The sequence below is a fragment of the Podarcis tiliguerta genome (genome assembly GCF_965153285.1).
Source record: "Podarcis tiliguerta genome assembly, chromosome: 5".
NCBI lineage: Eukaryota > Metazoa > Chordata > Lepidosauria > Squamata > Lacertidae > Podarcis > Podarcis tiliguerta.
In genome coordinates this window covers 73,528,121-73,600,209 of record NC_139538.1, presented here as the reverse complement: position 1 = coordinate 73,600,209, position 72,089 = coordinate 73,528,121, and the positions used below count along the sequence as shown (strand labels likewise).

At 41.8% G+C, this 72,089-nt stretch overlaps 1 protein-coding gene and 1 long non-coding RNA gene across 4 annotated transcripts; one reads left to right on the top strand and one right to left on the bottom strand.

Moving 5' to 3' along the window:
- The first annotated feature begins 11,844 nt into the window (after positions 1–11,844).
- LOC310677368 lies at positions 11,845–16,058 on the top strand. The gene is made up of 4 exons (XR_014511133.1): positions 11,845–11,895; positions 12,322–12,433; positions 13,086–13,192; positions 15,955–16,058. It is a non-coding gene; the product is annotated as an uncharacterized lncRNA (long non-coding RNA).
- Positions 16,059–35,102: 19,044 nt separating this feature from the next.
- On the bottom strand, positions 35,103–70,393 carry LOC310677317 (uncharacterized protein). 3 transcript variants are annotated; one of them, XM_083440149.1, is made up of 4 exons: positions 69,736–70,304; positions 68,805–68,859; positions 36,626–36,704; positions 35,103–35,722 (listed from the first exon to the last, which is right to left on the bottom strand). In XM_083440149.1, the coding sequence occupies exons 1-4, from the start codon at positions 69,861–69,863 to the stop codon at positions 35,655–35,657; spliced, it is 330 nt and encodes a 109-aa protein (XP_083296275.1). In that variant the 5' UTR covers positions 69,864–70,304; the 3' UTR covers positions 35,103–35,654. The 3 variants fall into 3 exon arrangements, 1 of the variants encoding a protein (XP_083296275.1); XR_014511059.1 differs by lacking the exon at positions 35,103–35,722 and having other exon boundaries at positions 36,340–36,704; positions 68,805–68,890; positions 69,643–70,393; XR_014511060.1 differs by lacking the exons at positions 35,103–35,722; positions 36,626–36,704 and adding an exon at positions 65,443–66,153 and having other exon boundaries at positions 68,805–68,890; positions 69,643–70,393.
- Positions 70,394–72,089: the final 1,696 nt, after the last annotated feature.

Genomic DNA, 72,089 nt, shown 5'->3' with positions numbered 1-72,089 from the left:
TTCCAACAGCGGTCTCTCCTAGCCAGTGTGCTTTTCTGCAGAGTTTCCCGTCTCTGAAACATTTTGCACTGCTGGTTTTTCTATTACTGATAGTTGGGCATGACAGAAAGCTCAGGGAAGTGCACTCAGAAGAAAAACTGTGGGATCTAGCAGTGAATTACTAGCTGCAGATACAGCACCCATCATACAGCCAGGTTTAAGCAGCGACAGGGTGGAATGTTTCAATTTCTTGCAGCTTGTAACAAAAAAGAAGAAGAGAGAAACCAGTAGTAAAACTTCAGTCCTTAGTACTGAACATAGCTTGAGAAAATGCAGTCTGGTATTACCCTGTTAATAAGCATTAGTTCTTAGCCCATGGACTTTAATAAGCATTACTTGTTAGCCCGTGGACTTCACTGTCAAAGGAATACTGAGCATGCTCACCCATTGGCTTCTGACTCAGGCAACAAGTCTCATGGACACCTTGCCTCTGTTAGTGGAATACAGAGTCTACCATGTGTCCTAAACCTTAGGACCTACAGGATCATACAATTAACCTTCAGATGTTCAAAGTGCACATGTATGATTGAAGTGTGAAGGAGGTGCACCCACCAGTCCTGCTCCCAGAATTCCTGTTGGCCCTGCCCTGGCCTTTGGCATACCCTCCAACATTTCTCCGATGAAAATAGGGACTTCCTATTCCATGATGATGAAGATGATGATGATTATACTCTGGACAGCTTCCAACACATATCAAAGCACAATAAAACTATATAGGGCTGCCTTCAGATGTCTTCTACAGGTTGTATAATTACTTATCTCCTTGGCTCTGGGGTCTCCAACATTTCTCTGATGAAAATAGGGACATCCAAAAGAAAAGTGGGACCTTCTGGGATCAAATAAAAAACTGGGATGGTTTCTGTAAATTTGGGCTTTGGCTGATGAGAGTTGGAGTTCAATCACATTCTGAGAACCACAGGTTCCCCAACCCTACCATAAGTAGATAGCATCTTTCTGTGAGGACTGTGTGGACACTTCCCCTCTTAGCTATGTTTTTTAAGAAAGTCTGAGGGATTCTTATATCAAGGCCTGTATGTGGGTCATAGCTCAGAGGTACAGTAGATGTAGAAGATTGCAGAATTCCTAACATCTTCGAGTAGGATTGGGAATATCCTGTGTCTGAAACCCTAAAGAGCCACTTCCAGTCAGAGTAGACCATACTGTCCTAGAGGGATCAATGGTCTGAAGGTATAAGACAGCTTCCTATGTTCCCAAGTGCATACCTGCCAACATTTCTCCAATGAAAATAGGGACTTCCCATTCCATAATGATAATTTTACGATTTATACCCCACACATCTAGCAACACACTACTAAAGATGGGGTAGCAAGATCTAAAACGCAGACTGGACCCTAGGTAGACTTGACACACACACAAAGTTTAGGTATTTTGCTTAACCCTTTTCTTCTAAGCACACTGGCATCCTAGTGGCAGGCTAGTCAGGAAGTGAACACAGAAGTATGGAGCGTATAGGAACGTATAGAAAAGAAAACTACTATTACTTCTTAAATTACCATTGCAATTTTAAAAAAATCCTGTGCCACAGAAAGGAAAGAACAATTACAGCTACAGATTTTAGTCCTGCATTGATCACAAGAATGCAAAATGAGGCAAAGCCATATTTGCATCTGACTCGGGCAAAATTCTTTTCCATTCCTACCCATAACACGTACCCAGTGTAGCTGATATTCCAATATACCCAATGTATTTAATAACTGCACTGAATATTAACAAATCCAGATATTTTCCTTTTGGGAATAAAAACCTCTGCTTTCCATCTGCAAAACAGAATGAAACATATAATGGGATACTATTTTTTCTGTATTAGATGGACCTTTGAAATGGTCTTCCCACACAGAAATAGATTCAGTCACTGCTGGACATGTTCAAATACCATCAAAAATAGAGTGGAATCCTATAGTGTGGGGAAGTAAAGAACTGAGTGGGTTGATGCTGCATAAATGGGGTTATAGATGGAAAAAAGCATGACATCTGAACAGTGACTCCATTCAGAGTTGGAGAGTTTGGGATGGACAAACAGGCACTGGCTGTGGCTGTCAAGGTAATTTTACTGGTCCACTTTTCCACCTACCAACTTTTAACCAAGGCTTGAATTTTTAAAATGTTGCATTTCACTTGCAAGGAAAAGAAGCAGTGTGTGTGTCTTCTAAATTTCGTGGCTCTGCCATCTCATACACTTCCTAGATTACAAAAAAAACCTAGCTCAGGCATAGGCATTCCCATCATCCCTAGCTAACAGGACCAGTGGTCAGGGAAGATGGGAATTGTAGTCCCAAACATCTGGAGGGCCGGAGTTTGCCCTTGCCTGGCCTAGCTATTAATCTGCCTTCCAAGGGGCACATTAGCTTCCCCATTTCTCTTCAGATCAGTGGCATTATAACATCCAAGTAGCCTTACTGCAAGGCCAATATTATTGTATCACATGCCCCGCCCCCCAACTTTCTGCTGAAAAAAATCGGGACATGGACTTACACCTCCTTCCCAAAGCCTGATAAGCACTTGTTTGGCTTTGGGAAGGAGGCAGGAGGGCTCCAAAATCCTGTCAGAGCTTTGTTTTCCCCAAGCTCAGTAAGCACATACATGATGTAAGAGAGAAAAGTTACCAGAGACGTCAACAAACTCAAATCCAGCTTGATTTCAGATTAAACCTCTGAAGCACCATTTTGCAGTCAATGCACAAGCCCCCCTGTGTGTTATGAAGCTATTATTGTCACTCAAAAGAAAGTGGACCATTACGGGTGGGGTGTGCCTGCTTGCCTGTGTGTGTAGAAAGGTTTGAGACAGAAATCTCTTGGATGTCTATATAAGGGCAGGCTAACATGTCTTCCAACTGCGTTTGTCCACAAATACAAAGAGTATGGGACCTTGTACTGACCATCCAAGACTCCTGTGGGCATCACTTGGAAACACAGATCAATAAAGGCATTTCTTGAGGAAATTGGTGAGCGTTTGGTCAGACAATTAGCTCTAAAATCCCTTTTCTCAAGAGTGGATACCAAGGGGGGAATTTTGTGTTTCTAATTAGTTGTAGGTCCCTTCTGGTTTCTATCCAGGAGTACCAATTCCTTAGCTGCCACTTATTCAAGGTCAAAGCAGAGCTCTGTTCTGGAATAGTCTAAAACACATTGCCAAGTTGCTTTCCAGAATTGGCTATCACCCAATTTCATATACGGGCAAACACTTAATAGGCATCATGGCATTTTTTTAAAAGTCCGCTCTGGCCTTAATTGTTGTCTGCCCAGGTTGCGAATGAAGAAGAGCTGTTGATATTTCTGTTGGTAGACTCAGGAGGAGTAGAAAGACACCCCACAATCACCACAATTGGTGTTATTTTCCAGCCCCTACACTGAGCTGAAGCACATCCCTAGTACAGCAATCTATCTCTACCCACCCCCAACATACTTCTGGAAAACCAGCTCAAGGAATAATACCACTGAATTAATCCATCTTGCCTTACACTGAATCAGGGAGAAGGCTCTCTCAGCAAGAGCCCATGTCCTGATAATAAACCTACCAGGGCGGCAAGCTTTCCACGCTACTGTCTTTGCTTTAATTTTCTGCTTATCGTGCAGGAAATCTGAGTGTCTTGAAGCCAGCTGAACTCTCTGCAGCACCCTTATTTTTATCGCCAGCACTAAAACCATTTTCATATGCAATAAAATCAGTGGCAAGTGACCTGAGCGAAGGCAATGCTGTATTCCTAGCAGTTGGCTCCTTCATTTCCATGTGCTCTCTCTAACAAGGTCTTTAGTAGAAAAACACTGAAGCGTTCTCCGATGCTGCTTGCTTCCTCAGCGCTCACCGTGATAATGTGTGATTTTCACGTTCCTTAAAGTGCTGTTATTGACACAGACTGAACTGTTGTTTTCCTGCTGACTGATTTATATGTTGGTGGTGATATGAGCCTTATTGCTTGTCGGTTCTTTCTTACGTTTCTTTGATCCATGACTCATGAGCAACTTCGCTGAGGTGTGGAAGAGGCTCTAGGGAGGAACATTTTGCAATCAATAACATATCAGAGGCACATGCATGAATAAACCAACTAACAAATGTGTTTCCCTAGCTTGGACTTCATTATTGTCTTGTTTTGAATTTCCACGGTGGCTTTTGTGGCGTTGTCATGGTTGTTTATAAATCACTAGGTTTGCAGCCACAAGTCCTGAATCAGAAGGTCAAAATCCCTCTTGTTTTAGTGCTTTTAAAGACTGTGCTTTTAAAAATATGAATGATAAGTATAGACCAATTTTGGATTTGCAGGCATGTACTGTTAATTCCATTTATGACAGGGATAGGAATGGGGACAAGATCTGATTAAGTTTGCATATGAAACTACCCATTCTTCACTTTCTGAAACAGTGCATGAACCAAACCCAGCAATCTTTTGAAATTCGCATTTCTCCAAATGTTGCAGTGCAGCTTCCGAGCCAAGTAATATGTACAGTAAAATTAGCAAAGATCTACCACACAAATGACAATTTATGTTGGAAATGCAAAGAAAAAGAAGGTACCTTTTATCATATGTGGTGGACGTGTCCCAAGGTGAAAGACTTCTGGGAAAAGATTTATAATGAGTTGAAAAAAATGTTGAAAAATACATTTATTAAGAAACCAGAAGCCTTTCTACTTGGAATAATAGGAATGGAATTGCCCCAAAAAGATGTTAGGTTGTTTTTGTGTGCAACTACAGCGGCTGGAGAGCCAGTGTGGTGTAGAAGAAGAAGAGGAAGAGTTTGGATTTGATATCCCGCCTTTCACTCCCTTTAAGGAGCCTCAAAGCGGCTAACATTCTCCTTTCCCTTCCTCCCCCACAACAAACACTCTGTGAGGTGAGTGGGGCTGAGAGACTTCAGAGAAGTGTGACTAGCCCAAGGTCACCCAGTAGCTGCATGTGGAGGAGTGGAGACGCGAACCCGGTTCCCCAGATTACGAGACTACCGCTCTTAACCACTACACCACACTGTTAAGAGCGGTAGTCTTGTAATCTGGGGAACCGGGTTCGCGTCTCCGCTCCTCCACATGCAGCTGCTGGGTGACCTTGGGCCAATCACACTTCTTTGAAGTCTCTCAGCCCCACTCACCTCACAGAGTGTTTGTTGTGGAGGAGGAAGGGTAAGGAGAATGTTAGCAGCTTTGAGACTCCTTAAAGGGAGTGAAAGGTGGGATATCAAATCCAAACTCTTCTTACTAGCCAAAAATTGGAAAATGCAAGAAATACCAACAATAGAAGAATGGCAAATGAAGATGTTGGACTTTTTGGAGATGGCCGACCTGACTGGAAGAATCTGCGACCCAAAAGAAGAGGAGACACAAGAGGATTGGAAGAATTTTAAAGAATATTAAGCTAAATATTGTGATATAAGTTAATTAGAAAATTCTTGGAAGTAACAAATAGGCTTAGGGGTAGAATAAGAATATGTGTAATAATTGCTAAGGATCAGAATATTAAGAAAAGAGATGATGTTAGTAAATGAAAGGAGTTAATAGCTTTAGAAATATGAATTTGGAGAACTGTTAGACAAGTGAGATAATGAAATTCAGTTGGAGGGGACTCAACGAAGTCAGTCACCAATGTAATGAAAATTAGGTATTTAAAGTAATATTTTTGTGTTTGTTGTGTGTATTGTCATACTGTTTTTGTGATAAATGTGGAAAATTAATAAAAAAATTGGGGGAAAATATATAATCCTGTTCAGAGTGGACCCATTGAAGTTACTATACACTAGTAACTGAGGTTCATTAATTTCAATGGGTCTGCTTTGAGTAAAAGTTAGTTGAACACCACCCAGTGATTTGGCAACTGCATAGGTGCCTTAATTTCTTGTTGAAATTCAAGCTGCTTGCTGGAGAGTAACACAACCTGGGTCCTTAGGAATGGGCTAGCGTGAACCCACCAAACCTAGGGTGCATCATGTTGTCAATATCTTCATTGTGGAACATAATGCCTGTGGAAAAATGCACAGTGAAGCATTCTCAGGGGCTGCCCTAAAGTTGTGGCATTCACTGCCAACTTTTCCTTCCTGTAAATTACACTGGATCTTTTAAAAATGAACAGGAAATAAATGGCAGCTTCCATTGTGTGCTGGTGAGCATCACCACCAGGAGCTGATGGTATGTATGAGATAAGTTAATGGCTGCGAGTTCTGTAAGAGGTTGGCGTTTGCTTGCTTGTTTGTTTGCTTGACAATCTAATTGAGAAACCTGGACTTTTATTCTGGCATCATGTGCTGGCTCTTTAAATGACAGCATTTCAGCTATTAGCAGTCATCAATAGCAGAAAATAGATGTTCACAGGTTTCCTACGGACCCACCACGGAGACTTTGATTTTAGGCATCTGCCTCCCAACCAAGTTGTAGAACATGTAATATTCAAAACAGGGCCCTTGAGGTCAGTTGCTGGAGACTGGCAGACAGGAGGTGTTGCTTTACTGAACAAGCAAGGGAGAAAGGCCAATCTCTTTTTACTTTACTTGGCCAATCCAGAGGCTGCCTGCCAATAGCAGAGGATGATATTTGCTTCAGTGTCCAAAGAGGGCTCTGAGCCCTGGACCTACAGTCCTAGACTGCTCATTGGCAGAATCCTAAACACATGTCACCATCGCAGAGCACCCCCCTGAATATGCATATGTTCAAGGAACAGCTTCAGCAGTAAGACTGTGGGAAGAAGATAAACTATTAGTTATGCTGATGTTCAGTTTTTTAAAGTAATAAAAAGTATCCTTAACTTGGGGCATGATTGAGAATCCGGAACACTCACCCAGAGCAACACCTACATTCTAATATTTCGTGCTGACTACGGCCCTTTACCTTTTTTTTATGTACACCTGTAAAGGTTAATATCATTCATGGTTGTAGTAATTATGATTTCTTCCTTTCTAAGGGAAGGCATGGGGTGGGTGGGTGGGGAATCCACTGTGTCAGATTCATTCAGGGAAAGTAACTTAAAATAAACGGCTGAAGCACCCTTACATCCACAAAAAATATTTCAAATGCATAATTTCAGACCGCTGCCAGAAAGTGACAAGTGTCTGTTTTCATTGAAATCTTCAAGAACACTCATCTAATTGACAAGCTTTGCAGGATCCAGTGAAACTATACACAATTTTGTGTTTGTCACCATGACAACTGAGCCCCCAGCTGCTTCAGTAATGATGTGCTCAAATTACTTATATCCAAGTGAAATGACTCAACACACACTCAAATGTACCATGGTTCTCAGGCCTTTAAGTGTTCACAGTTTAAGGACAGCGCTCTCTTTTAAACCCTTTATATTTAAAACATTTTTTGGATTATTTGCATCCTTTGTCATTTTTAATCATAAATAAATCCTGTGATCCAGAATGGGATCCCAGACACCTCCAGGGAGGGCTGGGAAGAGCCGCTGCCAGCCAGTGTGGACGATAATGATAATAATGATAATAATGATAATAATGATGATGATGATAATAATAATAATAATAATAATAATAATAATAATAATAATAATAATTTATACCCCACACAGAACATTAAAAACATGATAAAACATCAAACATTTAAAAACTTCCTGAAACAGGGCTGCCTTCAGATGTCTTCTAAAAGTCAGATAGTTGTTTATTTCCTTGACATCTGATGGGAGGGCGTTCCACAGAGCGGGTGCCACTTTTGTTAGAAGACATCTGAAGGCAGCCCTGTTTAGGGAAGCTTTTAATGTTTGATGTATCACAGTATTTTAATATTCTTTTGGAAGCCGCCCAGAGTGGCTGGGGAAACCCAGCCAGATGGGCGGGGTATAAATAATAAATTATTATTATTATTATTATAAGGCAGCTTCTGATGTCCTTGTGACAGGAGAAATTAAACCAGGCCTGCCCAGCTTGAAACCTACCATCAAAAATAGTTGATGAACCCATGTATGGCAGCCCATTGGGGGTTGCCATTGGTGCATAGCTCTCCAACTTTATCTTCTGGAATGCTCATTCTCCATTTTGTCAGTTGCAGTCTGTCAGTAAAAAGCAGAAGTATAAGTGTTTTCTGTGTAGAGCCCAGTCTTCATTTTCTTGCCCCCACCCTTGAAGCTTTGTATATGTCACCACCTTATCTTTCTTATATTTGTGTTCTTCCCAGAGCCCTTCAACTCGACGATTTACTCAGCATTTCACCAATACTTCAAGTCATTCAAATTTTCATTCAAAACTTCATACTTGAAATGTGAAATTTTTGCATCAAATTTTATGTACCTTAGTCTGTCAGTCTACATCTCCTGCATTAAAAGTAAGCCCCACTGAACAAAGAAGGACTTACTTCTGAGTAGGCAGGTGTGGGATTAAGCTGAAAGACTTAGAACAGGCATAGGCAAACTCCACCTTCCAACTCCCATCATCCCTAGCTAACAGGACCAGTGGTCAGGGAAGATGGGAGTTGTAGTCTCAAAACATCTGGAAGGCTGAGTTTGTCTATGCCTGACCTAGAGCAAAGAAGAAGACATGAAGGCTCTTAACTGTCATAAGAACAGAAGAAAAGTCTTCTGGATAACTATCCACAATTACCAACTACTAAATGCTTGTATATATCTTCTATCAGATATCAATAATATTACATGCCAACTTCCAAATACTGTCAGTTATCTAATACTAGAAACAAATAGAGATCAGATATAGTAATATAGTAAAATTTCGGTGAATATTTCACAAATATTTGCATCAAGCTTGTTTGTTTCTACAGGGAAAAATATTTAAGGACACTTTTGGGATCAAAATTGATTTCACATACAGTGGTACCTCTGGTTACGTACTTAATTCATTCCGGAGGTCCGTTCTTAACCTGAAACTGTTCTTAACCTGAGACACCACTTTAGCTAATGGGGCCTCCCACTGCTGCCGCACCACCACCATATGATTTCTGTTCTCATCCTGAAGCAAAGTTCTTAACCCGAGGTACTATTTCTGGGTTAGCAGAGTCTTTAACTTGAAGCGTATGTAACCTGAAGCGTATGTAACCCAAGGTACCACTGTACACTTGCACTAAGGCTGCAATCCTACATACCAGGGGGAGAGGAACCTCTGACCCCATACTCTCTTCTGAGGAAACACCCCTCGTTAGTCTGCTCTGCACATTCCTCAAGTGCTTTTGACTAGATGGAATGTATCCTCGAACTGCTCACCTGGATGGAGAGCCATGTATACAAAAGGGAGGCCTCTGATTTTTATATTTCTGGAATATAGCCTGTTGTACAAAGATCAAAGTCACATACATTTGTTAAGTATAATTGTTTAATTGCACAGTGAAACACAGAATGCCTGTACGTATGTTGCTAAAAGTTTATCACTAGAAAATTCCATTGGAGTATACTCAGCTAGAAAGAACTCTAAGCTTCTAGCTGAGTTGATAATTAACTGTTCTCTGCTAGTTTTCACCTGAGTGTTTAACCTTAGATCATGTGATTAAGGTATTCAATTGCAACTTTGCCATTTTGAAGGGAGTTGCCCTTTTTCTTTTATCCCCAAGTACAGCGAGAGAAGGATGGATAAGATTCTTCTCCAGGAACTGCATAAACTTAGGCTGGATGCAAGCTATGGGTGAGACAGAGCTTTGATTTTTACTCTAATGGTAATTATGCCATATATAGTTAAGAAGAACCTATGCATGGATAAACATATGTTTTATGCAATTATCTGGATGTATCATTGAGTGTTTTGTATGTTTTTTGGAGAAGTTCTGGTTAGTAAAGTTTTGAATAATATTTACGGGTCTGGGCAAGTTTTATTGCAAAAGGGGTCAACTTTTATGCATCCAGTTGCTTCATGCTGCACAATATTAATATCTGCATAACATTGCTCCACATACTTTATGCCTCTGGCTCCATACCATAGCTGTCAACTTTTCCCTTTTATTGCGAGGAATCCTATTTGGAATAAGGTGATTTCCCTTAAAAAGGGGGAAACGTTGACAGCTATGCTCCATACACCTCTGGTATGTGGCTCCTGGAAGGTTGCCTACAAAGCAATTCAGTACTGAGGCTGAAAGGGTTTCCCTACTCTTGCTATACAACACTTACCTAGGAGTAAAGCTCACTGAACTCAATGGGATTACTTCTAAGTAGACATGTACATGATTGTGGTTCAAGAGGTTTAAGAATAAAATATCTAAAAAGCATTCCCAAAATCTGTCCAGAAAGAGAAGGTGAGGACAGTGATTTAGCAGGAACAAGTTCCAGAAAAACAGCAACTGTCCCGAGTAAAGAGGTAATTTGAGTGTATGTTGCAACTATGCATTGGTTGCAGTACAAACTGATATTCAGGAAAGGTTTCTAGTAAGAGCAGTATGAAAGTCCAGATGGCTGACTCCAATTAATCATTCAGTCTTTAATATGCAATCTATCAACTAATCGTTTAATCACACCAATTAATTGAATAACACTTTGATCCCTAAAACTTAATTGAATAACATTTCAATCCCTTCAGACTCCTAAATACTTAGCTTTAAATGCTGGAAATAAAATGCATTAAAGATAAACTGGCACGATACCAAACTTCGTTTCTCAAAGTGTGTGTGTTTACTGGGAATTAATACAAGCCTGAATTATCAGTGCTGCTTTGCGGTACCTGCTTGCCTACAGTGAATTGGGACATTTACCCAGAGTGCCTGACCCTGTGAATGGTTTCAGACTGTTAGTTCTCAGAACACTTAACTTGGCCCTTAACCAATCCCCTGTGCCAAGCCACTTCCTTCGGAGCTGAAATTACAGTTGCTGCAAAAATCATACCTAAAGTGAAAGTTTGGCTGCGGTCTAAAAGTTTCTGCTAAGGCAAAACATCTGTAAGATTTAAAGAGAAGCAAACAAGGTTTTAGTGCACATGCATGGCATGACACATTCCTGAACACTAAGGTAAATTAAAAAGATGTCTGAAAACGTGTGTCATGCAATCTAGGATATAATTACTATTGCACAAGCAACAATTCAAAAATGCTCATGTTTATTAAGTAGCAATTGTGGAGTAATTATGTACTTTACGGAATATCTTTAACCAAAACCCAACAAAACCTCCAAACCATCTCTTTATTTTTAAACCACATTACCAAAACCCAGGCTGTGGCTAAGAGATCATATCTTGGTTGTTCAGAAGCAAAAAAAAAGCTACAGTATTGCTGTTGTTTGATCACAACCCACAACCTCATAAGTAGATGGTAATTATTGCTGAATGTGCTTGAGCTGCAGCTGCTCTGTCATAAATACAAGGCCCATAGTGAGGTGAAACATCATATTCAAGAACTATTATGGTCATTTTGCTAACATAGCTGCAGCAGAAGCTAAAGGAGGTATCCTAACCCCCAATCCACAACTGCTGGGTGGGTGTGTTTAGGATGCAATGGAGGTGTTCCTGTAATGGGCCCAGCCAGCTGGGGGATGGCGATGGCTTCATCACCATGGATAGTCCCATTGAACCTGCTGAAGTTGTCACTCTGCTTCTGTCTAAAAATTAGGAGCAGAACAGGGCCAGCCATGGTTCTGCTGCACCCTAAGCCAGCCAATTTGTTGGAGAAGATCTCAATTTGGCCCTTCTGTTGCAGCAACCTGAAACTGGCACTGCAAAATATGTGTGAGAGACAGACAGAGAGAGAGAGTAACAGAGAAAGAGACTGGTAGGAGGTTGTAAGGCTTTTGATGCTACTATGCCAACCCGAAGAACCCAAGAGGCTGATCTACACTCACGGTTTATAACATTAAGGAAGGGTTAAGGATGGGTTTTCATAATGTAGATGGACACATTATGTTCTGCTTTTAACATCCATTATTAAAATGTGACAGGCACTGCAGAGCAACCAGAACCGGCAGCAGGGAAACAGAAAGAAACCAAGGTAAAAAACCCCCAACAATTTAATTCACAAGTATGCCCTGTGAGGTTTTAAAATGATACAGCTAATATCATTCTAATAACGTTAAACAGGTCAGTGTAGACCCAGCTCAGGACAGAGTTAGGACCACTCTGTACTTCAAGATGGTCACTTGTCGAGTAAATGCAGACAGCATACAGCCTGATCCACTGTGTGATGTGTGCTCACAAAGTAATCCTAGGTATAAGAATAGGTTTTCCCCTTGAGGCATGCTTCTTATGCTTCAGTTGCTGCATATTCCAAGTGCTTAAGCTACAATATTTATTGCTATGAAAATGGTTTAACTTCACAAGCACACTGTTGCTATTGTGTTAAATGATATGTGCATGGGCACAGGCGTCTTTATACTATTGCCTTAATCATGTTGAATTGTTTTTTTCCTCTTACCAGGAAGCCCTAACAACTGTAGTTTCGGAGTGGAGATCTTTTGAGCCCAAGAGATGCTTGCAGCTGTTGGAGGAGAGCACATGATTTCTCGGCCCTTTGCATCCAAACCTTGCAGGTTTCGTCCATTTCTTTTGTGCAGGGGTTGTTGGTTGCGAAGCTTACAATTAGGACTGAGATGAGGGCAGGGATTGATGGGATGGCTAGGCTGATGCCACCAAGTTACTAATGGCTCTTTAAAGCAGGAGAAAACCATTAGACACATATAGTTCATAGGGAAAGATATATTTGTGGGACTCTCTATACATCTTGATAAATGCAGTAAATTATTCCAGAGCATCCTAGTGTCATAAAAAGAAGAAAATGACATTTTTATGTAAGGTGTTGTTGTTGTTTTTGTGTTGTTGTTTTTAAACCCACCCTCCTTATGCCACTACCTATAAGTATTCACCTTGGACTGATACATAAATCAAGGAGGAAAATTCCAAGAAGTAATTACATACGTATATCTCTCTGTTTACTTGTCTTGCTACTTACCCCAAGTAGATTGTTTGGCAAGTTGGTAAGAGATGCTATCGGTTAATTGAATCAGTCACTGTCCATTTACCTTTGCATTCTTGATAGGATCAGCAAATACCTCAAGAGATTCAGACTGGTTTCAAAAATAAGACGAAACACTAAAATGTAATGTTTGCTCCCTGGTGGGCATATTCCAAAGGGAAGGCAAGGAAAGAATTTGTAGTTCTGATGCGCAGCTTAAACTCTTTCAGAAATCCGTCATGCTTGGGAAGCGAAGCGAAGATTTATATTTCAGCATCATCAGTTGAACGGCTCCCCACCCTGCCCCAGGCCTCGCTGATATACTGCTATCCCACAGGTAGGGTTGGGGAAGAAATTCGGCTCAATTTGAATTTGAATGAGAATCTGTCTGATTTGCACTTAGAAACTGAAACACTGCTTTGACATTTGCACTTCTCCAAATATTATGATGCAGTTCATCAACCAAATAATGTGTACAAAAATATGTGTATGATGAGCAAAGTGTGCATAAAAAGCATATATTAGTGAAAACAACATAAAATGCATTATATGAGGGGGAAACTGCTTGGGAAAATGTGTGTATTGGGGGAAATAACTAAAATGCAGATGAATTTTCACGAGGACAAAAAAAAAATGCCAACTGATGCAGAAATGAAGTGAAGGCTGCAGAAATGAACTCAAAAATAAGAAACTGAGAAAAAGCATATTTGACAAATTGCACTCAGGACAATCGGTTATTTTCTGCTCTTGCAGCACTGAATGTTATTTAAGCCCCGTATCTTAATAGCTGTGTATTATTATTATAGTGATTTTTTTTTTTACATTTTCTTTAAAATAATAATAACTATATATTGCCTGTCTTTCATTATGGAACCCAGAGTGCCAACAATGGGACAACCAGGCAATCACCCACCGAGGCGCTGACCAGACGTCAACCAACGACAGTGCCTTCCCATGTGGTTGGAGTACACCCTGAGTTTAACTAGAGAACAGGAGATGGCAGGAAGTTGTCAACTTCTTGCATTGAATTGCACCCTTTCCTATTGGGGCTGCCTTGTACTGCTGTCCTTGCTCTAGTGACCTCCTCACAGGCATACCATTGTAATGTACAATGTATCAGTGTTGCCATGAAGGTGGTCCAGTAGCTGATGCTCAATTGCTTATTTTTGACTAGGCCTATGAACTTTGAATTTAAAAATGTTAGTGCCTGGGTGGCGGCAGATGGCTGAGCTTAGGACAGCTCAAGAAGTTGGAGTTTGGGTATGCAAGAAGCAGAGGCTAGAGGACTCTGATGCATCATGCTCATAAACAAACTCTCAGTCTTCTTCTGTGGTTTGTGTTGGTAAGCATGGTGGCTTAAGGCTGCAGTTCATGGTGTACATACCTCAGGATTTCCGACAGAAGCCTTTTATATACCTACCTGGAAGAGCTGTCAGGAGAGTAACTTCAGACTTTCTATATATAAAGGATGTATTCTACCACTGAGCTACAATTCTTCCTGTGTATCTATATCCCTTGCACAGTCCCTTAGCACTGCATCATGGCCTCTGCTGTTTTCCCTCCCTACCAAGGACTGCCTAAAGGAGGTTATTAAGCACCTGGCAGGTCCAAAAATGGGCATAGTGGAGCTGTATTCATCTTTGAAGAACACCGATCGAACAGGCCTGCTGTAGACCGTAATCTCATTGTGCCTGAAGGGGAAAACATATGCTTTTACATGAATTTCCTATGAATAGAACATAGGATGTGCTTATAAGTTTCCCACTATACATCTTTTTCTCTGGACTCTCTTTTGCTATTTGTAGCCTTCACGGTTGTTAGGAAACATGGTTTTAAAACAAGAATAGTTGACAGCACAAGCAGGGCATAGTTTATACCTCCCAGAGCTACAGAAAACAGCTGTATGCAAGCATAAACGCAGAGAGCTGTCTGTCTGAAAACAGCTCCAGGTTACTATTGGCCCAATTCTCAGTTGTAAATAAAGCCCCAATCGTTCCAGTCTTGTAGAGCCCAGAGGCCATAACGTCAGCTTTAACTAGTTATCTGGGAATTCCTCCAGCACAGGAGCAATCTTTGCATGGTAGAAAGCTCACAGAGTGCATCTCTGCAAATTCCTCAGAGGGTGGCAAGAAAAAAAAAGTTGGTGGTGGGGAGAGAGAGACACTTTATTGTTTCTAGCTCTTGGAATGACCCCTTTCTTTCATGGGAAGCTTAGTGTAAGAGAGACCAAACTTCCCATTGCCATAACTCTGGAATGATGGTCCACAAGCACGGTTTCCTACAGGGTCCAAGGGCCCTGTATTGAATAGGGCTGGAGAAATCAGTCAAAAGCCCATTCAATATCCCCCTTTTTTTGCAGATTCTTTAAAAAGAAAAACCATGCAGTTAATCCACATTTAAGTCGCATTCATTTTCTCCTAAAACATACATTTCTGCATGCAGTTCCCCCATGAAATACACATTTTTGTAGGCTTTTTTTAAAGAGAAGAAGAAGAAGACAAAGAAGAAGCTGCACCTCAGTATTTGAAGTAGTGTGCAGTCCAAAGGAATAACTGCATTTTGACCTATGTATTAAACCAGGAGCTGCAAATTAGATAGGTAGGTGTTATGTACTAAGCTTGGATCCTAGAACAATAGGCAAGTAGGATCCTAGAATGCAACAACTGATTGGCTTGCAGGAAAAGACCAATCAGGCACCAGGAGGAAGTTAATCAGCCTATTAGGCTGGTAGGATCGTACAATGCAACAACTGATTGGCCTGCAGGAAAAGACCAATCAGGCTCCAGGAGGGAAGCAGAACCAGCCAATCAGACGGGACTCATTGTGTAAATAATTTATATAAAAGCCTGAGGTTTGGGGGGGACAATTCAATCACTGTTTTACAAGCTGCAATAAAGAGCATGAAATCACGATAGGACTCCGAGTATATTTCAATAGGATTGGTTAAAAATGTGGACCAAACAAAATTCTCCCCTATCCCTAGTATCCAAGAAACATCATTCCATATTCTGCATGTGATAAAAGTTTTCATAATTTGACTAGCTGTTTTGAATGGACTACTGCTGCAAAATCAACTCCCAGTTTTATCATCTCCCACAGCAAATGGACTGGAGCTACCAGCCAGAGCCAGGAGTCGAGAGATACAGAGACACTCTGCCACTTGTACCAGTGTCTCTTGGACTGTTTCTACAGGAAGTGACCTAGAAAAGGTGAGGTAATGCCCATTCCTATTATTGTCATGCTTTGTACGCATTCATAAATTTTTATTAAAAAAACAAAACAAGGGCCATGGTTGTAATGTATAGCAAAAGAACTTTCCATTACATATAATCACATTACGTAACATCGTACCCTCTTATTTTATCTCGACTGAGTCTAACGACTTCCCTCCCTCCCGTCCGATGGTTTACAAAATTAAACTTTACATATTTACATTCCGCTTTGTTTCCTATCCTTGTTGTATCATTACCTAAAATATTACATTTCTCAACCTGAATAGGTAGCAGTTGTCTCTTACAGATCTTCAGAGAACCCTGCTAATGATGTTAATTGCTTACAGTTGTATTTCAAATATAATATAAATATGTTCCAGTCCTTTTGGAATGCTTGGTCTCGCTGGCTCCAGATTCTTCCTGTCAGTTTCGCCAGTTCTGCAAAGTCCATCATTTTTCATCTGCCACTCTTCTTTTTGTTGGTAACTCCTGTTATTTCCACCTTTGGGCTAACAAAATTCTTGCCACAGTTCTTGCATATAAGAACAATTTTTTATATTGTCTCGGTATCTCTCTACCCACTATACCAAATAAAAAAGCTTCTGGTTTTTTAACAAAAGTGTTTGTAAACATTTTCTTTAACTCATTATATAGATCTTTTCTCTCAACGAAAGCTGCCCATATTTGAGCCCAAGAAGCAACATTGTCCTGGCCTGACTGCAGGACTAGGGCTACAACCATAGACACATCGCCTACATGGTTTTCTCTTGCATGCTCTTTGAAAGTGAAGTAGAAGCTAAATTCTCTACAGGCACCCATCTGAGCCACATTCTATAGTATGCTATCATGTTGCTTACATAATACTTACAAAAATACTGTTTGGTGCTTGTGCGATCAAGTGCAATCGTGAGAACCTGGCAAAGCAGATACTTTCAACATGCAGGTATCAATGTTATATTATTTCTAGACTCTTCCCCATCCCCAAAGCTCCACCAAGTCTAATAATGGCTTGTGTGCACCTGGATAGCTGTAAACATCTATCCTAGGGAACATCTGTTATCAAAATTACACACAAGCTGGCCAACATCAATGGTACATTCAAGCAGAGTCACAACAATTTCATGGATTAGAAGCAGCCATGAAATGCATTTCTGAGAGCTTCCATTTTGGATGCATACAAAAGATGGATCAACATTTCCTGGCTTCCAAAAAGGTTTGCTATATGAAAATGAAAAGAGATTTCAATGTTGGGGTGGGATTAAGATTCACAGCAAGGGCCCAAAGGTCCATGTATACATTCAATATTATATTTTGAACAAAAAACAAACACCGGTGTATTTTGCAAGAAAATACAAGTTTATAACATTAATATCACATAGCTCTTACATCATGGGACACAAGACGAGGCTAATTCCATAGGGTAACTTTACTTTAGCTTAATTTATACTGGCTCGCTTTATCCCAATTTCTTATGCATAGGATTGCTTCCCTAATAATAATGATTAAATTCCCAGGAACAAAAATATGGTAGTTCTAAAAAGTGGTTTAAATTGCATACATTATGCTATGTAAATTGCATCATTGTGATGTTACATTGGTCAGAAGAAATGTTGCAGGTAAAACACATTTCGGTTAATATCACATTTTATCAATGCTAAGAACCACTAAGAAGAGGATGGAGTTAAAACATACAGATTTTTCTTTTCATTTGTTGAGGGGGAGTACGTTTTTGTAACTGACACAGCACACACAATGAGCATGGGTTTTATTACCCTAAACTCATCTGTTCCTAATGTAGAATTTCTTGTCAGTTCACAAAATAAGAAGGCAAAGTTATCAGTACAATAAAAGGTCATTGATCTCTTTTCTATTTTCTTGGCCAGGTATTTAAGTGAACTTGAGAAAAACATTTGAGAAATTCTGAGTCGTCTTGCATTTCACACTTCTGGTTGTTTTACTCACCTGTAAACTGCCATTTTGAAAAACTGCCGCCCAATAATGAAACCTTGGAAAATTAACTTTAGAATGAAGTAATTTCGTTGTCCCCGAAGGGGGCAATGACAATAAAGATATTATTATTATTATTATTATTATTATTATTATTATTATTATTATTATTATTATATAGAACATGCTAATTATAAATGAAAAAGAAAAATGAGTCTGTCACCTTGACCATATTGTTCTAGAGATCCAGGGAATATGATCCAGGGAATCTGGCATCCTTCAGACTAGATTCCTCAATCTCACCCCCACAGTTGTATTGTTGTTTTTGTTGTTTTTACATTGTTTCATTGCCATTCTTCTTTTAAACCTTAATGGTATTAAAAATTAAAAACAGAGCAATTGCATGGCAGACAAGAGTAAATCTGCCTACTGGAACAACTTTACTGACACCATAAAAATAGACATACTTTGCCATTTCTAAAACAACAATCAATCTTTTCTATTTTGCCACAGTTTAGAAAGTGAGAGGAGGCATAATCTGAAAATCACTTGATTAAAAAAAGATAGAAACTTGCAAATGCAAACTGAAGGTTTTCTGCTTTATCCAGTATACTAAATATATATCTACTCAAAACCACATATTCCCAGAGTTTGCATTTATGTCACTCTTTCATGAAATTTTGTCCCCTGGTGAACCAGTGGATATCGCCAGGAGAAAATATCTTACCAAAGAGGGACTTAAATGCAAGCTATGGGGCTGGATCTACACACAGAAAAAAACCCACTATAAATCCCAGAAATTAAATCATTATAACAAAAGAAAAAACACTATGTAAAAATCACATAGAATTTTTTTGCTCTCTGGTGTTGCATGTTTATAAAACATTCAAAACATTGGGGTCTTTTTTACAAATGTAGCTGAGTCCTTAGGATAGGTGGTTTGAAGTACAAACAATTCTAATTCAGCAGTTCATGCTAACAGCTCCTTAGTACAAAATGTGAAACTATTAATGTACTTCATTGAATAAATGCTGCAGGCTAGGGGTCAGCAATTGTCCATGACTATGTAAAGGCAAATCTAAAAAAAAATTTAGTATAAACACTGACAACTGGAAAACACTGGCCTGCGAGCGCTTCAGTTGGAGAACAGCCTTTACCAAAGGTGGCATGGGCTTTGAAGACACTCGAACTCAGGACGCAAGGGAGAAACGTGCTAAGAGGAAGGCACGCTTGGTAAATCCATTCCATGACCAACTCCCACCCAGAAACCAATGTCCCCACTGGGGAAGGACGTGTGGATCCAGAATTGGCCTCCACAGTCACTTACAGACTCATTGTTAAAACCATGTTTATGGAAGACAATCTTACTCGGCTATGAGTGATCGCCAAAGAAGAAGGAAGAAGATGACTATGTGGCCTGAGGAAAATCTCCAGCTGGGTTACTAAAAAAATAATAATCCCTTCTTTGCTTACTACTTGGAGGTTGCTAGCTGCATTCTCCGGTAAAACTCATTGTTGGCCCTCTTATAGCAGGCTTCATCCTGACTGGTCACAGAAAGAGAAGGGAAGCCTTAGGTCATTGCCAAGCCACCATACATGTATCTCCCATTGTTTCTCAGAGCAGGCCGTTGCCTGACTGCTTCACTTGATTCCCACAGGGCGGATAGTGGCCCTACAATGGGAGGGACCAGTCTGACTGGAGCAGGCTCTGATGTTTTTGTCTGCCTTCTTCCCTTGCTTCCCACAGCAACCACTGGAAAAGATGCTGCGCTACTGGAAATGAGATATAATGAATTAAAGAAAATGTATAAGTACACTTTTGTTAAAAAGCCAGAAGCAATTTTATTGGGCATAGTGGGTGAAAAGATACCAAAGGGAGATTAAAAAAACCAAAACCTGTTTATGTATCAACAACTGCAGCAAGAATCCTTTTAGCCCCAAAATGGAAACAACAAGAAATACCAACGAAAGAAGACTGGCGGATGAAGATGACGGACTTTGCGGAATTGGTGAAGCTGACCAGAAAAATCCGAAACCAACGTGATCAAGCTTTCCGAAAAGACTGGAGTAAATTTATACAATATTTGAAGGACCATTGCAAGCAATTAACAACACTAGCAGGGTTATAAAAAGACTTGTAATGATAATTGTTACTACCCTTTTATATTTACTTAAAAATAGTGAATGATTGAAATATAAAATGTATAAATGCTATGATATACAAATGAATTTTGAAAACCATGAGGGAGGAGGGAGGGAATTCGACAGGCTTGTATGAGCAAAAGAAGTAAAGTGGATAATGAAGGTGTATTTAAATATTATAAAATGTAAAATTAATAAAATATTTTTAAAAAGAAAAGATACAGTGGTACCTCTGCTTAAGAACTTAATTTGTTCTGGAGGTCCGTTCTTAACCTGAAACAGTTCTTAACCTGAGGTACCACTTTAGCAAATGGGGCCTCCCACTGCCGCTTTGCCACTGCCACGCAATTTCTGTTCTCATCTTGAAGCAAAGTTCTTAACCCAAGGTACTATTTCTGGGTTAGCAGAGTCTGTAACCTGAAGTGTCTGTAACCTGAAGCGTCTGTAAGCCAAGGTACCACTGTACTGTGCTGCTGGCAATGTTAAAATGGCTGCTGCAACTGTAATCTTGCACCTGCTGAATAGCCAATGGAATAAGCTATCTGCAAAGCAGGAGCAGCAGCAGCCTGGAACAGAATGGTGGAAACCCAAGTCGTGAAGCAAAAGAGGATAGTGAACTATATCGAAGAAAACAGAGGTCAAAAAGAAGGGGGGCAGGAAAGTGATCAAAGCGGAAATATAATCAGTAAATTTAATGAGGGCAATTTCAGTCAAGTACACAAGCCTGATTTTAAGGGGTCAAGAGAGAGGCTGGGGAAAAGGTCAACACAGCAGGAATAAACAGTGGAAAATGCATTTGTGGGAGGGTAGGAGGGCTGGGGCTTCATCATTAAGTATCTGGTTTTTTCACTGCCTGCAAACAATAACTCTCATTTTTAATAAAGCTAGTAATTTTCAAAACACCCTGAGCTTGTGGCATTTACCTTCTCTCTCAATTCCCCTTTCTTACCTAGCACAGAATGAGTTTTGGCTGTTGCTGCTTTCAAAAGAAACAATTCTAGTGAAATATGCAGAGTTGGAGGCAAGAAGACGTACAATTATAAACATCTCCTGCAGAGTACATTACGCTTCAAGGTTTACAAGCGCCTTTTAACTTCTCAGTTCTAATCACCAGTCAAAGATGGCCAGAAATAGGCAGGCATCCTATGCCAGTAAGGCAAGAGGATTGCTCTTTTAATGTGTAGAAGGGTGACCTCATAACTTTGCTTTTTTCCCCTTCAAAGCAGCCGATAGTTTTGCAGATCACACCATGAAATTTGCTGGGAAATTAACTCTGAATGAATAGAATGAAAGTACAGGGGACTGGTCCCTAACTCTATGGGGACCCCTTATTTAGGGTTCTCTTATTCAGGGTCCATAAAGAAGGAACAGAGGTGCCATAAATGTGGGTTATATTATAATTCAAGAAAAATGTGTATTGTTCTTCCTCACCTCTCTTCATTACAACCTGTGATTCTTTCACTGAGCTTGACATTAGTCCCAAATCCTTTGCTGGTCTTGCCCCATTCATTGAGCTTCCAGGTTTCTCTCACTTTCCTTTCTAATGGCAGAAATATGTGGCCACTTGACTCACTTTTGGATAACATGCAAATCTGATGGCAGGTGGGGTAAAGAGATAAATATTCTGTTGGGGGTGGAGTCAGACCCTCCAGTTCCTTAAGTGGGTGTAAATCAAAAACAGCACCATAATTTATTTGAATTTATGTATTACAAATGGTATATATGGATCACTTTTCTATTTAAAAAAATCCAAAGTGATGTACAAATATTAAAATGTAAAAACTACCAACATCATTCAAGTAAAACATATCAAAATTACAAAACAGTAGCAACCAAAGTAATAATAAACAGAAAACCCCTGAAATGCAAAATTAACAGAAACTTCCTCCTTGTCCCCTTTTCATACTGACAAGCAAAACATCATCCTAGGATTTTTCCATTCAATGATATATCTTATTTTTTGCTCTGTAGGAAGCACCCGACCATAGGACGCACCTTGTTTTAGAGGGGGAGAATTGGGACAAAAATTCTCCCCCTCTCTGCTCAGCGCCCCTTCAGCGAAGCAGCAGGAGAAATGGAGCCCCTTCCATTTCTTCTCACGCTTCGCTGAAGGGGTGCTGCGCAGCTCTCTCTCTCTGCTGAAGCCAAGAGAGTCTTGCTCTCCCGGCTTCAGGCAGCTATCCCTGAAGCCTTCGGGACACAGCGCAAGTTCCCGCTGCACTCCGGAGGCTTCAGGTTCCTTTTGCTGAAGCCAGGAGAGTCTTGCTCTCCCGGCTTCAGCAAAAGGAACCCAAAGCCTCCAGAGCGCAGCGGGAGCTCCCGCTGCACTCTGGAGGCTTCAGGCGGCTATCCCTGAAGCCTGGAGACCGAGAGGGGTCGGTGTGCACTGACCCCTCTCGCTCTCCAGGCTTCAGCAAAAGCAACGCGAAGCCAAGGAGCGCGGAGGGAGCGTTCCCTCTGTGCTTCGGAGGCTTTGCGTTGCTATCGCTGAAGCCCAGGAGCCTGCATTCGATCCATAAGATGCGCACATATTTCCCCTTAATTTTTGGAGGGGAAAAAGTGCGTCCTATAGAGCAAAAAATATGGTAAATTGTATTGTAGGACCTGCAGGCGAGGCCATGTGTGATGCAATATATTCTACCCATTCTGGTGCATCCTACATGAGAAACATACAGGTGACACAGTGTTTGGAATTATGAGGATGAGATGCAGGATTGCCAGAGGACGGTTCAAAGCAAGCTCTCACAGTTTGCGTCGATTAGGAGGCTGCAGAATGCTATGATAGGAGGCTTGTCAAAAGCTTTAGCAAGCTTCTCAGAGTTTGCTTACAATGAAAAGCTTTCTCTGATTACCAGGTGATAGGAGATGCTGGATGGAAATCTTCCACAAGTCGGATATGTTGTAGCTGACGACTCATTTTGAGGGAAAAGTCTTGGTGGGTGTTACAGTCAATTACATATAAATATATTTACCTGGTAGTGGAACATATAGTCAATGGAGCTTGGTGTGTCTCCTAGATCTCTAGTTCCTGGAGGCTGGCAGACCATCCTCATGCAAATCTCAAGGCTTGTGAGTACAATGACACAAGGAGGCTTGCATCTGAGAGAAAAGGATGGACAGGTAGGTAGGCTACAGGGTCCAGGCCATGCAAGGCTTTGAAGATGAGAACCCATGACTTCTGCTCATGGTGTATCATCAAGCTGTTACTTTGCAAAAGCAACTCTGCAACCAGAGAAACATTTACAAAAGCACCACAGGGGTTGTTTGTTGTTACACATGGAGAGACCAAAGACTAAACAAAAGGGGGGAATTGAGAAAGGATTTCCTGACTGCGTTAACCTGCCAAATCTTCAGAATCAATTCTTCTCATCCCTGCAACACCTGGGAGAGCTGGCAATTACCGTTGATCCAAATTAGAGCTGCAGTGCTCTTGCAACCAGGGGTATGGTTTTAACTAAAACAAACACAAGCCCAAAGCTTTGTTATTGATCGCTGTTATTAGCATCTTGTCCCATAGTGGGGCCGCATCACTTAAACCTTCCCATTAAGGCGCCACAAATGTTTTCTTTTTCCTTCTTCCAAAGCAGGGCATCCATGCAATTATTGTGCCGAGTGGGAGGTAGGAATGTAATTATGTAAGCTAAGTAAATTAAGAAGCTTGCATGGTTCATTATAGTTCATTTTTTTGGTCAGCACTTTGTATCAGCAGCTGGTGCAAAATTTCTTTTTCGATTAAAATGAACTGATTGAATCTAGTGTGGGAAAGGAGACCAGTCCATGTGTTAGTTGAAAGATCAGCTCTTCACTCTCAAAACTGATCTCCCTCCCCTATCTTTTCCCTTCATATTTTTTCTTCTCTTTTCTTACTATGTGGCCAATTAGATTGTAAGGCTGAGACTAGACCTTGCAGCTTTTATGTACAGTGGTGCCCCGCAAGACGAAATTAATTCGTTCTGCGAGTTTTTTCGTCTTGCGAAGCACCAATGTGTATTGACGGTTTCCCATAGGAATGCATTGGCAGTTTTTTTAAAAAAAGGCGCAAGACGTTTCATCTTGCGAAGCAAGCCCATAGGGAAATCCGTCTTTCGAAGCAACTCAGAAAACGGAAAACTCTTTCGTCTTGCGAGTTTTTCGTCTTCCGAGGCATTCGTCTTGCGGGGCACCACTGTAGTCTTATATTCAATGCCCAGTTACTCTCAGTGTTCTGGAAGTTAATACATGAGAGGTCCAGAGGGTGGCAACATGAGAACGGGCCTTTTCTGTGGTGGCTCCTTGTTTATGGAATGCTGTCTCCAGGGAGACTCACCTGGCATCTTCATTACATATCTTTAGGCACCAGGCATTGGGCTGATTAACATACTATGGCATTGAAAATGTGTTTGTAGGAGTGGGGAAGATTGGTTTATTTTTGTTTTATTATGTAATTTGTATTCTAGTTTTGTATTTTTCTGTTGTGAATAGCTCTGAAAGCTTTGGATGAAGGGCAATATACAAATCTAATATAATCAACAAATTAATTAGACTAATGACTTAGCTTAGCTACATTAGTAAATAATAATTTTTTATTTATTATTATTATTAGTAGTAGTATTTTAAATGCATTATAACACTTCGATACTATATGGTGCTGTAGAGTTCTGTCTTTTGGCAATGTGATTTCCCAATATTGGGTTTACAACACATTTTCCTGAAATGTTTCTTTTGATGTGCCTTGTTCCAGGCTAGTTGGCTTGGCAACTGTATTAACTGAACATGTACTTAATCAGCAATTGACTTGCGATAATTGGTGACTTAATTTGCAAAGGAAAAGGCACACAAAGTGAGATTTTCATATGCCTGAAATTGAAACCTAAGAGACTTAAATTTCAACATCAAAGTTCACAAGATTATTCACAATAATTTGTGTGCTAAAACATTTTCTTTTGCATTAGTGAAAGCTAATCAAATATTGTGGTATTATATTCTTGTAAAGTAAACTAACTTTAGCACTTTCAAATTTTGTGCTTTTTGGGTTTTTTCTATGAGACATCTGTTTCTGAACATTGAAGTTAGCAATTATTATTTTGGGAGTGGGTGCAAGTAGTTTGGCTTGCCTAGAGTACAAAATAGCTTGGCACTGCGACCATAATCGTATATGTGCTATATCAGCATGTTAATTCTCTTGGCATAGGGAAAGAAATTCTGCTGTAGAAATTTACGCATGATAGGGAAAGATTTCCATGGTTTGCTACTTCTGCGTGGTTGCCCACAGTAGATACTCATTTATAAAACAAAGCTTAGAGTGAGATGCTTACTTCAGGTAAAACCTTTCCAAAATCCATTAGTTGCTGAAATAAAACAAGCATCCAAATGAGGCCTGCATAGCAGAGGCATCCATCTTTTCACACAAGCATCCAAATGTGGTTCTGTATCATACATATTTTGAGAATGCATTACTAAAGCACAATTCTGATGGGCTCATATATCTCTTGGTAGACACCTATGTCTTTGTTTTTCAGAAGGGTTTCTTTTTTTGTTAAGCTGTTAGCTGATAAACAAAAAAACAATCATATTGCTCATTCACAACACTTAAAAAAAAGACAGCTACTTAAATGATGATCTGTAGTTACAAATAATACAGGCCTGAAAAACTCATGCAACTCCCCAAAAAATGCACGCTACCAGCCAAGTACAGATCATGGCAAGACGCACCAAATTCCAAAGGGAAATCTGCAGCAAATTTGGCGAAGCATGCATGGAAATTTGAGGGAATTAAAAATAATGTGAACAAGAGTAATGGAATTTCTTGCGGGGCTGGGGTTCTCTCAAAATCTCAATGGTGGCCCAACAGGGGCTTGATAAACCTCCTTTAACTGATGTTTGAGCAACTTGATACTTGCCGATACCAGTATGAATTGGCCTGATCTACGCAAATGTGTGGACAGAAGATAGCTATGCATTGGCTCTTCCACTTCTTCAATGTTCCGATGCATTTTTTGTCTCCAAAACTGTATCAAAATGCATTTTGACATTTGCATTTTCGTGGACCATATGTTGATGAGAAAGTTTTATATAAAGATGTGTTTAAGTACCAATTTTCATGCAGATTATTTTTCAAAAAATAAATCACACACCAGTGCAGAAACAGGACAGACTCATGAATTGGAATAAGAGATGGAAATGCAAAAGGGCATCTATCTCTAGCTGCTGTTTTGCAAACTGCAAAATACATACAGGCAGCAACAATTTTGCACGCGGCCAGTTGACACACAGCCACTGATGCTCGGGTCCTTTTGGACCCAGAAGAGGACACAGTGGGGATGGAACAGAATGTAACAGGAGCAGAACAGGGAATAAAAACTTACATTAACAACTCTGTCAACTGTTGCCTTCAGTTATCTTCCAGTTACTTATGAATGCATGTATACCTTTCGAGACCTTCTGAAAATTTACCAGCCATTCTTTGTTGAATGGTAAAGCTGCTATGTAGCTTTAGACCTGCCAGTCTATATAGGCTTGGGAGTAATTCCTATTGAACTCAACAGGATTAATTTATGAGCAAACTTATATAGGAATGCACTGTTAAGGAGTCTTTCTGACACCCGTTGCTCACAGGCAGATCGCCAATTCAAGTGGATTTAACTAATCTGGAGCTGATTGTAGTTATTGGATACACTGGCAGAGGAGAGCATGTAAGAAACATGGGTTGTGTTATAAATGTCCCCATTGCTCCAGGGGTGGAGAAGGGATTCTGATTAGGTTTTCTTATCTTATCAGTAGTTTCATTGCCAGAGGACAATGAGCTATGATTAGGTGATGATAAGCTCACCAGTCTGAAAAACTCAGTTTGTAACTTTCATTTCCACTTCTATACATCCGCCCTTCTGTTTTTACCTCCTCCTGTTTTTTGGTTAAAAGGGTGATTTATTTAGACTGATTCTCCCCATCCCACCGCACTGCACCATTCCTGTGTTTATCAGTCATTGTACATATATTGTACTTTACAAAAGAGGCATTAAACTTAATTTGAAAATCACCACCCAGTCATTTCCCCATTTACAGCTGCCAGCGGCGTTAGGGGAGGGAGAGTATCTCTGGTGGGGGACACATCATGCTCCTCCTGGGGTAGATTGTCCACCTTTGGTCTTCACACTGCACTCAGCTCTCACCTGGGGCTCCTAGGAGCTGTCAGCATGCAACAGCAGCCACACCTAGGAATGGCTTCAACTAGTCAGCTAAACTAGGTGAGGGTAGCTGATAGGTCTCAAACTCTTGGTGAGTTAGGGACCTCCCCTGCATGTGAAGACAGGCTCTGGTGGATTGAGTGGATGAGACCAATAGTGGGTCCAACAGGCAAAAAGTCAGTTTCTGTGTGTGCCTCACAATTCCCAATGCAAGTTGACCTTTACCTAGGTGAGATTTTAGGGTTTTGTTGCCATCTCCCCCCCACCATTAGTGGTGGGTGGGTGGCAGAGGTTTGCGTGGGTTGGGTGAAGGGATACCTCCTCTGAATCCAACTCCTCCTGAGAGCAGCCCGGGGTGGGTGGGTTGGATTAGTTTGAAGGCAATTTTAAAATGATAAAATACCAAAGAACGTGTCAAACATTTAAGACCAACTAGAATAAAACAAACATTTCCAAAAGAGTTCCTCCAACAAGATTAAAAAAGATTATTATCAGATGTTTCACTTTTTGCACCAGTGATTCAAGATGCAGCTGTCAAGGTTGCCCTGCATTAAGGTTCCAAAGATGCTCAGGTGGTTTTTTGTCATTAGCTAGTCTTAGAGAATTTTGTTACTAAGTTCATAATAGAATCTCTTTCTAAGTCAACATACTATCTTCTTATAATCTGTCTTTCTTCCTCTTCCTCTTCTCTTAGCTCACATCTGGGGCTGATCACCCCAGACCCTTCCCTCTCCCCCCTTACTTTCTTCCCTTCCTGGTTCCTCATCCCTTTCTTAGTCAGGCCTCCTTCCTTTGTTCTCCTACTTCCCTGTCTATACCTCTTTTCTACTCTGCAATGTCCTTGCTTTCCTCCAACTCCTGTATTCACCATCCTCCTCTGTATCCTTGCCAATGGGACCCGTCTCTCTGTCCTCTAGACACCATATTTTACCTAGTGCTATGCATGCATTGATGCATCCTTGAGGGTATCACTTTCATGCATCCCCACCACTGGTCCTGATGCTGCTGCATCCCATCAGACTAGTCAGAGAGCTGTACACACCAGCTGCACTTCCCTCACAGCTTAGGTCATTTTGGGTTAAGTTAAGACGACTGGTAGAATCATAGAATTGTGGAGTTGGAAGGGACCCCAAGGGCAATGCAGGAATCTCAGCTAAAGCATCCATGACATATAGTCATCCAACCTCTGCTTAAAAACCTCCAAGGCATTACAATATTTTATTGAAGAACAGGATATTTTAATGTCTTGGAGGGTTTTTTACCAGAGGCTGGATGGCCATCATCACAGAGGTGTTGTATTGATTGAAAATGTATTGTATTGTAACTGTATTGTAACTTTGGAATATATGTTTTTTGAATTTAGAGGGGGGGGAGAGGGAGAGGGCGAGGGAGAGGGAGAACCTCCAAGGAAGGAGAGTCCGCAACCTCCCAAGGGAAACTATTCTACTGTTGAACAGCTCTTATTGTCAGAAAGTTTTTTCATATGTTTAGTCAGAATCTCCTTTTTTGTAACTTGAAGCCCTTGGTTTGAGTTCTACCTTCCAGAGCAGGAGAAAACAAGCTTGCTCCATCTTCCATGTGACATCCCTTTAGATATTTGAAGATGGTTACCATATCTCCTCTTAGTTTCCTGATTTTCAGGCTAAACATACCCAGTTCCTTCAACTGTTCCTCATAAGGCTTGACTTCTAGACCCTTGATCATCCTAGTTGCCCTCCTCTGCACACATTCCAGCTTGTGAACATCCTTCTTAAATTGTGACGCCCAGAAATGGACACAATATTTCAGATGTTGTCAGACCAAGGCAGAATAGTTTGGTACTATTACTTCCCTTGATCTGGACATTATACTTCTGTTGATGCAGCCTAGAATAGCATTTGCTTTTTTTACTGCTGCATCACACTGTTGACTCATGCTAAGCTTGTGGTCCACCAAGATAGTATATACCCGTATTTTTCACACCAGACCACAAGATGCACCTAGTTTTTGGAGGAGGAAAACAAGAAAAAATATATTCTGAATCTCAGAAGCCAGAACAGCAAGAGGGATCGCTGCGCAGTGAAAGCAGGGATCCCTCTTGCTGTTCTGGCTTCTGGGATACCTGAGCAGCCTGCATTCGCTCTGTAAGACACACACACATTTCCCCTTACTTTTTCAGAGGGAAAAAGTGAGTCTTATAGAGCAAAAAATACAGTATATGGCACCTGACAACATAAAAATTCAACAGGCTGCATAACATAACTTGAGTTACTTACTGGAAATGTCAAGCACAAGTTGGTACCTTCATGCATATGTGATGGAAATGCCCATTGTTTAATGAACGTCAGGGTGGAAATGTTACATATATTTTTATAATAACTAGGATTGAGCTGACAGTACATTATTTTCTGATATTGTAAAATTTTTAAAACAAAAAAAAACAACCCCACCCTGATGTAGGTGAGCATATGGCTCTTGTTAGAACTGTGTTGGGAGCTTCAGAGATTAGTATTGCAAATCACTGGAAATGGAAATGTCCATTGCATACCATAGAATGGCTGAGAACACTCTCAACAGCCAAAATAGATCCATTGACTGCACTGAAAAAGTCATGGGAGGAAAGGAAATGGAAAAATCAATGAAAAGCTGCAAAGATTAGCCCTTTTGGTTGTGAAATGAAATAATCATTGTTAGATGTACTCATTTAAAGATTTTCCCCTGATTTTCTTAATGCATGCTTTTAGTAATTTAAATAAAACTCTTATTATTATTATAAAGCCCTTTATGCTCTTTCAAGTATTTCCATTGGATTATGATTCTCTAAGCCTTACTCCTTGAAAAAAAAATATTCAGCTGCACTATGATTCTCCTAAAAAGCACTGTCTTCTAAGAAAAATCCTATTTTTATTAGAAGTTATTTCTGTATAGCAATTTAAGACCATCCTCATCCACACAAGAACCCCTTTGCTTCTGTATTTTGCTCACTTATGCATTCGTGTATAGCACACAGTCATTGAGATTGTAGCTGCTTATGAACAGATTCTTAGTAAATGCCACAGTCTTTTGAATTTCTAATAGAAGGCTCTAGTGTCACTTTTGTGGATATGTCTGACAAAAATGATGAGCCTTCATTTTCACAGGGGGAGTGACCTTTCCTTGTTGGCAAGCCATGTTGATTTGCTATCATTACAGTCCTTTGACTTGGACACAAGAAAGCAGGGAGAACAGGTAGTTCTTACGTCTACAGCTTCCATAGATACAGAGCATGACTAATTTGCAAAAACAATAGAGACAAACCACCTGAGGATTACTTCACCTGTTATGTTCTGATACAGAGATTATTCATCATTTTCTGTCTTTATCACTTCTCCCAGAAACACCCTCTGTGTCAGTCACAGAGTATTTGAGGACATATTCTAGACCAGGTGTAAGGAACCTTTGGCCCGCCAGATTTTGCTAAACTACAACTCCTAACAGCCTTGGCAAGCATGGCCAGTGAAAAGGAATGATGGGAATTGTAGTTCAGCAACACCTAGAGGGCCAGTTTCCTCACACCCACTGGCGAAGGAACAGGGGTGCGGAGGGACACAATCCCGGTGTGTCCCGGTGGGGTGTCCCACAATCCCGGTGGGGTGCCATCACGGCTGCCCCATAGCTGGTGGCGTGCCACACCCCCGGGATGCACACCAGTCATGCCCCCACCTGCTCTCCATCCCCCCACCAGAGCTTGAAGCTCCACCACTGCTCACACCTATTCTAGGCTGCATAGTTGATTCACAGGGAGTCTTCTGATGACATCAGTGGGGGTATCATCAAACACACCAAGGATGGGAGGAACTTTCTATATCTGGTCTGTGTCTCTGTCACCTGTTCTTACCCAACATTCTATCCCATTTCTACATTAATCTGAAATCTTATCAAAATAATATTTAAATATTAATTTAGTGCACATGTAAATGTGCATTTTCTCTAAAAGTACATGTTTCAATGTATATTTTCCTCAGAAAATACATTTTCAAACATACATTTTCTCTCAAAATTTGCCTTTCGGTAACTGCCAGGAACTGTCAAAACATCTGGAGATGTGTGAAAACCATTTAATAGCTAAGTTCTGGTCCACACATTGGGTCTGAGAGGGACAGATTAGGAAATATATATATATATATATGAAGACCTAAATGTCTAAGCATCTCAAAATTTGTCCCACCACCCAATCCCTGGTGTGTGTTTTTGAACATTTTCCTCTACTTGCCTGAACTTCCTTAAACTTTTTCCTCACTCCTTCTCTTAATTCCCATCCTCAATTTCATGCTATCATATGCTTGTGTAACTGAGAAGTGCTGAAAGATTCCTTCCCTCATGTTAGAAACTCTTATTAAAGTACTATATTTGCACTTCGATAACTCAGAAATAGATTCTTTTCAAACTTCAAACTTGCCATGATCTTGTCCTGAAGGAGGACAAGTGCCTTTGACATGTTTGAAGAACTTTTGTTTCAGAAAAAAGCAAAGCTGGCGGTTAAAAGGGAAGCACAGTAGATAATTTATCATGGCACTATTAACAACAGAAGGAGTCATAGTGCCAATACTGGTATATTGGGCTTCTAGAAAATGTTCACCTATTCAGTTTTCAGCTTGAAAGCTGTGCTTTTAGGTTATATTTCCTGAGGGGACTTTGTATCGTGAATATTCTCTTTTTTAAACCAAAAAACCTGTTGGTATCTGTAATGGTTCTAGGGGTTGCTCGTGCGTAAATAGGCTCCACACCTGGGTGGGTTGCCTGAGTGAACCCTTTCTGTCTGGACAGCCACTCACCCGTGGCTGTCTCAATCGCTGGCAGAATCTGTCAGTGGGCGTTTCTTGAACTTCTTCCAGCATAAAAGTTCCTTGACGCCTAGTCTCCGCCTACTCTCCCTGCGCGGAAGCCTTCTGCGCAGGGAGGGTGTGGGCATCGGAGGACCCATGCTCTCCCTGCTGGTCCCCGGTGATGAGTCTTGGAGCCACCTCGCCGATTCCCCCATCTGCCCCCCTTCTCCACTGGTGCTACGCTGATTTCCTTCCCCAGAAGATGTGCTGCTTCTCTCCCTCCCGGGACGCTCTCCGGAATCCCTCTGGAGCCCTCCCTCTCCCTCTGGCTCCGATGGCAGTTCCCTGACAGTATCTAACTAAATAGTTAAAGCACTATGGAACTTAGCTACCCTCTCCTTTCCCCACGTGACCCCTAAATCTGTTCCAGGGGTCCCCGTCCCTCTGGAATAATTTATGGGGCACATGGTGTATGCAGTAAGAGGAAAAGGTGAGCAAGTTTACTGGGCAGATAAATGTTCTTGCACCGGCCAAACTATTTAGTTGGGTACCCCCTAATATATATATTTCCTAGTATTTCCATGTCTTAGGAAACCCAACCTTGAAAGATTGATTGCCTATTACCGCTATTGTTATATTTAAATATTTTTATGAATCCTGATGCGCTTTTACTTGTCTTAATGCATGGTTTGCTGTGTTTTTTCACAGCTGTAAAGTGTCTTGGGATTCTTATAAAAGATGGTACAAGTCTTACTGAGTTCAATAGGGCTTACTCTCATGTAAGTGTAATTGCAACCAAGGATGGGTGATTCAGTCCATTTTGATTTCTCTTAGTTTCTCATTTTTCTCCATCTTAAGTTCAGACCTTCACATTTTCACATCCATTTGCGATTTTGTGTTAAATCCTCGTGAAAATTCACCAGCATTTCTGTGCAAATTTCTCACGATATACAAATTTGTATGTGGTTTAACTTAAAATACACATTTTTTGAAGATTATTTTTCTCCAACATAGCACATCTTTGTGTTGTTTTTGCTAAAACGTGCAACCTCAAGGATATTCATTATCAATATAAAGAAAAATTACTTGGTTGGGGAACCGAATTGCAAAGTTCAGAGAAGTATGAATTTCAAAAGATGGCTCTGTTTTGGCTTGTGTATTAAAAAATACGGAAAACAGATCTAAGATGCAGCCAGAATCTACATCCAACACATTTCAGGTCATACAGATTCTTCCTGGGAGGATGTTTAGGTCATACTGAAAGCACAAATCTCTCCCTGGATTTAGGCCAAGTGCTCACCCAGCAGCTTCTCATACACCTTCAGTATATGTCCCTGTTCTCCCATTCATCTCTGCTTCTAGCTAATAAAAGAGAATTTTTGGCTTGCTAATCCCAACCAAACTAATCATCCAGGGAAATGAGGCCGTGTGCCATTGCTTCAAGTGTTTGTCACAACTGCTGCAAACCATTTGGTTCTTTCATGCTAAATAGTACTGAAAACCAGTTAAGTAACGCATGCAGTCCCATTAACCTCTGTCAAACTGATGTCATTAAGCCACAAAGATGGATCCAGCCTCTTTGACAGGTCTGTTTGAGTTGCATCAGTGCAAATCTTGTGGTCCCTGCCCAAAGCTAAATCGTGATGTGGTAAACAACATAGCTTATTTTTTAAAAATCATTTGCTCTAAATCTGAAGCTGATATGTTGCTGTACAAATATTAAAATGGTTTTGGAATGGTCCCCTAGCTGGACATTACAATATTTTTAATACAATTGATTTACAATTGCTTGAGTCTTGGGGGAGACTGAAATTGGTTGAGCACATGCCCAGTGTTTTATATTGTTCCAAGCCTCTGAAAATCATAACAGCTTAGTAAAAAAGCAAAGAGACACTGTTTCGTGAAGTGTATTAGAAAGGAATAAAAAGTGGGGATTTTGTCATACAGATTCGAGCTTGATTGTTACAGCTTTTGAAATTGCTTTCTTGTTGATCTATACTTTTCAAATTTGTTAGAGGCAAATGCAAGTCATTGTGTTGTGGTCTCTCAGATTTAAGAAGGAATGGGGGTGTCCCTTCATCAGACTACTCACATAGGTCCTCCTTTGGACCTGTGGATCAGGACAAAAATGTCCATGTCTGGGATCAAATCAACATTTAAATCAGTACAGGAGTTGCGGCGTTTAGAAGCCAACCGTCCAAGTACCAAGGCGTTCAATATCTAAGGTATGACTGTATTCAAATTTCAAAGTGGCAGCTTGACACCAAATACTCTAAAGTATATTCTAAAGTATACCAGCAAATTCCCACTCAAGTTAAATGGATCCCAGCATGAGGATTTGTGGTGTGTGTTTACTTGCAATGCAGATTAGTGGTTAATGTCATATTTTCAAATACAAATCTGAAGGGTGAATCCAGGCAGCCAATATTTCTAATTATCCAGTGAGCAGCTATTATTCATGTTGCCAAGCCAGAAGCCAACAACTCACAGCCTCAATTGTCTCTCGCTTAATATATTTCATTCAGGATATATACCAAATTTGACTTCTCCCAAAGTTGTACTGATAAGAAATAAGCACTCCCTTCTCTAATGGCATGGGGTAACCATAGCAACTTGATCCAACATGCAGTAAAAAAACAAGCAGCTCCATGAGGAGGCTATCTGGGAACTCAAGAACTGAAAGATAAATAATAATAAGGTTCAAACAATCTGCACCCCACAGAAGGAGGAAAAAAATGGAATGATGACAGGATGATTATTATTAATCATTACTGTAGCACATGAAATTTCAGAGCTGCTTTGCAGAAAGTAAAAGCTAACAAGCTGATGCCCAGTTGGCTCACAGTTTAGAAAATATATAATACAAAGGAACTCCCATTGAATTTGTATTCATCATTGTGCCTTTCTACATCATTGTTCTCCCTAGATTCAGGGTCTTTTACAAGCTTAAGTGTGAGCGAAAGGCAGAATCAAACATACATTTATTTTATTCAGACAGAAAGATGAGGACAGATTTATTGTGTTCCCTCGTAGTAGGAGCTGGATGCTAATTTTGCTTTCATACACCATAATTATAAGAAGTTGGAGATCGAATAATTTCCTACAGCTCTTTGGGACAAACGAGATGATAAACAGATGCAGGCCTGCGGGACTTCATAAATCTTGTTCTCAAAAGTTGCAGGCTCAGATTCCTGCCTTGCACTTGGCATGTTTTGTGGCAGGTGGGTAGCTACAGATTTGCATAAACCCATCAAAGCCGCACCACAGATACACCTGTCTGCTACTCCACAACGCAGTGTAGTGCTGCCATCATGTTGGAGTTTTCACACAGAGAACAAATCATGGCTCATTGATAGAGTCGTGCTGATTAAAGGGTAAGCACTACTAGGCACAAAATTTGTTCACCACTATAAAAATCGCATTCACAAATGCACACACACACTTGCTGAGTCAAACATATAACTTCCTGTCCAGTGCAGATTCGAATGGCACTTCTACCATATACCTTTAAACCAGTTTCAATTCTATTCAGATGGCATTCTATAAATGGATTAGGATTCCAAAACAAGACATTTGCAACAAGCCACAGTTAGACAAGGCTCTTCCTGAAAAGTTATGCCTGTAGAAGAAGAAGAAAGTGTCAATTTGATTTAAAAGTTGTAATGTTGATGCACCTAGATAGTCACCAAACAGGAACGAGCTTTGATTAAAGTAGTGTTGTGGTCAATAGCCTTCCCTAAAATAGGATTAGAGATTAGAGGGTGCTTTGGGATGCCCAAAAAGTAATGAGGTGGCAACCCTAGTATGTTTACTCCACTCTTCCTCTGAGAAAGTCAAAACAGCCAAAGATCTGAAGCACCATGAATCTAGCATTGTTAGAGTGCGTTGCTGCCAATCACCTGACCTCAGGTTGGCCACACTGCTGCTGCTGGAGGAGGCAATGTGTTGGCTAGGTTGCTATGGTGCAAACACACCAACGAGCACTGTATTGGCTTCGCCGGTGCATCTGCATCCGACCTTTGTTTGTTTATATCACTGCTGCTTAACAAGATGGCGAGTGATGAGGCAGCAACAAGGTCAGTCAGTGAAAAGTGAAAAGTCTGAATGGGGGGAGGGAGATGTCTGGAATTTGTGGAGAAGGGTGAGGAGCAAGCTGTCTCCTAACATATGTGGCTTTGAGCAGACAGAAAGCAGAAAAAGTGAGGGGATGTTTTGGGCTGATGGTGACAAGCAATGCACAAGTTATGAATTGCTACGTTGAGTGAAGCAGCTGGGTTCTCCATGAGGCCTCTCCTTAGTCATGCAGAGCTGTCTGCCAGTTGTAGCCAGGAGGTCATGGAGGATTGCTACCCTCCATGATCTTCAGCTGTAAATGATAAGTCCAGTTGGGACCTCTCCTGAGTTGCATGGAACTGTGAGTAATAGCTCTGCAGGGTGTAAGCCCCAATGTGAGTTTGGGAAGCTTGAAATGGGATTTGCATCATTCAGGGGGTGGGTTTCATTTTTAGCTCTCCCCACTTACCTGATTTCTGAGTCTGCTCAAGATAAATATCAAAACGTCTCAGGGTGGTGGTTCTACACAGGTTGTCACCAGATTTCACCTAAAGCAAACATCCAAAGCCAATTAGGCAAGTGCCTGAGATATTTTCAAGAGATGGCAAAACAACTTTTCTAACGATGGCTTCAGACACACCTAAGTAGATCTCAGTCATGGCTTGTGAAGACCCAGTAGAGCATGGATCAAAGCAAGTCCAATATTGTAAAATAATGTTTCAGTCATAGTCACAATCATAGAAGAACAGAGAAATAAGTAGTAAAAACAAGATTCACGCAGCTCATCTGTGTCCATGTGTTTAAGGCATATCTTTCTGAAATGTTTTTTCTGTGTCAAGGTAGTTGTACTGAAATGGAGATAAATACATTGCAACATCCCTTCTAGACTTCAGACGTTGTCACAGCAATTTGGGTTTATGACAGGTTTGAAATCACAACAAAACTTCCTGTTTTGACACTACCTGGAGAATCAAGGTTCAGTCAGAACAACTTCATTCAATGGTCATCACTGCTCAAATTAAATTAGTTCCTCCCCATTACTTTCTGTCCTGTAGGTCTAGCATCTGGAAGCCTATTCACCACAAAGGTAGGAGCGGCATAAAGAGAAGCAAAATATTAGTACAATTCTAAGATGGTGCCACTAGAAAACATACAATATGGAATTCAGATGTGGTGATTGACTGTGGTTTAATTCATTCATTCATTCATTCATTCATTCATTCAGAATTAAGACAACCTATTGGAGGATAGAGTCACCAGTGCCTATTACAGTAGCTATGATAGTTGAATTGAATTATCCATTTAAAGATTCAGAGAGTGTACCTGTGTATCGCAGAAGTAACAGGTGCAGCAGGTCATCATCTGCTCAACTTATTTGTGTGGCTAACAAAGATGGCTGGCTGTTGTTGAAAACTGAATGCTGGATATTATCTCAATTCGTAGATAGTGAAACAGCATTACCCATACACAAGTGCCATCCAGCTTAGGGAAAACCCCAATATTTGTAGAAGTAGAAAAAAAGGGGGGACTGTTAAAAACAGCCAAGTGAGGACAGGGTCCCTCAGCATCTACGGATTGCTGGCTGAGTACTGGAGGGGAAACAGAAGACTGAGGGGAGTGGAATGGAGCATCCTGGAAAAGGCCATGCCTGGCTAGTGGTACCAAGAACAGGAGTGCTCCTCATTGCAATATTTTGTTGCAGGTTCCACATGTACTACTCTTGCAGTATAAAAGGCTTTCATACCTAGACTCCTTGGGATCCAGACAATTCAGCAAAATTGGTTGAAAACAGCTGGCTCACTTACTGAGTTAAAGAGAACACACAGGAACATTAGCAAATCGAGATTTGTACACAACTCTTTGTATCCTCCAAGGGAGGATCTCATATCTCATACAAGCCAAGGAAGACACAGACAGGTCTGTGCCTATTGCTAAACAGATAGATATATGTTTGCGTAGAGTGGAATTGTATAGATATAGATTCCCGAGGAGATAAAGCAATGCAAATACCTCCCGTTTCCAACTATGTTTTACTTTCCTCAATCTCTCTCTGGAGAATGTCTCTTTGTTATTAAACCTTGATTCTTTTGTACTTCATCTGGTTGGCTCCTTGTGTGTTTGTTGTCTGTAATTGTCTCCATGAAGGCTGAAGTGTCGCAAGACAGCCAATTCTCGATAGGCAGAACTGAATAAAACAGTCTCCCTCTGGAGCAAGTTATTGACACTGTGAGAGCTGTGCACACATATGCAGGTGAACAGCATTTGTGCAACTCTCTGACATGGGCTCTTGGCATGCTATAAGCGATCATATATTTCAGTAAATTTTGCGTTGGGGCCTATAAACGTTTGTCATCCTTCCAACACGGTTTTGGATTTGTTCTAAGAAACCTAATACTGATGTCGAAGTAGGATAAACAATAAAGTACTTACATGCGATAATAAGGGGAACCTTTCGTAACAAAAGAAACCTTGTTAATTTCAGTACTGTTGCGTGTCGAGGTTCCCAAGCCACCTCTCAAATAACTCACAACTCACACATAATTTTTTGTTTAAGGTTTTTGGCATAATTTTGGCCACAACTTTATTAAAATACATGTATGTGAGTGGTTGCTTAGGCATTGGTTAAGACTATCTGTCCCCCCCACCTGGGGACAGAACTGACATCTGAACTCCCTCGGAAGCCAGTAAGGGAAAACAATATTGGGGAGCAATGGAGCTGAGTCACAGGCCCTCAGCGCTCACCCACATGCTTCCCGGGGCTTGCCGGCCCTAGCCCCTCTCCAGGGATTTGGACGAAATTGTGGCAAGCCCCTGGATTCCTTTAACGGAATGGCCCAGCCAATCAGCCAGATGGACAAAATTCCTACCAGGCCCCTGCCCCAATGGCAGACAACCCCATGACAGGCATAGCAAGGTCAAGCAAACCCTCAAAACTCAGGGCGGGTGGGCGGGTGATCCGGTTCACGCAGCGAAAGAGAAAGCACCAAGCTGCGTGCCTGGAACTTAAAAGGTTCGATCCCTCCCACCAAATTGCAACAATTAAATTCACCCAGCAACACAGCCATCCAATCAAATGCCAGGGTCATCTTGGCCACCCTTCCTGGCAACAGAGGGGTGACTCAGCAGACCCCACCGCAACACGGGGTCTCATTTTAGGGAGAACACGCTTTGGGAAATGAAAGGGGCCCAGAGAAATCAGCCCTTGCCAACTTCAGTATTTAATAAAATCTCATAAACTATGGGGACAAAGTGGGCAAGTATTACCAAATCAACTGTGTCCCTTTACAGGGGGAATAAAACACCCCAAAGCCTTAGAGTGTTCCTGAAGATGAGCACTGCAAGGAGCCAAACTTAATGGAATATATATGTTTCTGCAGTTTGCATTACAGGCTTTTGCATAACTGTGCTTGTAGACCACAGTAGGGATTTTAAACAAGAATCATCTTAATAAAGTGGGAGCCTATCAGTTTGACTCAAGACATAACCTTTGGGAGCGGGGGAAGGAGCAAACCACAGGGATTACAGAGACAGCAAAGGAATGGAAAGCAATTCTGGCTGTGGCTGCAGCTGAATTAGTTGCGTTTTAAGTGGGCTTGGCAGTTCAAGATCTGAATCCCAGCACAGTGGGAGAGGCTACAAGTTTAACCTGCACATTTTCACTCTTTGCTTTTCTGAATAGCTGAAGCCCTCGACTAAGTAATGGAACTGACATGGTGCTGCCAACCCCCCCCCCCCCTTTTCCACGTTCATCTTACTTTATTTATCTTAGAAATGGATGGGTCTATTTACTACCTCAGAAGCACTCGGTTAAGAATGGGCCCAGAAAGATTGCTTGGTGCATCCTGAAGGATGGCACCTTGAGCACATCTCAGCAGGCCTTCAGAGGAATTAAGACAACAAAATAACGGGAGATTAACTGCACAACAGCAATGGATTTGTTTATGTTGCTGTATCCTCTGTTAGCCTCTGAGGTGCAGTCATTTTGTAACCATGCCAGGCAGATGCTTGAACACTAACTGGGCTGTGTCATAGCAGGCACACAGAGAGCTTTAGGTACATCAAGATGGGATTTCTGTTTCCACCAATGGCTGGCCAGATGCTTCTGTGAAATCATCAGCAAGGGCACAACCAACTTCAGGAAGGGAAGCACACCCAAAGGTGTGAAGCAATTTCTATGGAAGGGTCCTGACACGTTTTGAGCCTCAGCTCTGTGGAACAGCTTTATGCAAAGGCACAATTGTTCTCTGGGCAAGCAAGCTATGAAAAAGAGCACAGTGGCGCTTCTGTGACTGAGAGAAGAGATGAGCAAATCTCTCTGTTCCCAGTCTGGGCCAGTTTTGCATGCGCTCACCATAAATCTGTAACATCCAATTTCTGCATTAATCTGCAAGTTTTTTTGTTTGTTTGTGTTTTAATCTGGACAACAATGCCTCTTAAATAGACACTTAAGTATGTGTTACAGATGTGTACAGTGGTACCTCAGGTTAAGAACTTCATTCGTTCTGAAGGTCCGTTCTTAACCTGAAACTGTTCTTAACCTGAAGCACCACTTTAGCTAATGGGGCCTCCCGCTGCTGCTGCACTGCCACTGCACAATTTCTGTTCTCATCCTGAAGCAAAGTTCTTAACTCGAAGTACTATTTCTGCGTTAGTGGAGTCTGTAACCTGAAGCGTATGTAACCTGAAGCGTATGTAACCCGGGGTACCACTGTATTTAAATCTGTTTTCATCAATATACACATTTCTAAAATATTTTTGCTCAAAGTCATACATTTCTAAATGTGTTTTATATGCTCTTTGAAATAAGAACTCCATCATCCACCTGTTGCAAAAGGATATCATTATAGGGAAGACTGGTATACACACACATGTTCCCCCATGATCTATAAGTCAGTCTGTGGAAAGTTCTAAATCATTTTTTTTTTTTTTGGGGGGGGGGGTGTAACCTAGGCACATACAACAGGCTCCACTCTACAGATATGCTCCCAATGTGGATGGGGTCAACAGAGACATGGCAGTGAAGATGGAGCTGGTGGGTGCAGCCATTCCCCTTGTGTGAGAGAGATAATACCAATATAGTGGTACCTTGGTACTTGAACAGCTTGGCTCCCAAACGCCACAAACCCAGAAGTGAGTGTTCCGGTTTGCAGACGTTTTTCAGAAACCAAACGTGCAACATGACTTCTGCGGCTTCCAATTGAGTTCAGGAAGCTCCTGCAGCCAATTGGAAGCCATTGGTTTTTGAATGGTTTGGGGAGTTTGGGGAGTTGAATGGACTCCCGGAATGGATTAAGTTCGAGAACCAAGATACCACTGTATAGTGCTTATAACACACAATTATTATATGTAGGGAAGCAGGGGAAACAAGCAAAAACGACATCAGACGCTACTCCCGCTGGATTGTCCCCTTGGAAGAATTTGTATCCAACAACAATATTGCACATGATTATAAGTTTCCTATCATTCATTCATTCATTCAAACCCTGCTCATCTGGCCTGGGCTGCCACTCTGGGCAGCTTCCAACACATAAAAGACACAATAAAACATTAATAGTAACCGTCTGATCCAATTTAAAAAGTCACAATAACTTTAAAATAAACAACATATATCAAATAAAGCAATATTCAATAATCCATTAGAATCTAATAGTAAACAGTAAAATTAAACGTCAGCAAATAAAAATTAAGCAGTTTACACTTATTACAACAAAGAGTTACTAATCAGTCATCAGTTAAAAATAACAGCAAATCACAATGCATAAAACACCACAGAACATACAAAACCATGTAAAAGGATCAAATTTAGAAACAAGGGCACACAACTTATAAAATTATTATTATTTTTTTAAAAAAGGATCCCTGAACACCTCTCTTCCCAGCTGCTTCTGCTCTTCTCAGAATCTCTGGGAAAGGCTCCTGGGGCTGTAGTTCAGGGGGGGGGGGGGGCAAGGCAAGTGGAAAAGCCATTGCCTGGTGGCCAGCAGAAAGATTCTCTCTCCTCAGTTCTTCATCTGGAGCAGTCGTCTTCTGAAGGCTTCCAGGGCTGGAGGGTTGGGCAAGGCAACTAGAATGCAGGAAAAAATCTGCACACTAAGCAGAAAATTTGCAAAGCCCCAGGCTGCACATCACACATGATTTGCAGCATAAGCGTGCATTTGATTTTAGTTAAAATGGTTTCATTTTCATTAACTAAAACTAAATAGCAATCAGACGGAAAGTTTTGGTGGTTGCTGGCTTCCAGTATCCGTAACTTTTGCTTTTTTTGGTGCCAGGTCATTGTAAGCAGAAGCCCCTGGATTGATGGGATTTCTTTCTCCCAACTCATCTCTTCTCTCTCTTGCTGCCCAGCTGAAGAAGAGAGATTGGCTGTTGTGACCTCCTGCTGTTGCTGTCCAGCTGAAGGAGACGAACTGGCCATTGTACCCTTGCGCTGAGTCTGCTTGCCGGAAGATGGACTCATGCATGCTCTATTATGCTGAAGCTGTCCACCCGAATAAAGACACTGGTCCCTGGTGCGGACCATTGTTATGATAGAGTGGTATGCCTAGACAGGGTGTTGAACAGCTAGACCTGGGTGTCCATTTGCACACATGGCAACTACTTTAAAAATGACGTGCTATGCAAGCAAAGGAGGAGGAAAGTTGTGTGAATGTGTTTGCAATGAGTGCCGAAAACAGCACAAAAAGGGAAGTACAGGCTTGTCCACAATTCACTTGCGGACACAATACCTAGAAAGAATAGGTCTGAGTGGTTTTCTGCTTGTCTGTGCTTTCTAGGCATGGGGTCTGAGTGGTTTTCCATTTGCCCAGGAAAACTCACTCTTGAACACTGAATTAGAACAGACGTCAATACACAGAAAATCCAGTTGACATTTGCTCCAATTCATTGATAAAAAGTGGGTTTTCTCTGGGGCAAGTGGTGCGGCAAGCAGACATGTGGATGAGCTCAATATTTTGATACTCAGGAAAGTCACAAGGTAAAAACATCTAGATCAGACCTATTTTTTTTAATGATTATTGTAAATTTCCATGCAAATAGACAGAGAAGTCGTACCTTGGAAGTCGAATGGAATCTATTCCGGAAGTCTGTTCGACTTCCAAAATGTTTGGAAACCAAAGCTTGGCTTCTGATTGGCTGCCCCATCGGATGTTCGGGTTCCAAAAGAATGTTTGCAAACTGGTACACTCACTTTTGGGTTTGCCAAAAGTTTGGGTGTTTGGGATCCAAGGTACGACTGTGTTTTGTGAAAATGACAGTGTAATTTTTCAAATGTGGACAGATATTTAAGATCTGGAGCAATTAATCTTTTCATACTATGGTTTAAATGACATCTTCCTTATTTAATTAATCTGCAACTCAATTGCATTGAGCAAGAACAAGATAGAAAATCACATTTAAGAACACCATGTGAGCCCAGCATGCCATTTAAAGCATAACAGGGTTCCACTAAGATATTGTTAAACAAGTCATGGAAAACATGATATATTGACTTTCCTCCCTCTCATTGCTGTCCTCTAGAGAATTTTGGAGGAAGGAATATATTCAAGTTGCATATTTTAACAATAATTGTGGTAATGACTAGCTCACCCATTGTGAGTGACTGAATTTTTCAGATGAGAAAGCTCAGGAATACATACACTATAAATTTTTAAAAGGCTAGGGAGCACACAGTCTTCTTGGATCATGGGTTCCAACACATGATATGTGGTTTTAATTGTTTATAATTATGAGGTTCTGGCAAAAACAGCAAGATACAGTTGTAAAAAATAATGAGGCTATGGGACATTAGCACACATCAAGTTTGTCCTGCTTTCATGCAAAATTTACTTGCAGGATTCAGTACCATAGGATTGCACCAATGGCTACAAGCTTAGAAGTCTTTTCAAAAGAACTGGACAAATTCATGGAAGATGGCTCTTACAACAGCTGTTGGCTGAAACAGCTAAAATAGCCTTCCCTGTTCACAGTGCCTCTGAAAAGAGAAGAAACTTGGAATAAATACAAAGGCAGTAGTAATGCCCCGAAAGTGCCCTGAGAAAATTCCTCAAAACTAAATCAAAATCCCTGTTCATCCCCCCCCCCCCCCGAATCTTTGTCCCACACAAGGGTGGGTTTCAAGGGAGGGGTTGTTTTTCATTTTGAAAATTTAGGTCCCTTCAGGGGAACAAAAGCAGTACTTTTTTCTGGGGGTATGCAATGGAGTACCGGCACCTCCCCCCAAAAAAATATTGTTAAAAGTGTGGCATTTACTATAACAACTTAATGGTTAGTACCAGCTCCTTTCTTCTTCTTCTTCTTCTTCTTCTTCTTCTTCTTCTTCTTCTTCTTCTTTAAAAATGCACTGGACAAAAGTCATAGGATTTTCAGGTGGTGGAGCAATATTTAAAGTTATGATGTGATGAGAGCGTTCCCACCCCACCCCACCCCCATTTTTAGACTTAAAAATGCCAATACTTGGATAATCAACCTGTTCCTGAACAGTGGTGTAGGAAGGGGGTGTGGTGGGTGTGGGCTGCCCCAGGTATCATCACGGAGGGGGGTGACAAAATGGCAAAAATATGTGTTTTTAAAATATATATATAAAATTGGGCTAACAACACTTTTTTGTGGGGGAAAAAATAACTCCCACACCCACCGCACCCCCCTTCCTACGCCACTGGTAGCTAGGTGAGGTGGGGGGGGCACTGGGTGCCACACCATGGGGCCTGCAGCTTGCCTGAGCCATGCGTCTCTCCTGAGGGGAAGGTGGCAGGAGGACTTCCTGCAAGCTGCCCACTGCTTTTTCGAGCAGCAATGGGCTTGCATCTGTCCACCACCTCAGCTGCCCTACAGCTAAGGGGGAGGTTGTGGAGAGGCTCCAGGCAGTGTGCCCTGCCTTGTCTCACCCTGCCCCCATGGACGGCTCACTCTGCCTCCGGCTGCAGGACGCACACACCACACCAGGTACCTGAGCGGCTTGCTACACCGCTGTTCCTGAGACTGACATTCTGCAATTACATTGTGTTATTCCCATTCTGGGGTGCTCCCTGCCCCCCGCCAAATTGTTGCAAACAAAGCTGGGACAGATCTCTCAGCCCTGCTTTAATGAAAAACTTTTTTGATTTCCATCATAATTCCCCAAGTGCTTCTCCTTAGGAAGAACCTTGATTGCCAACATTGCTTGATGACATAGACAAAGTTACGGTCTCACAGAGCCATTCCTGGTTGCATCTGAATTCCCTAAAGGATTTTATCTGAGAAGGGTCCCACAAATTTAATTTGGTGATATTTTAGTGGCAGCTGTGAAAATCCTAGCTGACATCTCTGTATGAGACTTCTGCATTTCTAAAGGCATTTGGCTGGCTGCTTGTTGGAAACACATTGCAGGACCGGATGAACCACTGGCCTCATCAAACAAGGCAATTCTTGTGTCTTATTTTGAGACCTTTTCCTCTTATAAGTGTACGTTAGTGGGCTAGGCTTGCAGACTGTCACAAAATTAGACTTTCCCTTTTCAGCAAGAGGGGCTGAAATGGAACACTGGAAGCTTACACATCAGCTCCCCAAGGAGCGCCTGTGCAGTCAATGAATTACTGACTTCTCCTTCCAGGCCTGTCATTCAGACTCCCTTTCACCATCACTAAAACTGTCTTAGGGCTACGTGCTCCTTTTTTTGCATCAAAAAATATACAGAACGTCTTGCGACCCACATAAATAAATGTATTCCCAAAGGGCTCGTGCTTGCCTTATAAGCCCTGGCCTTCACTGAAGAAGACACAGAGCAACTTGTCACAAGATAAAACTTGAGGAAGGATAGTGCCCAAAGGAATTAGGTTTGAGCTTGGAGTTTCCCAGAATGCAAAAGGAACATGTCCAGGCCTGCATTCAGCAAGGGAAACCAGCACACCCATTCCAGGGTGGTCATTTTAACTCTGAGCAGGGCAGGAGAGGCAACAACCACAAGCCTATCTCATATATATTCCATTCGCCTTTCAGGAACAGCTGAACTTTACTACTCCTAAAATTCTGCCTCTCAATTCTTCATTTTTATAAGAGTTGGACAGATTCAAGCAATGTAGTCAGCTGTCTATCTATATGGGTCAATTCTGATTTTTTTTTGTCCCTCTTTGAACCAGCCAAACTCTCCTTAATATATATCTTGAATTGTCATTCTGGAGCCATAATAGATTATAGAGTTGTTAATGGAAGAAGGTAACATTTTGGGTTTGGTTTAGTTTTAGATTTTTAATCAGTTGATTCTGGTTTAGTTTTATTTTTACACTGTTCTTTATAGGACTAACTTTAACCCTTCTCAAGCTGGCTCTCTTAGGATTTTCATCCTCAAATGGTGTTGTCTGACTCTTCAGTTGCTCCCCAATCAGCAGAGAAATGACTAATGGGAACCAAAGGGACTTAGCATAGACAGAACCAGGAGAAGCTGGAGAGCAATCATCCCATGCCCTAAAGAGCACTGGTGGCATCTGTCTGCCTGAAGAGAGGGGAACTTGCATTTAAGAAGATGGAAGAATGAGAGACAAAGGTTTGGGTTTAATAATAATAATAATAATAATAATAATAATAATAATAATAAAAAGCTGGCCTGATGTACAGAGGGCAATTCTTTCATGCAGCTTTACTGACCATGTGTTGGCAGGAGAGACAATGTTGAATCTGCTTCAGGTAGACAAGAGCTGTGTGGGACAGTTAGTCTTCTGGCAGGCAATATCAGCGTGACCTCCCAATAGCTGGGCTCTTTTCTGGGAGGCAGAATTAGCAGGAGGTCAAAATGGCCAGTCTCTGTCTCCTCTCCGTACACCACATATGCCTCTCTCACTGAATCTGGCAGCTGCAACAGCACGTTGGCACAATCACTCTTCCTCTTGTTGAGGTGGGTGGTGACAGCACTGGGCTCAATAGCCACTAGTCGCTCTCTTCACTTCTACTCTACCGCATGCTTGGTGGGTGTAAAAGGTAGCTCCACACTGGAGAAGTGATGCTGGTGTCACTCTGTGCTCTGAAGGCATGAGTAGCTACATGGTCAACCAGCATGTACACCCACTAATGTTGGGAAGTATGCCACTAGGCCCTGATTGGCTAAGCAGTATCTGGCCCTGGCTGGCTAAGCAATATCTGGCCTTCTGCATCCTGGCCTTTCTGTATAAAAATTCTTTCTGACTTTTGTCTCATGCCTCCTGCTTTTGATGAAGCTCCTGGGTTGCAACAACTGGTTGTGCCTGGATGCAGCTTGCTGGTACAGTGAGGTCTCTGATTCTAATGGTTAGTATTAAGGTAAGGCAATCTAAGTTTGTTAATGTCTATTCAAAGTCCCAAATGTATCCTTACACTGTTAGTTTTTCTCTTAATGGTCCTTTTGCTGGTAATGGATTCTTACGCTTAAGTTTATATAACCTCCTTAAGAAAGCATTGCATTTAACCTGTTGTGGCTTCTCGGGGTAAGCTGGGCTCAGAAATCTGGTACCTAGCTGGTTGGTTCTATGCTACTGAATGAATCGTGGGCCTGGGGCTCAACAGAAAGAGAGTGGGCTGTTTGGCTCTTTGTGAATCTCAAGGATGTCCAGAAATAGAAGATGCCTACACCCTGGTATGGCTCCCCTTTATCACATACACAGCCCAACAAGACAACGACAAAAATCCACCAACAAATCAATATGGCTAACCTGATTCAAAAACACCCACCCACCCAACTCACACATGAAAACAAAGTTCACCACAGCCAATCACAAACAAGCAACCACACCCTAGGCCAACCCCAACCTCTCTCATCGCCAAAGGAACACAAGCAAATAGCAAAGAGAACCTGCACAAGCGACACTGACACAAAACCCCACACATACATTAAGTAAAATAGAAACTTTGCCACCTGACCCCACCTCCACCCACCATGACCCCCTTTTCTTCCTAATCTAACCCTAATGTCTCAACAAATGAAATTGACCTATAGAAAACGTAACTTGAGAAAAGAGACATTGCACATACTTTTGTAAACCAAGAAATCTTTAATAATAAAAAAGGGATGTCCAGAAAAAGCCTGAGTTTCCCTGCACTACTTCTATGTTTGCATCTTTGGTGATATTTTTTGTGTGTCATTGCTTTTATGTTAATAAAGAACAACAACAACAAAAGGAGCACCATTATTTGGCATAAACAGGAAGTGAATGTGGCATACCAGCAGTGTTTTATTATGCTTTTATATTTGTTGGAAGTCACGCAGAGTGACTGGGGCAGCCCAGTCAGATGGGCAAGGGTAGTATTATTACAGTGGTACCTCGGGTTAAGAACTTAATTTGTTCTGGAGGTCCGTACTTAACTTGAAACTGTTCTTAACCTGAAGCACCACTTTAGCTAAGGGGGCCTCCTGCTGCCGCTGCACCGCTGCTGCATGATTTCTGTTCTCATCCTGAAGCAAAGTTCTTAACCTGAGGTACTATTTCTGCATTAGTGGAGTCTGTAACCTGAAGCATATGTAACATGAAGCGTATGTAACACAAGGTACCACTGTATTAATAATAATAATAATAATAATAATAATAATACATTCCTTTCCACACAACCCCAAAGAATACTGATATCCAGCATTCACAGGATGTCAGAATGACTATGTCACAAACGTTTGGATACATTTTAGCACATTGCCAAGGCATTCTTGCACTTTAGCACATTAAAAGCAGGAGTAAGAAAAGAACGGAAACATTTTATAAAAAGTTATGGCGTTTCAACAAGAAGCTATGGGACATTCACCAATTGCAGCCAAAGAAATATAACTGCCCTGGAACTTTTACAGGTGCAAATGGTGTTGAATGTGCAGTCATGTATAACGGCCCTGATAGCATCATGAGCACAAATCATGAGGAATGGCTTTCGCTCGATGTTTCTGGAAAACCTGAAAGGCTTATTGCACAAGGACTTAATCTTGTGCTTGAGAGCTGTTGCCCAACTCAAGATAGCCCATCAAGGGAAGTGTTCCACACAGTTCTCATAACTGGGATGGTGGTCCAAAGCCTAAACTTTTGCCATAGCTGAAAAACATATGGAAAGGCATAAGGTAATTAAGAGCCAAAACGAGAGAGATAAGTTTGCATGGGACCCCGTCTTGCATTGTGTGACCAGTCAGAGAGCTGTAATAAAACCACAATTTCTCCAGAATTCCCCCACCCGCTGGTTAGATTTATTACCAAGACATCTCCCTGGCTAAGCAGTCCCTCATGGTCGTTGCTAAATGGATGCATTTAGTGTGCTCATAAATTTTCCCAACATGTAGTAAACTGCTGTGCACTGTATTGTTCTGGCTATTTTAAAGTTCTTTTGTATAATTATGTATTGTCTCATGTTATGTTGTTATGGATTATTTTTTTTAATGAATGCAGAATGAAAAAGACAACTGGCAAAACTCAGTGGCACCTCTAGAATTCACTTTTAGCATTACTCCTTGCAGGAATATCCTTTGAATGGTAATGACCAGGACCAGATCTTAGAATAATCCATGTTTAGCCTGGCACCCATGTTTACCCCTTCATGGATCACTGCCTTGCCGTGGCGAAGGGGCTTGAAGAACTCAGAGAAGCTATGAACTATGCCGAGCAGGGCACCCAAGATGAACAGGTCATAGTGGAGAGTTTGGACCAAACGTGATCCACCTGGAGCAGGAACCGGCAAGCCACTCCAGTATCCCTGCCAAGAAAACTCCATGGACAAAGACAACAGGCATATAAAAGATATGACGCTGGAAGATGAGCCCCTCAGGTCGGAAGGCGTCCAACATGCTACTGGGGAAGAGCGGAGGACAAGTACAAGTAGATCCAGAGCTAATGAAGCGGCTGGGCCAAAGCCGAAAGGACGCTCAGTTGCGGATATGCATGGAAGCGAAAGGAAAGTCCAATGCTGTAAAGAAAAATATTGCATAGGAACCTGGAATGTAAGAACCATGAACCTGGGTAAGTTGGATGTGGTCAAAAATGAGATGGCAAGAATAAACATTGACATCCTGGTCATCAGTGAACTAAAATGGACGGGAATGGGTGAATTCAGTTCGGATGACTATCATATCTACTACTGTGGGCAAGAAACCCGTAAAAGAAATGGAGTGGCTCTCATAGTCAACAAAAGAGTGGCGAAAGCTGTACTGGGATGCAATCTCAAAAATGATAGAATGATCTCGATACGAATCCGAGGCAGACCTTTTAACATCACAGTAATCCAAGTTTATGCACCAACTACTGGTGCTGAAGAAACTGAAATTGACCAATTCTATGAAGACTTACAACACCTTATAGAAGTGACACCAAAGAAGGATGTTCTTCTCATTATAGGGGATTGGAATGCTAAAGTAGGGAATCAAGAGATAAAAGGAACAACTGGCAAATTTGGTCTTGGAATTCAAAACGAAGCAGGGCAAAGGCTAATAGAGTTCTGTCAAGAGAACAAGCTGGTCATCACAAACACTCTTTTCCAACAACACAAGAGACGACTCTACACATGGACATCACCAGATGGGCAGCATCGAAATCAGATTGATTATATTCTCTGCAGCCAAAGATGGAGAAGCTCTATACAGTCAGCAAAAACAAGACCTGGAGCTGACTGTGGCTCAGATCATCAGCTTCTTATAGCAAAATTCAAGCTTAAACTGAAGAAAGTAGGAAAAACCACTGGGCCGGTAAGATACAATCTAAACCAAATCCCTTATGAATACACAGTGGAAGTGAGGAACAGGTTTAAGGATTTAGAATTGCTGGACAGAGTGCCTGAAGAACTATGGATGGAGGCTCGAAACATTATACAGGAGGCAGCAACGAAAACCATCCCAATGAAAAGGAAATGCAAGAAAGCAAAGTGGCTGTCCAATGAGGCCTTACAAATAGCGGAGGAGAGAAGGCAAGCAAAATGCGAGGGAGATAGAGAAAGATACAGGAAATTGAATGCAGAATTCCAAAAAATAGCAAGGAGAGACAAGAAGGCCTTCTTAAATGAGCAATGCAAAGAAATAGAGGAAAACAACAAAATGGGAAGAACCAGAGATCTGTTCAAGAAAATTGGAGATATGAAAGGAACATTTCGTTCAAAGATTACCATAATAAAGGACAAAAGTGGTAAGGACCTAACAGAAGCAGAAGACATCAAGAAGAGGTGGCAAGAATACACAGAGGAACTATACCAGAAAGATATGGATGTCTCGTACACCCCAGGTAGTGTGGTTGCTGACCTTGAGCCAGACATCCTGGAGAGTGAAGTCAAATGGGCCTTAGAAAGCATTGCAAATAACAAGGCCAGTGGAAGTGATGGTATTCCAGCTGAACTATTTAAAATTTTAAAAGATGATGCTGTTAAGGTGCTACACTCAATATGCCAGCAAGTTTGGAAAACTCAGCAGTGGCCAGAAGATTGGAGAAGGTCAGTCTACATCCCAATCCCAAAGAAGGGCAGTGCTAAAGAATGCTCCAACTACCACACAATTGCACTCATTTCACACGCTAGCAAGGTTATGCTTAAAATTCTTCAAGGAAGGCTCAAGCAGTATGTGGACCGAGAACTCCCAGAAGTGCAAGCTGGATTTAGAAGAGGCAGGGGAACCAGAGACCAAATTGCAAACATGCGCTGGATTATGGAGAAAGCTAGAGAGTTCCAGAAAGACATCTACTTCTGCTTCATTGACTATGCAAAAGCCTTTGACTGTGTCGATCACAGCAAACTATGGCAAGTTCTTAAAGAAATGGGAGTGCCTGATCACCTCATCTGTTTCCTGAGAAATCTCTATGTGGGACAAGAAGCTACAGTTAGAACTGGATATGGAACAACTGATTGGTTCAAAATTGGGAAAGGAGTACGACAAGGCTGTATTTTGTCTCCCTGCTTATTTAACTTATATGCAGAATTCATCATGCGAAAGGCTGGGCTGGATGAATCTGAAGCCGGAATTAAGATTGCTGGAAGAAATATAAACAACCTCAGATATGCAGATGACACAACCTTGATGGCAGAAAGTGAGGAGGAATTAAAAAACCTTTTATTGAGGGTGAAAGAGGAGAGCACAAAATATGGTCTGAAGCTCAACATCAAAAAAACGAAGATCATGGCCACTGGTCCCATCACCTCCTGGCAAATAGAAGGGGAGGAAATGGAGGCAGTGAGAGATTTTACTTTCTTGGGCTCCATGATCACTGCAGATGGTGACAGCAGCCACGAAATTAAGAGACGCCTGCTTCTTGGGAGGAAAGCAATGGCAAACCTAGATAGCATTTTAAAAAGTAGAGACATCACCTTGCCAACAAAGGTCCGTATAGTAAAAGCTATGGTTTTCCCAGTAGTGATGTATGGAAGTGAGAGCTGGACCATAAAGAAGGCTGATCGCCGAAGAATTGACGCTTTTGAATTATGGTGCTGGAGGAGACTCTTGAGAGTCCCATGGACTGCAAGAAGATCAAACGCATCCATTCTTAAGGAAATCAGCCCTGAGTGCTCACTGGAAGGACAGATCGTGAAGCTGAGGCTCCAATACTTTGGCCACCTCATGAGAAGAGAAGACTCACTGGAAAAGACCCTGATGTTGGGAAAGATGGAGGGCACAAGGAGAAGGGGACGACAGAGGACAAGATGGTTAGACAGTGTTCTCGAAGCTACAAACATGAGTCTGACCAAACTGCGGGTGGCAGTGGAAGACAGAAGTGCCTGGCGTGCTCTGGTCCATGGGGTCACGAAGAGTCGGACACGACTGAACGACTAAACAACAACAACAAGCCTGGCACCCTGGGGACAACCATGCACAGGATATCACTGGAGGTGGGACAATGTCTGAACCAAGCCTACATGTTTATACATGAAGCAGCAACAGTTATACAGTCCATGGAAACAAACTTGAAAAGTTACACTGGTCAGAGGTCAATAATATTTGAGGGAGTCTGAAGGCTGCATGTGTAGTGTGATAACTTGCAGTCTGCCACTCTTTAAGGCAATTTGAGCACCTGCTGGGATTAAATGAGATAAATGCTGACTGTATGCAGCATGGCTTTGCCAAAAAGACCTTGGGTTTGGCATCCTCTCCAGCATGTACAGTAATTGGACTCCATGAGGGCATAGCATATGTTCTTTCTGAAAGGAAAATGCTCCCATTTAACAAGTTTTGAATTCCAAAATAAAGCATGCAGATAGTGGTGGGGTTGTTCTGCCAACTTGAAGAATTGATTTCAACTTCACAATGTCTTAGTCTAATTGGGAGATATCCTGTTCAATAATACTAGCACATTTTCATACTCCTGGATTTTCAGTTTACTTCTGACTGCTTTCTACGGAACATCTCACAGACCTGAATATTGCACCCTTCTCAGCTAAGTTGGGTTCTTTCTTAGGGCCAATGCAAACCCTTTCAAACAAAGCAACTGAAAGTCATCAGGTTATTGTGCAAATTCCATCCTGCACAACTGTCAAATTGGGGTGCTTCAACTAACTGCAGAATTGATGTCAACACCATGTCTGCTGGCAGCCACAATGATTCAAAGCTATGTCAGGATGACATTTTTCACACAAATTCCCCAAACCCGGTAGGGAATAAAGAACCACAGCTGTTTTAAAAATGGACCAAAGGGCCATAATTCAGCACAGAGTAAAGTAAATTGTGGTCTAGTTCAGAAGGATGAGAAGCTAGTGAAGTAGGCAGTGCTTGCCATGTCTCCCTGTGTTGCAGATAGAATGATTGCTGCTAGGTGACACCTGAAGGATGGAAATTGTCTTTCACCAGAACTAAGGGAATAGTTCTGCTTCATGTTCTTAGCGAGGTTGTTCATTTTATTTACTACTTTTTTTATTAGGTTACTATACCGCACATCATCACAAGATCACAGGGCAGTTCACAGGATAACTATATAATAAAATGTAAGAATGTCATCACGCTGCAGTCTGTGTGGCTACTGATTGGTGGCTATGTCACTGCAATATGACAACAGAACAGCAGGTAGATTGTCCAAGCAGGCAAGTAGCAGGTGGCCTAAGTGAGCTGCAGAGGAACAGCTAGGCCAGGCTAGGCCAGCTCCTCAGCAACTGGCCTGTTCTGCTTCTACTGCCCACCTCAAACCAATGCTTCAATTTCAGCAGCACTGGAGACTGATGAAGAGAAAAGTTGCAGCAGAGCAGGACGGTTGCTGGGGAGATGTGGTCTGGACAAGCTATAAGGATGGCAAGGTTAAAGGGAGTGTGGTGGTTGGTGGTGGGGTAGAGCTGCTGAGGTGTAAAGGGAGGGGTGTTGGGTAAGGTGTAGGTTGGGTAAGGTGTAAAGGGAGAGAGGAATGGGGTTGAGCAAGGGGGACAGAGGGGACATCAAACACAACAAGAATTGGGAACGGAATATACAGAACTGGGTGCAAATTATTGTATACATAATAAGAAAGGAACTAGTTGATGATGATATCCAGTTGAACTGGCTTGCTTCCATCAGATATTATCTAAATGTTCTCTCTGTGGTGTTTGATATGCAGTGGCTCATTCACACATGCAAGTCACCATCTGATGCTTCAGTTATAAGGCAGCGAACATGCAAGCACAAATCATTCCACAACAGATTTAGATTTTCAGACCTGAGTTGGGCAAAAATCCCCTCATAAGCGTGAATAATGGCTCCATCTTCTCCTATAAACGTGCAACTTTGGCTTTGGGATATGTTTGCCACAGGTGAGATTTCCTTGGCAGTCGTGCACAGTTAACATTTAGAGGCCAAGAAATGTACCCATTCTGGACAGCTGTCTAAATATTTCAAAGCTGGAACACGTTCAGAATGAATACCAGCAGTGACCCAGGAGGCAGTCCGCTTGCGTAATTAGTTTATAAATCAGTAGCGTGGCTATGTAACTAGGACTGGAGACAACAGCTGAAGTCACTTCAGCGTCAGCAAACTCTTTGCAAACCCAGGGGGTTCCAGGAATCATGCCGATATGGGGATTTATGAAGTAGGTAAACAGGGAAGCTTGTTGCCATCTAGAGTGGGGCAAAAGAATGGGGTTCAAAATATAACCATTCAGGCTTCTGCATTTGCCAAGTTAGCAGTAGGCCTCCGGCACCACTCCAGTGACATTTTAGCGACATTTTAGGGTCATTTCTGAGTTTGAAGCCATGTGCATGTGCACAATCACACACCAATCGGACACGTGTAAATTGGTTGTTGCCTGTATTGTCTCAGGCTACTTCCAGAAGACTAAAGAGGTACCATAGCTCACTGGAAGAACACATGATTTGCACTATCACAAATTGCATCTGGATTGTTCCAAAGGATTTCAGGTAATAAGTGTGGGAATGAGCTGAAACCCTGGAGAGCTACAGCCAGAGCAGACACTTCTGCTCCATATTGACAAATAGTCTGATTAAATTGGGGACGGGGGACGGCACAAGAGGTGACTCCCTATGTGCATATAGGGGACTTCAATTTTATCCTGACGACAAACAAGTGAGGTAGGTTAGACCTTGTGGCAACAAGTGACCCATAGTTACCCAATTAGTTCCCCATCTAAATGGGGATATTAATTGTTGTTGTTGTTGTTTACTGCATTTATGAATTGCCCTTTCTCAAAAAAAAAAGTCCAGCCCAATGTATAACAAAGGATAAAAAAAACCCCAATTGCATCAGTGATTAAAACAAATGCAAAACTGAAATATTCATAAAGTAACAGTCATTAAAAATACAAATCCACACACTGCTGATCAGGGCAAACATTACCATATCAGACTGAAAAAGTCCTGAGCAAACAGAAACATCTTTAGCTGACATCTAAATCCCAGCAACGAAGGAGGCACATGCAGCTCCAGGAGGAGATCCCTCCAGATTGTTGTGGGGGTTTTGTGGGGGGGTGTCTGTGTGTGATTTTGCTGTAAATATCAGGACAACAAAACATTGACGATTAAGCAAGGGAGGGCTGCTTTTTTTGGCTTTGTGCACCTCTATTTTTCTTCACATGATCTGTAAATGGGAATATATTTTACGGCCTTGCTTTTCCTCCCAGGAGCTCACGGTTGCCTGCATTTTCCTCTCCTCCCTGCTTTTCTCAACCTTTGCAACAGCCCTTGAGATAGGCTGGGATAACTTAATATATGTACAGAAGCAACAGTGCTTGCTTACAGACTGAGGGGAGGGGTGACGATGATGCAGGGGGCTTCATCCACTTATACAACAACAACAACAATTATTTTTTATTTATACCCTGCCCATCTGGCTGCATTTCCCCAGCCACTCTGGGTGTCTCCCAACAGAATAAGAATAAGCGATCAAACATTAAAAACTTCCCTAAACAGGGCTGCCTTCAGATGTCTTCTAAAAGTCAGATAGTGTTTATTTCCGTGACATCTGATGGGAGGGCATTCCACAGGGTGGGAGCCACTACCAAGAAGCCCCTGTAGCTTAACTTCTCGCAGTGAGGGAACCGTCAGAAGGCCCTCGGTGCTGAACATAAGGCTCTTCTTATGCTCTTAGTGTACTGGGCCCAGGAAATCCTGTTGGCATACCTGAAATCTTGGGGCTTCTTTAAAGCGAATAGATATATATATAGTTTTACGTGCATTTAGTTCCTATTCTTAGTTTATATTAACAGGAGTAAGGAGAAAGTGAGGCTGCCGCTGGCACAGACTTCATTATGAAAATACTCTCTTATCGTAAAGTGTTTTTTTTTTATTTATTCTATTTCTATGTTGCTTTTCATTCAAATGAATCCCAAAGTGGCTTACAAACAATAAATAGCAACAACATGATAGAACATAAGAGAACATCACAAATACAGCACAAATCACATACAACACATTTAAGAACGTCAGCATAAGCAAAAAAAAAAAAAAAATACATTACAATACAGTGTTTGAAGTTTTGGTACTCCTGTGATTGTGACAGCCAGGATCAGACTTTGTATGAGATGGATGAGATCAATCACAGTTAAGGATACAAGCAGTTAGTCTATCTCAGAAGTATATAGCCTTTCCTGTGCTCTTCAATGCCTCAAGTACAATGGTACCTCAGGGTTACAGACACCATGGGTTACAGACACTTCAGGTTACAGACTCTGCTAACCCGGAAGTAGTACCTTGAGTTGTTAACTTTACCTCAGGATGAGAACGGAAAGCACATGGCGACAGGGCAGTGGCGGCGGGGGGAGGCCTCATTAGCTAAAGCGGTACCTCAGGTTTAAAATAGGTTTTGAATGTGACTGATAAGAAACAGCCTTGGGAAAAATTCATTCTTGTGTTGCTGTTGTTGTACCCCTGCATTCCGCTAGAAAAAAAGCACTATGTACATTAACCCAGGAAGTGTGGATCAACTCAGTTCATATCAGAATTAGCAAAGGAGCAAAATGTTCAAGCATCCCCTATTATCACATGATTGATTAGGTAGTGACTCTGCTGCAAATGACTCATACAGACTCATATTGCACTATTATATCAAGCTTGATTTGTTCCAAATGAGAAGTTGCATTTTCCTATCAAGCCTGATTGGTTCCAAATAATAATCATTTGATGGCAAGATAATCACTTGATGTTGAAAGCATGACAAGTGATATATTTATGAGTACTGTAAACAGATATCATGAAGAGTTCCACAGGCCTCTCTTTTCACAATGTATTCCACAAAGCTTCTTCCAGAACATACTACTGCTTGGAAGAAGAGGGAAACAACATATTGCCAGGGTGAATGTGAATAGCAGTGGGTCACATTGGCTTTAAATGAGGTACAATTTCCAGCGCCAAATCTGTGGTTTCTTCCTATGGTGTAATTGGAGGCTATATAGACACCCTTTGTGATGATGCTCACATTTGCCTCAGCTCCCATTTTGCAATGCTAGACACTTAAATGAGATGCCTTTGAAAATTCAGAGTGAGACTTAAATTGTGACAAAGTTGTCTAAGGACAAATAGGAAAGTTTCCCTGCTTTGTTCCCACAGCGGGGCAAGTGCATCTATTACATACGAAGAGGCCTCTATGATGCTATAACATTGTTTGCCCCCATAAGGAAAAGCAGGCAGTGCCTCTGCTCAGGGTCCCCAGACTCTGCATTTATTCTTGAAATGACAGCACTTTTCTGGATCACTGGGCTCTGCAGCTCATAGCAGGTTAGTTCTGGGCTGTTGGGTCGCCCTTCGCAGCTGCCACTGAGTGGCTTTCCTTTGACTTGCACCAACTGCTGAGCTGGTATCGCTAAAGCAGAAACCTGTTTCAAGCACAGCGGACGCAAGACAAGCTCAACAGCTGGAGGATATGTGCATAAATGGAACTTGTAAGCAGCAATGAAGTCTCCTGCCGGGTTGATTACCTAATAAGTCCTTCAGAAGGAATTCAGAAGCCACGGAGAAAATTGACTTAATATTGGAATACTCACCACCTCATCATTTCCCAATCAGCACCCTCTATTACCCAGAATTCTAAAACATTCTTACCTTATGAGCCGCCTTTCATCGGCCCAGATAGCTCATTCAGCATGACTTATCGCATAATCTACTTTGGGTCAACTACTCTTCAGAGTTTAAGCTGGCTAAACATTTCTGCACGATGTACATATTCATGAAGTATAATGTTACTAGTCATGGTGTCTATATACTACCCTGCCACTGAACACCAGTTGTTGGGGAACAGCAACAAGAGAGGGCTAAGGCACCTATATTCGTTCCCAGAGTCATTTGGCTATCTACTGTGGGGAACAGGACGCTGGACTAGGTAGGCCAATCATCTGATCCAGCAGGGCTCTTCTTATGTCTTTATGGGAGTTTTTGGCCCAACCAGGATTGCATATGTTGACATCACTTTTATTGCCGAGCCTTTTGAATGGTAGCGGATCTGGGAGGAAGGAAAAAATGGAGGGATTAACTTAGGACATTGCTTCTTCATCTCTGAAGATGGATAGGGGCTCTTTTTAGAGAGGGCAAGGCAGAATTGTACACAACACACACACACACACACACACACACACACACACACAATCTATATTTGCTTGGAACACACTGTTTTACTTTTTTGTTCTACAAATGCCCTTCCTTGCTTCTTTTCACAACTGCCCAGTGAAATATATTACACCAAGAGTGCCAAGGTCATTGCCTTCGTGGGACAGAGTGATTTTTGTAACTAATAAGTGGACAAAGGGGCAGATCCTTTCCCCACTAACCTTTCCTTGAGCCCAAGCAGGCAAACGTCCCTGATCTGCATGGCTGAAATCGCTATTTATTATGAGAAAACAACCATAAATAGTGTGCATAAAATGGTACATTATTTGAAGTTTCACTTTCAGTGAACCCTACAGCAGGCCTTCAGATGTTAACAAATCTCCTCAACACTTTCCAATGTATTATCTTTTCACTATTGGAATATAACATAGTGTTCATACCTATAAGGCTGAGGTGTGGAAAGCCTCCAAGTTGATGTGTTTTTATGAACCACTTTATATATATACTAGGGGCTGTTGCCCCTGCTTCACTCATCAACCCACCTACCTGTCATCTGCCAAACCCCACCCCCTGTCCAATCACCTTCTTCCTCTTATACCTTGCCCAATTCCCCTTCCTCCTTTCTGCTCACCTCAGCTCCTTTTCCTCATAGCCCACCAATGCTCCACTCAGTGGCCTGGGTTACCTACCAGTCTTACCTGCCTGCTCACTCACAAGCTTCAGCTCTCTGTCCACCTGCCTCTATAGTCAGTCTCCACCTGTCTGCTCACTCACCAGTCTCAGCTGTTCCCCTTGGCTGCCTCTTTCTCCAATTCCCTCCTCCTTGTTTGTCAGCAGCCACGTGAACTGCAGAGTGACGACATTCTTACGTTTTTATGGTTACAGGTAGATATCTATCTGTCTTGTGAGCGAATTTATTCCTAAGATGGGATCTTTGCATTTTAGGTGTTCTTAAAAGTGGCCTGGCTCTGTGCTTGTGTATTTGCCATTAGGACTTTCCCATGCATATTCAGAGCAATTTGAAATTTGCCAGTTTTTAAATGAGAAAATCTATTCAGTCAAGAATCACAGGGGGTTCCTTCTCATTGGGGGACCATTGCCAAATGGTTCTGAACCCCTCTAGTGGTTACCTAAGCAGCTGTGTGAGGCCAAAAGTCCTATCATTTAATAATGCAAGAAACAGTTCCAGCTTTCCCTTTCATAACTCTGGCCATCTCCAGAAAAAACACAAGAAGCTCACAATCAGGCCTCATGATGCTTGGCTCATGTGTATTCATTAAGTGTAAATAACAAGCCAGAGCCCTGCAGATGTCAGAGGAACTACTGGACATTTACAGAGCAAAGTCCTTGGATTCCAGTAAAGTCAAGGAGAATAAGCGTGCTCTGGCAACGGCCTATAGAGGGCTGCTCTAGAGTATTACTGCACAATGCAAATTAATAGCCATGCAGCGTAATTAATATTGAATACAGACGATTCTTGAATTAATTATTAGCACTGTGGACAAGACCGGGATCAAGAACTGGCAAGGTTGGGCATCTGTTGAAGGCCAAGACCATATCTGGGGGTCCTGACAGGAACCCCCTGGCTTTGTTGGAAATGAAGACTGAAGGAGAGAGTATCCTTGAATAACTATCACCCAGTTGTGAATACCCTCTTCTTGATGGAGAAAGTTGTGGCAGAGTGGTGGAGGCTGTTTGGGTGGGTGGTTCCCATGTTTGGCAAATTGGGTGTTCTGTATGGGATTGCATACCTTCTGAAGAAGCAAGTGTGTAGCTTGGGGACAATTCTGGTTACATCTATCAATAGAGGCCCAAGTGTTCTCTGTTCAGAGACTGTAGTCCACAAGAGGAATAGAGAACAAAGAAAAATGATTAGTCAAGTCATACTTATTATGCACATAATTCAGACACCCAGAGTTTGGGGTACCTTGGCAAAGAACTGGGGATTTTTTTTTTAAGTGCAGAAATCATGTAGACTGTCAAATTAACGTAATACAGCAATTTAAAGACATGGTTTTAAATCCTTTGAACCAGTCGAGGGTGTTTAATGGTATGGCTGTTTATAGCTTCTAAATGCTAATTTTAAAAGAACTATATAAATATCCATTTTAATATTGAGATTTTTATTTAAGCAATTTTGTGCTCATGCACAGTGATTGATTAGTATTCATCTGGAGTTCATGCAAAGATAGTTGCAGAGACTAAAAATGGAGAGAAATTGGAATTGGTCTGACAATACGGATGTGCAGATATTTCTCTGCCATGTGTAGACTGAAGGGCAAGTGAAGCCACAAAACTCAACACCCCTGTGCCTGCTTGGAACACCCTTGGCAGCTGCCTGTTCCTGAGCAAGCACACCAGAATGATCTTGAGCCAGTCCCTATCTCTCACCCTAACCTACCTCACAGAGGTAACCAAAAACTCCATCCCCTATTAGGAAGGAGAAGAAATGTCCGTGCCACCTTAAGCTCATTGGAGGAAAGGTCTTATCAATTTCTTATCTCCAATGTCTTATCAATGAGAATAATGCTTTTTTAAAACCCATAGTGCAGCATAGAATGATGTGGGAGAAAGGGGCACTCTTGGGCTTCCCATCTGGCTTCCTGCATAGCCCCCAAGTCTGAGGACTCCACCACCATTCTTCTTCTTCTTCTTCTTCTTCCTCCTCCTCCTCCTCCTCCTCTTCTTCTTCTTCTTCTATTTTTATTGATTTTTACAATAACAAACATCACTTATAGAAAATATATATATATATCAAAACATTAAATCAACTGTATATACAATCCATTTTAAATCCACAATATGGGATTATTAAAATCCCCTGACTTCCCTCTACCTCCCCACCCCCCGGTTCCTTTGTTATATGTTATTCATGCATGTCCATAATAGCTTTAATCATTTTTCTTTCCAATTCTTGTACCTTGTCTATAATATTACAAGCATCTTTAAAATCCTGCTCATGTATTAACTTGCATACATTGCTTTTTTATATCTGTAATAAACATTTCCCATTCCTTCTTGAACTTATTGTCTTCATGACTTCTTATTCTCCCAGTTAATTTTGCCATTTCCGCATATTCCATTAATTTATTTTGCCAGTCTTCTTTTGTGGGAACAACATCTTCTTTCCAAGATTGTGCTAATAGTATTTGAGCAGCTGTTGTTGCATACATAAACAATGTTTTATATTTTTTTGATAGATCCACTCCTGTAATACCTAATAAGAAGGCTTTTTGACAAAGGTTATTTTCTGAACATTAAAAAAAAAATCATTATATATCATTTCCCAATACCTTTTAACAACCTTACTTTGCCACCACATATGATAATAAGTGCCCTCTGTTTCTCCAACATTTGTTATCTGTTGTTTTCTACATTTGACTCTACCACCATTATTATGCAATCTCAGGTGCTCAGCTATGAAGCTCAGTGGATAACCTTGAACCAGCTTAGCTTCCATTAGAGCCCTGTGCTCCTTGCAGAATGAATCTGTTTTAAACCTCTCTTTCATTTCAGGATTTTGGTCTCAGTGTTTTAGGTGAATCTGAGATGACCCCCTCTGTTTCATCCTTGTGTCCCACCAGACATCCAGCTTTCCTCTTCTCTGTTACAATATTCAGACACCTGTTTGTCCTAGGACTGCAATGAATGTTTGTCAGTTTCTCTGTATTTTGCAGTGCTTTTTAAACCCATTAATTTCCCTTATAACCTGTTCCCCGTGTACTGATGCCATTTTATTTTCTGATTATGATTTCTTGGTTTTTCTGAGTGTGATTCCAGCTAATAGAAAATGTGATTTTCTCCCAATGCCATGTAGCACATCATATTTGGCTGCATGTTGACATCATGAGAGAAAATGAAGCCAAGTTAGAGTGAGGCAATGTTTTCTGAACTGGTCAGATTGGAGATCATAGCCAATCAGGGATCACGTAAGGAAAAGACAATGTCAACTGAAGGCAAACAAAAATTAATTCAGGGCAAAGCATCCTGGAGAGGCAAAGCATTTTATCTCTGAAAAATGGCCAAAATAGCCTGCAACAAATTATCCATTTATAATGTGCATGGAAAACCCTCTCCCCAGGATCCCCCATGCTTTAGACACATCTTTTCATCCTAGCTTTTGCTGACTGACCCTTCTTGTCTTCTCTCTCTCTCTCTCTCTCTTTCTCTCTCCTTCCTTCTCTTTGCTCCCTGATGTGTCCTAACCTTAATTACACTGTAATCCTCCAGGCTTGGCCTATCATATTTTTTAATCAATGTACAGTACCTCACAGCTTTATAGGGGACAATAATAATTAAGTATTAATGTTATTATCATCACTGTGCAGAACGTGCAGGCCAGTCACAAATCAGCATCGCGTATCTGACATTCAGCTAACCAGCCCATTCATCACAGCGTAAGACCACTTTAGACAGTTGTGAAATTACTAGCAAACTGCTGAATGAAATCTCACAAGTGGAGGGAATAGTGGAAGAAAGTATTGTGTTTGCTCCCCAATTCCATATTTCATTCGAAGCAAAATTGTTAAGATGGATGCAAGCTTCTATATAGCAGACGATGCAAAATGGGTTCTTTATGGAGTTAACCTTGATTTGTGTAGAAGACATGTGTGGTGGAGAATTAGACCTGGGAAGCCTGGTTTCTGCAGAACATCTACAGAGCAGTGTGGTGAGGAAGAAGGAAGACTTGGAAGGGACAAGTGGCTGGAGATGGAAAGGCAGTAGTAGGGGGCAGGGAGGAGCAGCAGCACTTACCCAACCTCCCACCACCACTATCACTATGCTTACCAGAGGGGAAGGGCAAGACCAAGTGGGCTAAGTGAGGACTTAAGTTGGCTAAAAGGGGCCCACTTAGCCAACTTAGCCCACTTAGCACAATAAGCCAATTTAGCCAGCTTAAGTCCGCGCTAAGGCTAAGTTGGTTTGTGGGGACTTAAGTCCCCACTTAGCCCACTTAAGTCCCCACTTACGGCCCCCAGGTTGAGTGTTAATTACTCCCTTTGGGGGCAGCAGCACAGAAAATGGGGTTTGCAGTACGAAATGCCACCAAATCAGTGCACCACTTGGGCACCGGTTTGGAGTCAATCAGACAAGGTTGGATTTTTGGCCATTTACTTGTGACCTTGGTTTGAGTGACAATTAGTCAGTTGGGGAGGAGACACAAAATGTGGGGTTTGCAGCACAAAACAGCACAAAACTAGCATTAACCTTTGGCATCAGTTTGGGGGGGATCTGGAATTTTGGGGTCACACATTAAGTGAGTATATCACTGCACATTTGCGAGACGGTGCTTGATCAAAGATCCTTTGCTGTATTTTGCCTTCACAAAGTAAAACTGGGTTTACAATATTGTTTCAACTCTTCCCTTAGCAATAGACATTTCTCTTTCCTTTCTGTTCCTCCTTCATGCTCAGAAGACCCGCTGCTTACAAGAGGCAGGAGCAGGGACCAATCCTTTGTCTTAATTCCCACTGGAGACATTTATAAACAAAACTAACTAGAACGGCATTAGCCAGAAATCTTGTACACGAGAGCGGAATGTGTCAGACTTCAATTGATCCCTGCTGGACTCATTTAAATCTCACTGAAGAAGATGCTTGTGTTATCTTAATCCGCTGTTTGGGGTTGATTGTACGGCATTGTCAAAGCAAGCATAGTCTTTAGGAGCACTGTTAATTACCTCCTTTGGGAAAGGATGTCCCAGTCTCAATACACATTCAAAAAAAATTTGTGCTTTTCAGCATGGCTTTTCACCATGCCAAAATCTGATGTTTTGTCAATGTCAATAAGATTTTAGCAGGAGACTTATATTGGAGTCAATATTGCTCCCATCGTATTTTAAATGGCCTGCACTTAATGTGATGCCTCTTATCAGTAACTGCTACTCCTAGTTGTTGTTGTTTACTCACTTAGTCATGTCCGGCTCTTCATGACCCCATGGACCAGAACATGCCAGACACTCCTGTCTTCCACTGCCTCCCACAGTTTCGTCAAACTCATGTTAGTAGCTTTGAGAACACTGTCCAACCATCTTGTCCTCTGTCATCCCCTTCTCCTTGTGCCCTCAATCTTTCCAAACACCAGGGTCTTTTCCAGGGAGTCTTCTCTTCTCATGAGGTGGCCAGTATTGGAGCCTCAGCTTCACGATCTGTCCTTCCAGTGAGCACTCAGGGCTAATTTCCTTAAGAATGGAGAGGTTGGATCTTCTTGCAGTCCATGGGACTCTCAAGAGTCTCCTCCAGCACCATAATTCAAAAGCATCAATTCTTCGGCATTCAGCCTTCTGTATGGTCCAGCTCTCACTTCCATATATCACTACTGGGAAAACTAAACAGGCTAAAATGATACCTTTCATCAACCAAGTTCCCACTTACAAGCTATGTCTCAACACCAAAACCAGAAGGTGCCAAGGCTGTGGAGGAAGAGGTTGCTGAATTGAATGCCATATTGGAGATGTGATATGTAAATAATCCTTCAATGATGCAAATGAGTATTTGGTGGTGTGCAGGCAGTGGTCTGAGCACAGCTGCATCTTATTTATACAGGCGAGGGGTTTGAAGGCTCTTGGTGCCTTATACCACCTGGCAACTTCAGAATCTGCAATTTGAAGCACCCCCTACTAGCCAGCTGCTTTGGGGGCACTAAGTGAGTGGATAGCTGGCAAGTCGGTTCCTCTTTCCCTCAATCTGCTATGGTGGTTTCAGAGAACTGGACACTTTGTGCTGGCTGCCAAATCTCTTAGCTCTTGTGTTTATATGTGCTGATGTGTTCGCAAGTGCTTCATTGTCACCAAACTGTGAGTGACAACATGTTCTGTTGAGAAACTCACAGAACCAGGTGTTCAAATAATCTTACAATCATAGACCACAGTGCAGCATGGACGTTCTCTGTGCATTTCCCTACGTGGTCTGGAAGAGAAACTGGCACGTCCTTTGTAGATAGGAGGGATACCACAAAGCATGCCGTTGTCACTCAGATCTTCCATTTCCTTTTGCGCCTGTGCTGCTTCCTTGAAAGCAAATGTCATCTGCTCAGCAGGTAAATCAGAGTGCAAGAGTTTCGCCCTCTGGCCCCAGCTGAGTCACTCAGAGTGCATACCTAAATCTAGAAAGCAAAGGTCACTGCACTTACTTTATCAAAGATGCACAGAGCTTTCCAATGAAGTATACCCACAGCCGCTTTCACCTTGTCACCTTATTGGTCAACGTACACACAATACTGATCAGAATTATGCAGATAGCACCCATGGAAAACTGCAGCATTTTTGCATTCAGAAGGCTGCAAATGAATGCATTCAAAAAGATAAATTTTATGCATACCATCCAACATTTCTCCGATGAAAACTGAGATGTCCTTGTCAGTTTGCATTTCTTAGTGCAGAAAGTATTGATCTGATTTGTAGAGATCTTTCTTATTCTAATTAATTCAAGAGGGTTCTGCAAGCTTCTCAGTGTGAAAGAAACAATCAGAAAGTTCATGATGTTTGGGTTATTCCTTTAGAGAAGATGAGTACAGCTGGCATAAACTGGTTCTCTTATCTCTTCTGTTGAGGTCATGCTGATTATAAAAATAGGCCAGAAGGACCCTGGGTTTCACTTTCACTTTCTATCTCTTTTCCTACCGGTGTGGTTTTCTATATATAGTACAGTGGTACCTCGGGTTACATACACTTCAGGTTACATATGCTTCAGGTTACAGACTCCGCTAACCCAGAAATAGTGCTTCAGGTTAAGAACTTTGCTTCAGGATGAAAACAGAAATTGTGCTCCAGCAGTGCAGCGGCAGCGGGAGGCCCCATTAGCTAAAGTGGTGCTTCAGGTTAAGAACAGTTTCAGGTTAAGTACAGACCTTAAATACTTAACCCAGGTTAACTTAACTCAGGTTAAGAACAGTTTCAGGTTAAGTACAGACCTTAAATACTTAACCCGAGGTACTACTGTATTAAGGTTTAGTCTTACTATAAGTTACTGTAAGTTTAAGTTAAGTCTGCTGCAACTGGATTTCTTATGGACAGTGCCAATCCTGAATGTACTGGATTTGTAACCACTATTCTCATTTGCCTTCCATAGCAGTAAAGCTCTGCTGGATGAAATATTAATTGCCTCTGGTCTATTTCTGGGAATCCTGCAACGTGTTTAAGTTTCTACTCTGCTAACTATACATTGGAATCTGCTCTGGATCAATACTGAGTAGAATTTCAGTGACGGTCCTATAAGTTCATATTGGAGTATACTTAAGTAGGCCACTCTACATATGCAAAATCTACCCACCCCCCTTTCTCTCTTGCCCCTGGCTACCCATTTACTCTGGAGGTCAATTACAGTGGCTGCTTAATCAGAATGCCCTAGAATCTTGTTGCCCAAAGAGCATTCCCTCCCTCCATTCTTCTCAGCAGCCATGGTAGTTGAGTGGAGCGGTGTGGCAGCTGCTGCGGGCGCAAGGCCTTCTAAATATCAAAACCCTTGTCTGCGGTAGTCCGCTCCTCTGGTGATTTTTATCAGCGCCGGAGTTTCAGAGTGCTTCAGGCCATAGCGCAGAATGAATTTGTTCCAGCAGGAATGGAAATAAATCTTTTAATAAAGGCTTTAAGGAAAGCTTTTGGAGGTAGTGGGGCATGTGAGTATGCAGCTCTCCCATTGGGATTTGGTCATCACTTACAAAGAGCTGAGTTAAATAAGCACAGGCTGGGTATAGGTGTTAATGTTTCAGAGACCTCAAGCAGTATGATAGCAATCCTAATCCTGACTACAGGCTAGCGATGTCTTTCCTTGGCTTGATTCAAAATCGGACTCAGCAAAACCTGCTACTTTTTTTTTTTTTTAAGGGGGTGGCTTGTTCCCTCTCCCCCAGGTTCAGTTGCAAATTTCGACTCATAGAATCATAGAATTGTAGAGTTTGAATGATGTCACAGAAAGTACAGTAGAGTCTGAAGGCAGAGGGGACACCAAAACAGGGGAAATACAGTCGTACCTTGGAAGTTGAATGGAATCCATTCTGGAAGTCCGTTTGACTTGCAAAACGTTCCTAAACCAAATTGCAGCTTCTGATTGGCTGCAGGAAGCTCCTGCAGCCAATCAGAAGCCACGGAAGCCCCATCAGACGTTTGGGTTCCAAAAGAACATTTGCAAACCAGAACAATGACATCCGGGTTTATGGCATTCGGGCGACAAAATGTCTGAGTTCCTGGGCGTTCGGGATCTAAGGTACGACTGTACATCATTGAGGATTTGCATAACATTTGCATAAGCTAATATGTATGTATAGAATTTGAAATAATTGCTAAGACTGAAATAGAAATACAGTGCAACTCATCATAGTGGGGAAGGCTGTGGCAAGGTGACAACATTTGGACAGCAGGCTGAGCAGACATACAGGTTACCTGTATGCCCAACAGTTGACAGGCAACTTCAAGGCTGCTATTCTCCATTCTTGTGGTTTTTTTTTAATCTTTAACAGGTCTTAGATAGGGCAGCTCTTCAAACAGAGGATGCCTTCAAAGAGAGGACAGTAAAGTAGGACACATGGCCACTCTGAACCAGCCTCTTTGATTCTCCCAACACTGAGATACCTTATGCATTGCCTCATTTCCTTCCCAAAGTGTACTTATTGGTGGTGGCTGGGGGGGGGGGCAACACTGGGGAAGGCGATGTCCTGCTAGAGGCCTCTGGGTGAAGTTGCAGCACACATGCACAAATTAAGCTTCACACTCTAAGTAGGCATGCCTTACTCATCCATTTCATACCCATTTCACATACCTGATTTAGATGGCCTGGATGTAGATCTTGCGATCTGCACAAGTTTCTCTTTCCCCTGCATATTTAAGGAACTAAGGTTAAATGACCTGATGAAGGGACGAAAAAAGAGGAATGAAACTCGGTCTCTCTCAGAGAGAGGCTGATAAAGTCAAAGGGTCACTCACACAGAAGTTGCAAGGAAATGAGTTATTGCTGCAAAATTTAAGTGCCAGGGTTGTTTCCTGCTGTGTCGGGAGATTGACAGGTCTCTATCTGGCCTGGGATTCCTTACATTTGTAGGTCCTCGGGGCCATTTTGGAGTGAATTTATCTCACCTCCACCAAGGCAGACACGGAAAGAGAGGGATAGAATTCATACACAAATCTATGCCGAGTGAATTATGATGTGGAAATGATCCAGCCATTTCGTGCCCTTATAAGTCTGTATCTGCTATGTCTTATTACTAGAATGCATCAAAATAAAGCTGCTGGGGGCTAATGCCCACATATGAATACAAAAAAGTTTTGAATAAGCCCATCTTTGTTTACATAAGTTGCGCTGCTGGCAGCATCTCCCCTAATACGCATAAGTTTATTTCAAGCATTGATTTTCTTTATTGCCAGTTGAAACTGCTTCAATATTGCATTCAGATAGGGAGGGTGGATACAAAATGTCTCTAGAGCTGCTCTGAATAGCTGCCCGTTTTGATAATAGGGGTCAAACAGGGAATATTTATGCCAAACGTTTAGATCAGGGATGGAGAACCATTTTCCAGACAAAGGGTTGGATTCCCTTCTGTGGGGCACATGCCAGTGGGGCCAATGGTGAATGTGAGCAGAGAAATGAATGCAAATGTTACCTTTATACAGTAGACTAGTTCCTACATAGACCAGCACACTTTCTCTATCCTCTTTACAAGCAAGCAAGGCACATGATTAGAATTCAAGGATACATTCCAGCCAGGCTAAAGCACTCAAGGAGAACGCAACTTGGGTCAGTAAGGGGCCTGGCTTGAGGAAATGGGGTATGGATGAGGAGGTGCAGCCTGGCAAAAGTCGTAAGCGCTATACAGAGAGTCATGGAGCACTACATCTGTTAAGGATAATGGTTTAATTTCCTGAAATGGGAATGTTGCTTATACTGTATTAAATTGTTGTGTTTTTATAGCATGGGGTTTTTCCTTTGGCAGTAGCTAAGTCATGTGATTGGCTGGCTGTGAGTCACATGAGAAAGGCATTCCATTCTGTTGTGACTGTTATTCAAGTAACTGTCATTTTTAACTGTTTTCCTGTTCTCTCTGTGTATGCGAGGTAGAATGGCTGCTGAGAGAGGTTTCTCTGGATGCTGCTGAGGACAGTGTGTGTCAAAGTGGTCTGCCTGGGGTGAAGCAGACAGAGGAAGATCCCTAAATGTTAATAGGGAGAAACTTGTGCTCTCTATAAGTGAGTAAGCATGAGATTGTAGGTATGTTCTTCTCAGCTATATGTTTCTGAAAGTAAAGTTCTTTTGAATATAAAGAGTCTGGACATTTCATATCATCAACATATTGGGATCATTTCACCCCTTTGGGGGAATTTCCTCCTGCCCCCAAAGGATGATCCCACCCAATCAGAGATAGCATGGTGAATGGAATGAGATCACAGTACTACATAACCAATCAGCTTTAACCATTGCTGAGGTGGGAGTCGGCAGCTGAGAGCAAGGTCAATCCAAATGAATGGACGGATAGTTTAATGAGGAACATTCCCCACCAATCACCCTGTCAAAACAGGGTGATTGGTGGTGATTGGGGGAAACTGTCAAAATCATTTGCAAAAAAACAGAAAGAAGCTGGGGTGTAGTTTTAAGTCAGCCCCAGTTTTAACTAAAGAATTTTGCTGGCCGCTATCTTTTCTAAACTGAATCCCAAAGCATTGGTTCAAAGCGCTTATCTAACAGTTTCTTTTTTGTATAGTGGAAACTTTAATTATCTTCAGCTTAACTGTCTATTCATGAGAAAATACTTTTTTCCCCTCGCATAACTGAACTCTCCCTGACCTTTTTATCACATGCCCTGCACATTTCCCATTAGAAACACTTTCTGTGTTCATTGGTGATGATAGGGGAGGAAGGAGAAGTGTTTCCCAGGTGTATATTAAGGCAAGCGTTGCTAAAAGCTGCGCTGAGGGGATAGATGAGTATCAGGTGGAGGATTACAACACTTGAAAATACTGATTATGCCACTCTTTGTAAGATATGTGTTAAATCTCCTAGCTATGCAGAGATTAGCAGGCTTCTACTCAGACCACAATCCTGGTTCCCGACTTGGTTGAAAAGTTGGTGTACAACAGTTGCAAGTGTATTGCTTGAATGAGACATAGATCCTGCACCGGGATAATCACTGAGAATAACATAGGAAGCCATTGTTTTGAGAGAGGTTAATTATTTTTATTTTATTTTATTATTTATACCCCATCCATCTGGCTGGGTTCCCCCAGCCACTCTTGGTGGCTTACAGCACATAAAATATTGTAAAACATTAGAAATTAAAAATTTCCTGATACAGGGTTGCCTTCAGATGTCTTCTAAAAGTCAGATAGTTGTTTATTTCCTTGACATCTGATGGGAGGGAGTTCCACAAGTACTAGACCCTCTCCTTCTAATTTGTCCTTTTCTCCACACCCCTAAAGCAGGAATGGGGTACCCCTGCCCTGTGGGCCCCTGAGGCCATTTCTCTCAAGCTACACCCCCACCTGTCCATCAGCTGACATCACTTTGTCAGCTGACTGGGTGATGTGTGCTGACAGGCAAGAGGGTGGGGTTCAACCCAACATGTTCTCTGTTGGGAATGAACTGGCAAAGCAGAACCACACAGGCAGCAGGCACGAAGCCTCTACTCATCAGCTAGTGAGCAGAGGGTTCAATCCTGACTGGGTGCTGCCAATTCCTGCAGCCAGAAGGATTGCACTGGAGGTTCAAAGAGGAGCACAGGTGGTTCCAAAGGCCTTTTGCAAACAGGCCCACAATGCTCTTTAAACCTCTAAACCCTGACCCCGTCCACCTACCAAATATGGCCTTCCGGGGTGAGGAGATAAGGGTCTGGCCCACTGGCCAGAAAAGATTCTCTGCCCCTGTGCTAAGAGGGATGACCTCTTAGAGGGAGAAGACCTACACAACAAGGGTCGTATTATAGAGAGTGACTCCAAAATGTGTTCCCACTAAAGATTATTCTCCATTCTGTCCTTCTCTCGCCACTGCATTGTTATCCCCTATGGAGATAACGCTATTTTCCTTCCTCATTCTTTTTAAAAAAAGATTCCTATAACC

Excerpts from the sequence above, each read along its gene's own strand:
- LOC310677317 (XM_083440149.1), bottom strand. The coding sequence starts at position 69,863 with ATGACTCTCTGTATAGCGCTTACGACTTTTGCCAGGCTGCACCTCCTC. Across the intron at positions 36,705-68,804 it reads ATCCAGGCCATCTAAATCAG|GTGAAATCTGGTGACAACCT; the intron begins GTATGTGAAATG and ends TGTTTGCTTTAG. Across the intron at positions 35,723-36,625 it reads TGAGCAGACTCAGAAATCAG|GCATAACTTTTCAGGAAGAG; the intron begins GTAAGTGGGGAG and ends CTTCTTCTACAG.